The following is a 72089-nucleotide window of genomic DNA, read 5'->3' on the forward strand; positions in this document are numbered from 1 at the left end:
TAAATTCAGTCCCATTGTTTGTTCTGATAGCCTTCACTACTGCCCCAAACTGTGTATGAACTAAAGTAAAGAAGTTTTACAAAATGACACAAACATCACTTTTCAATTTTAGTAAGAATAGCCACAGCATTCTTGTACAGTCATCTACAATAGTAACAAAGCACATGCTCCCATCATATGTAGGAAACTTGAATGGACCCCAAACATCAATATGTAACAATTGAAATGGAAGTGATGACAAAGAGATAATGTGAGAAAATGGCAATCTATGTTATTTGGCTAAGGGACAGATGGTACAATTCGTAACCTCTACTGAACTATGCTTAGAAGAATTAGGTAAGATATGCGCTAGGACACTGGAAGAGGTGTGCCACAGTCTTTGATGCCACAATAATACTTGAGAGTGAGTGTCCTCATGTGCATTGGAGGAATGGATGTGATTATAAGAGACTTGATTGGTGTTGTGAGCAGTATGAGCAGGAAGAAAGTAGAGGCCATCAGATTCTATACCAATCACCTTCACATGCTCATTGTAAAGGTCCTGAAAAACAAAAAAAATCAGGAATGAAAGAAACTGAGCACTGCAGATCTCTAGTAAGTTTTGGAACTGACAGAAGGTTGTTTTTGAATGCAGGTATTACTAGTACATCATTAACATTATCATGTTTGGTGATGTTACAGGATCCTAAGTGGGTAACAATAATGGTTTCTCCAGTAGGTAGGTGTATTTGATTAGGATTGTTGGGAGAGATAGTTTTCAATTGTTCAAGAACATTTGAATTATAAGTCATATGGTTGGTGGCTCTGGAAACCACTATCCAATCATGCTTACTTATTGTGTAATGGCTGGTATTACCTGTTGTGTTGGTTGATGAGGGACCCTGAATAGAGTTCGCACTGCCAGTATTTGGACCATGTGAACTAGTACCCATATTTGAGCCTCCATGCAAATTAGATTTCCCAAGCATATGTTGAATTTGATTATATTGTTTATGTATGACTTTCATACCTTTGTTGTAGTCTATATTCCCTGAGAGGTTAGGTGCCTAGAATTCTTGGGCTTCTTTCGAGAAGATAAAAAAGATCAGATGTTAATGATAGTTACTACCTCTTTCAGTGCAATAGCTACACTACCTCTCTCAATCTGATATTTACCACCTCTCTCAGTATGATAGTTCCCCTTATCTAATTGTTGATTAGCATGATTCTCCCTTCTTCCCCTCTCAAAATCAAGAGGGTACCCAATCAATCGAAAACATATAGCCTTAGTGTTCCCCTTTCATTTACAATGATCACATACAACATTAGGATCGTAACTGTAGGGTGAGAAAGGTTTCTTTAATTGATTTTCAGGATTAGACCCAGTTCTAATGGAATCAAGTGCAGTTATCTCAGTTTGACTACCAGATTTATGAGATTGCGACATGGATCTTTGACTTTCCCGCTCAATTAAAATAGAATAGGCTTTGTTTAGAGATAGTAAAGGGATCATCATAAGAATCTGTCATCTTGCTTGTTCATATGACTCATTCAGTCCCATAAGAAATTGTAACAATTTCTGATTATCTATAAACAACACAAAATCTCTTGATTTAGCACAGTCACATCCAGGTACATGGGTGATACTATCAAATTCAACCCAGAGATCTCTCAAACAAGCAAAGTAAACAGAGATTGAATTGGTACTTTGACTAGCTGATGCAATTTCCTTGTATAGTTGAAAAATTCTAGATCCATCTACTTTGTCATATCTCTCCTTAAGATCGCTCCACACAGCTGCTGCGTTTGTAAAGTAAACAATTCCTCCAAGTAATTCCTTGGATAAACAGTTCATAATCCATGAGAGTACGATGGCATTGCATCGATCCCACATGCAGTTAAATTTGGGCCATAGGCTTCCTTCACGCAGGTCCCTTCAATGAATCCTAGCTTATTTCGACCAAGAATTGCAATTAGCATTGCACGACTCCATACCGAAAATTTATCTGCTCCTGTTAGTTGAATTGAGATGAGCGTAGCACCGAAATTATCGATTGAACTAAGAAATAACGGATGATTGTGGCCAAGCCTTTTTGGCAACTCATTATCAACAGTTGCCATGGCTATTTTATCCACAAGATTCAGAGATCAAGTTATTCTGATACCATGTTAAAATTCTCCATTGGTGTAGTTTATAACTAACTCAAGATAAGAGAAACAGAGAAGATGAAGATAACTTCCAAAGTTTTTATTCAACTGAATCAATGTACAATGAATTTCAAATGGCTGTTTATATACCGTCACTTCTAACTAACTTCTTAACTAACTTTATAACAAACACTGATAACTAATATTATTTACAACTTAGTCCACTAGCTTCTAAGTAATCCTTTCTCCAATAAGAGTATTAAAAGAAAAGAGTTAAATGAGGTGAGATTTTAAAACTAAAAGGCACAATTCTACTAATACTCCCTTCGTTTCTTTTTTACATGTTACATTTTAGATTTCACTTGAATAAAAAAATTAAGTAAGTTTACCACTCTGTATTCTTATTTAATGTATTTTTAAAGTCAATTTTTCAATAGATGATAAATAATTCATCTTTTATTTTTAATTTGTTTGTTGAGATTTCTTTTTCAAAATCAGATTTTGTAGAGTAATGCAATGGTGCGAGTAATTAATCAATGTATGAAGTAATTACAATGAACATTAATTACTTATTAGTTTTCCTAGGTTAGTCAAATATTTATTTTCAAGACTAATTAACTATCAATGGTATAATAGGAAAAATATTGTAATTCATACATTGATTTTATAAAATAATAATTACTCCCTCTATCCCTAATTACTTGTCCATTTTTGAATTGGCACACCTATATATTAAGAAAATAATTAATGACATAGTGAGTTTACCATTTTACCCATATTAATTATGAAGTGGATGAAAAGTTCTACAATTTTCAAAATAATTAGTTATTTAATTGAGGATATAATAGGTAAAAAGAATTTGTCATTTCGTGATATGTCAAAATGGACAAGTAATTAGGGACAACTCTAAAAGGAAAAGTGGACAAGTAATTAGGGACAAACGGAGTATTATGAACCAACTATTTATAGTAAGAATAGTATATAAAAAGAAAATGAGGAAGTACTCTCTCTCCCTTTGTCCCTAATTACTTGTCTACTTTTCCTTTTTTAGTTGTCCTTAATTACTTGTCCATTTTGACAAATCAAGAAAGGACAAACTTTTTTTTCTCTATTATACCCTCAATTAATTACTTTGAAAATGGGAAAACTTTTTGAAAACCTTGACTTTTTTATTCATACACTTCATAATTTATAGAGATAAAATGGTAAAATTACTATGTCAATAATTATTTTCTTAATAAATGTGTTAATTCGTAAGTGGACAAGTAATTAGGGACGAGAGTATTAGTTAGGGTGCTATAGTGAAATCATTTTACTTATTTCGAAGTCGAATTTTAAATATGATAAAAATTATATATTTGGGTAAGTGGAAACGTGGCTAAAGAGCAGTAGCGTGCAGCGTCGAACATGCTGAAGCTTCTGCTTTACCACTTGTGGCTCTTTAATAACTTTCTGTCCCTCTACACGTGATTCTTTTTTTGCCTTTTCGTTTCTTGAAAATTTACTCCATATTACTTTTTAAAAAATTTACTTTAAGATTATAAATGAGGTTACTCGAGAGAAGGTGAGAGTAGCTTCTTTGACGAATAAGATAAGAAGGAAGCGAAATTGAAATAGTTTGAACATATATAATTACGAGAGGTTAGTTGTAGGGGAACGTCGAGGGGTAGGAGTAGGATGAAAAAGCATTGGACAGAGTCGTAGAGGTGATTAGACAGAAAATGACGTAATTTCATATTACTGAGAACATGATTTTAAATAGAAAGGAGTGAAGGTCGTGTATTAGGATAGAATGTTAGTAGAGGTATATTGTTGTCTTGTATACCTTACGTAGGTCTAGTGTTTGTTGTATAGGACTAGTAGTACCTAGGGGTGTGCAAAAACCGATTTAACCAATAAACCGAACCGAAAAAAACACTATTGGTTTATTGATATTGGGTTATTGGGCTAACGGTTTTTAAACGGTTTTGCAAAATTTTTTATTGGGTTATTGGTTCGGTTTCCGGTTTTATAATTTTTGTTAATGGTTAAACCGATAACCCAATAAGACTATACTAAATTTACTAGTCTTATTCTTAATGGTTAAACGATTGTTGCTTTCACACTTTTTGTTAATAGTTAAACGATTGTTACTTTCACACTTTTTCCTTTGAATGTGTCTAGTGTCTAAACTTGCAAGAAAAATGATTGTTACTTTTATGATTATTACTTTCATGCCAAATGCTGGAAAAATCATATGGTTTATTTGAAAATTTTCTTATCGTGTATATAATATATATGAGTATTTTCTTATTGGTTAAACCGAAAACCGAACCGTTAAGTACCATAAACCGATTAACCAAAAATCGATAAGAAATATGTTATTGGTTTGGTTATCGGTTTGAAGTATTTACAAACCGAAAACCGATAAACCGAACCAATAACACCTAAAACCGAACCGAATCGACCGATGCGCACCCCTAGACTAGTACCATGTAGTTCTTGTCATATGTTGTTTAATGTATTTGGATTATCACACTATTTTGATGTAATTGTTTTTCTCTTATAGACTTTACATTGGTTTTCTTATTAACCATGCATTACCATGTTTTCTTCCATTATTTTCTTTCTCTTTTACCTAGGTTTGATACATTTTGTGGAATTTTACTGATATGTTATTGTTGTTGAGATTAATTTAAAATTTAAAACGTATATAACATTTTATATAGAGTCACCATTAAAGAATTTGGTGTGGTAGATTAATTTTTATTTATTAATTAGAGGTCTTGAATGTGAGCCTCGATATAGAAAAGTTTTTTGGGGAAACACTTTCCTCCCTCCCCTCCTCTCTGAATGAGATCTTACACATCGTAAATTTAAATAAGTCAAAATTCATACGAATATTGAACCCCAAATGTTTTTTTCTTAAATAAGGTGAAATATATTATTAAAAATAAGGGGGAAAGGGGGTTTAAAGATAGTGATTTCTTTTTTAGATAAAGTAAAAATTCAACTATATTAGTAAATAAAATTCGCCAAGTTTAGAAGAATCAAAATCTATTCCTTCTCAATTAAAACGAAAAAAAAAAATACATTCGATCCTTTGATTGTTCTTGGAAAGAAAAAATATCATTTGATTGATTTCTTAGTTAATATTATTATTCTTTATACATAATGGAGTATAAATATTCATTGGGACTCCAATTTTCATATTGAAGACAGTTGTATTCAATAATGTTTTAAATCACATTTCCATGATTTATGAAATTATGAAAGTAATTAATTGTTTGGAATTATTTTTGTCAAAGAAAAAGCTAATTGACGAATAAAAACGAATAGGTCATTCATTTGCTAGCTGATTAGAGTTATGCAGATATTAATTATGAGAAAATATATTTGTTATTATATCGGATTTAGTTCTTTTGTGTTAGTTATTTCATTTTCTGTTATGCATAAAAATATATGTAGATTCTCTCATAACTTATACATTTATTAATTTTGTGGCCTTTAAATTACAAATCAAATATTATACATTAAGTTTTATATATAAATAACTTACTTTCTAATCAATTATCTAACATTATATATTATGCGAAAATTTAATATTTGCGTGACTCACCTTCTAAATTGATTACCAAATTACCCCTTAGAATACTATTATTATTTGATAAATAAATGAACAAGTAAAAGTGAAACACGAGAATATTTGTGACAATTTTCCATTAAAACTTTGTGGCTCAAAATATTTTAGATAGAACGACGTCGTATATTCAATCTCCTAACTTTATTTCCAACTTCCAACAGTTAACTAATCCGTATGGACGGGATGGTATTCATAATCATGTGGCGACACGTGTCAAAGTTTCTCACCACTTCGATAAATGCCGGCCGTCCATTTAGGTAGCCAAACATCAATTAATTTTAATGTATTGTATTGTATTGTGTTATGTTATGTTATATCGTATTGTATTGCTTTAGTAAATATAATATTTGAATAGATTGTATTGTTTTTCATCGTTACATAATGTTACGTATCTATAATTTAAATGATAAATCTACAAGAAAAGTAGGGTACATGATAGAGCTACTATGAAAATGTAGGATAAAAGATGAAATATAATTATTAAAATAATAAATAAAGATAAAATGAGAAGAAATTAGTAAGGGAATGATGTGATCACCCCAAATCGATCGTTATATAAAATGAGTCTTTTCGACGTTACCTAACGATGAATTTAAACGATACGATACAATAGAATTTAAGTAACAATTAAAACAAACTTTGTATTTAAACTAACAATACAATACAACGGGTAACAACCATTCAAACAAGGTGTAAACCGGAGGAGAAGTATTGAAAACATGTCTAAATTCATCGCGAATTATTAGTTTTACCCTTAAATTATTGACAACTTCAAAAAGACTCTTTTACTTGACTAACTGAACTTAAATACACATTCGATCTTGCAACATGAGTGAAATACACTCTAAAATTTTGCCAACTCCAGTGATGTTTTCAACTCTTCTATCAGTTTTTTATTAAGAGTCTAATGCCCCTATAATAGTTTAAAGACCACTAACTATATCATGTAGCAGATCGAGAGTGTATGTAAGTTTAATTATAAGTAAAGTGATATTTTTAAGGCTATCAATAGTTTGGAAACCAGAATAACGATTTGTGGATATCTATGGTTAAACCGTGATTAAGGTAAGAAGCATGTGGGAGCTTATTGTGGCAATAAGGCCACAAAATGGATTATAGTTTTGAGTGATATAATCCTATGAGCTGATGATACATTAATTTTACCCAAAAATGACCATTAGAGGTGAGTGCACTATGTACTTTACAAGCAACATAAACAATTTTGTGTGATATTTATTTAGTTTTTATAAAAACCTTAATGATTCTATTTTTATCTTTCAAATAAATTTAGATTTAAATTTTTTATTTTACTTTTAAATATTTCTTCTATCCTAATTTATTTGAATCATCTCCCAAAAAAAAAATAATACATTTTCTTATACGAAAAATATTCAATAATACTATCAATATTTTTCATGTTGGATCTACTTATTTGACAAAATTCCTTAAGGTTTAACTTTTTAAAGGTAATTTCAAAAATTATAATTTTTTCCATATTTCGTAAATTCAATGTCCAGTCAAACTATATATAAATTGGAAAAATTGGAACGAAGAAAATATTATTTATGGACACAAAAATCTAAAAACACATTTAAAATCATAAACTAATTCTTTTTCTTAAAATTAAAAGGAAATAGTTCGAAGTGGGTGGGAATATCGAGGAGATATCTCGCTGCAGGCACCACCAGCATGATACATTAAAAAAAAGTAACGTATTATTTTACTCTTTTGTTTTTCATGATTATTATTTTTTTAAAAATAATTTTTTTGAGTTTAAGAATAAATTAAACTTTTAGGAATTACATTAATCTCTTTGCTTTTTTAAAAATAAAAATAAAATCATCATATGTTCTATTTTCTCGAAATCCTAACTAAGGTAACACAAAAATGTATTACTCTAGTATTTTTTTTAAAAAAAATTGAATTCTCAAAATAATTTACAGTCGCTATAACTTATATACTACATGTATCCTTCAAGTGAGTATTCAGGGGTTATAATTGTAAAATAAATTTCTACATATATTAGTAATCTATTTAATTGGGAATTTATTTAATTGAGAATTTTACATAAATCTCGTAGTGTTAAGAACTAATTACATTATATTTCTACTCTTTTTCAAATAACAAAAAACTCTTAAATTTGGTGAAATCTGAATACAATCTCAAAACGTTCCTATACATCACATCGTGATTTCAGATAGATCTCTCAATTTCCTGATACATCACTCAACGTCGTGATACATTGCGTACATCTCAATACATGTGTAAAGTGATGTATTCGATTGATACATATTCGAGAATAGGAGAGAGAGTAGAAATTTTATAACTTTTTCAAATGGTAAGAAATTCTAGAGAATATATTAAAATAAGTTTGTGTATTTAAATCATTTTTCCTATTTAATTTGATTTTTTTTTTCACTTTCCTTGTAACTATACAAGAGTAAAATTATAATATATAGTATTTGATTTGATATTTTTTTCTCTCTCTTCAATGTATAAAAGTCATAGAACCCATCTTTGTTATCCTTCTTTACTCCTGTCTTAAACAGACCGTTTCTTCTATTTTATATTTTCCCCCTTTATTTCTTCTCTCTTCTTTATTTGAATCCTGCTCTTCAAATTAACCATACTTTTTCCTACACTTCTCTCAGGTAAATTCCTCTTATGATTTTGCAAATTTATTCTATTTTTGTGTTGAACCTCAAATTAGTTTAGAAAAATTGATTTGTGTATAGTATGATTTTTGTTATGATGGAGGTATAGCAAGGTAGTATATACTGTTAGGACTGTGATATGCTTTGTTTTCCATCGTTTTTTTGAAGCTCGAATTTTTGCTGTATTAAATTATGTGTAGATCTGTGAAAAAATCGAAGAAATCATCTGATTTTCTCGACTCTACAGTAATTTTTGTTGAGCTGGAAATCTGATAAGCTAAATTTTATGAACTTTTGACATGATTTGAAGCTGTTTTTGTTTTTTCAGATCCACGTTTTTCTAATTTTTTTCGTTTTTTTTTTCCGGGTGATTTCTAAGTTTTTTCAACGGTGAGCCTTAGGATTTTTTTTTTTTTTTCTAGTTTTGAGTTATATTATGCTCCTTCAAGTTTATATGAATCTGGAAAAAGACGATCTCTTAATTTCTCATAATTTAAAGTATAATATTATGTTTAATTTTTTTTAGATCTACGATCTTTTAATTTTCCGGCAACGGAAAGATCAAATTATGCGCCGGCTAATCTCCGCTTTAATTTTTATTTTTTTTAAGCTTTGACCAGATCTATAAAATTCCACATAATAATTCAAGGAAATAATTTTTTTTATTCTCACGTCACTGTTGCATATCTTTAGATCTGTCAAGTCTATCTAGGATTATTTTTTTCTTTTACTAAATAATTCTAATTTTTAATAAAAAATTATATTTATTTACCTTTGGTGCAGGCGTTGGTTATACTATTAAAAGATCTTTTATTTGTAGAAACTTGAAAAATGAATCACTGTTCTATTCAACAAAGCAACTTTGCTGCTTGTGAAGAGATGAGGCGTTCTTATTCATCCATTTCCGATAAGAAAGACGCCGTTGTTTGCCCAAAACCTCGACGTATTAGCCCTACGAGACCTCTCAGATGGCATGTCAGGTAAATTTCTCCTTTTTATTGTTTAATCGTGATGTTCAGGTCAGCTTACGCATGATTAATCCCACAGCATAGCCGTCAAATTTCACTATATCAGATAATTTTGTTCACTATGTTTTAGGAAAAATGAAAAATCGTATTTTTATTATATTTTATTAACCACTAAGCCACACTTGTGCCGTCACCATACTGATCAAGTTTTTATCTCCTTTTTCAGCCATCAGCAAGACCTTTGTGATTCAAGAGCTGGAGCTGATTTATTGGATATCATCCTCACAAAGGTTAGTTTATCACTTTTGTTAAGTAACTTCTTTTTTTAAAAAAATTGACTTTATTTTTTTTTGGTTAGTAAGGGATGGGTATATGGAATTCATTTTATTTGTTATATAAGCAAAAATTAATTAAATAAAATTAAAAAGAGTGCATTTGTGGACCTATTGAAAAAGGCTTATGCCCAAGTGTGTGGGCACCATGTTCTTGTCGGTGCTAGCCGTAGAATGTGAATTTCATGTTTTGCTTTCATCGAGTGGCTTACAAGCAATTAACATATCATGATTGATTAATTTTCTTTTTGGGGTCCATCTTGTCTACTTATATATGTTTAAAGTATTGTTCTTGTGTTCCAATTTATGTGACGGTATTTAATTGAATACGGAGTTTAAAATAAAGATTTTTTAAATTGATGTACTATGGACAAGTAAAAAGGAAGAGAGGGAGCAAGCCATAGATGTGTGTTGCATAAAATTAGGAATGAAGTATCCTACTTTCTCGCTATTCATAGGGTTCAACAAGCAATCAGTATTTCATGATTAAGGGTGTAATACTCTTTGTAGTAGCGGTCGTTATATATCGCATTAACAATTGGAATATGGTCGAAAAAGGATACTCTTATTGATAGGACTTCTTCCTATACCTATGAATTCCATTGGACCCAGAAATGATTCATTGGAAGAATCCTCCGCGGGTCTTCTAATATCAATAGGTTGATTCGCTCCTGTATCTTCCCAAAGGAGAAAGATCTTTGAGAGTTTGTATCCTGAATCCGAAAAAGAGTACTTGGGTTCTCCCAATAACTAAAAAGAAAATATTTTTTGCCAATGTATGCATAGTCCCCTAAAAGGTTCTCTAGATTCATTTGCTAATTTATGGTTTTGAAAATATATACAGGGTGATGGTAGTAGTGTGGATCAATCAGCAGCAGCTCAAGTAGCCTCGTCGCCCCCATTTTTTTGTGGGTCACCGCCGAGCAGAGTATCTAACCCATTGATTCAAGATGCCCGATTCTGGGATGAGAAGGTCACCCCACTATCCCCACGGGCAATACCAATTCCCTCTGGATTGGCTTCGTCCCCCTCAACATCATCCGCCAGAAAAGGCGGATGTGTGAGCAGGGCGAATTTTGGCCATAATCCAGCAGTGAGAGTTGAAGGTTTCGATTGCCTTGACAGGGATCGTCGTAATTGCAGCATCCCTACTTTGGCTTAAGAGAAAACAGTACATAGAGAGAGGAAGATTTTCGTCGACTGAGAAACTAAGTAAAAAGATCCTTTTGCCTAGTGTAAATAAGTTCAAAAGGATCTCTATGTAAGTAAAAAATGTAATATAGTGTCTTTTTGTCTCTGTAAGTAAATGAGAGTCGTTATTAACAAAGTTATTAGAGTCTAATTAGGAGTAATTTAATGGTTTCTTGTTCAAAGAGATTTTGTAAAAAATGAGAAACGAAAAATTAGTTGTTGAGTGGAGTTATTGTAAAATGTGTATGATATGTATATAAAAATTCCGTTTACGGCTTTGATTGTTGTGTTGCAATTTAATGCTTGTGTGGTGTGAAGATGCTTTGCTGGTTTGTCATGCCAAACGCGTATAGCTCTTTGCTTTGTTTTGGCATTTTACAAGTCCAACCCAGCTGGATGACCGCTCTTTTTACCATATCACTGTCCTGGCATTAACGTTGGACTATTTTTTATTTGCGTCTTGTTTAAATTTGAAAAAAGAAAAAACTATGTTTGTTCCTCTGAACAAACCCGCGTCATTAAATAGGTCGTCATGGATGTCTGTAAAATATGGATATAACATGCGAAGAATGAAAATTCTCTTTTTTCCATTTTGGGCCTCGATTGAATATGAAAATACCAATGTTTGCTCCTCTGAACCAACGTGTACCATTCAAAAAGTCGTCACCGATGGCCACAAAATTTTTTGGTAAAAATAAATGTAGGGCACACAAATCACCCAAATTTCATGGACTATGAAACACGAAAAATGGAAAAGTCCCTATTTTCCGTTTTGGGCCTTGTTTCAATTTGTAAATACTGATATTTACCCCTTCGAACCAACACACGTCATGTAATATGTCGTCATGGACGCCCACAAAAATTCCGACAAAAAAATCATCGGACACAAATCACTCAAAATACATGGATTAACAGATGAAATATAGAAAAATCCCCTATTTCCCGTTTCGTGCCTCATTTGTACTTGAAAATACCAACGTTTGTCCCTTCGAACCAACGCACACCATTTAATAGGTCATCATGGACTCCCACAAAAAAAATTGGCCAAAAAATCGCACGGTGCACATATCACACAAAATTTATGGACTATAACACACAAAATATGAAAAATCTCTATTTCTCGATTCGGGTCTCGTTTGAACTTGAAAATACCAATGTTTGCCCCTCCGAACCAACGCACATCATTAAATAAGTCGTCACGGACTCACACAAAAAATTTCGGCCAAAAAACATTCGGGCGCACATATCACCCAAAATTCATGGACTATAACACAAAAAAAATTCCTATTTCTCGGTTCGTGCCTCGTTTGAACTTGAAAATATCAATGTTCCTCTCGAATCAACGCACACCATTTAATAGGAACGTCATGGACGCTCATAAAAGATTTCCCTAAAAAAACCGTTGAGCATACATATTACCCAAGATCTATGGACTATAACAATGAAAAACAATCTTTCTTATTCGGGTCTCGTATGAAATTGAATATATCTACGTTTTCCCTTCAAAACAAGTGCACGCCAATTAACAGGTCTTCAAAATTCATGGTATATAACACACGAAAAATGAAAAAATCAATTTATCCTGTTTCAGGCCTCGTTTGAACTTGAAAATACCGATGTTTGTCCCTTCGAACCAACACACACCTTTTAATAGGTCGTCCCACATAACCACAAAAACTAGTCGGGCACACAAATCACCCAAAATTCATGGACTATAACACATATAAAACAGAAAAATCACTATTTCCCGTTTCAGACCTCTTTTGAATTTGAAAATACAAACGTTTGCCCCTTTGAGCCAACACACGCCATTTAATAGGTCGTCACGGACGCCCATGAAATTTTTTGGCCAAAATCCGTTAGGCGCACATATCATCCAAAATCCATGAACTATAACACATGAAAAATGAAAAATAATCTCTATTTTTTGTTTCGGGTTTCGTTTGAAATTGAAATATCAATTTTTACCCCTCCGAACAAACACATGACGTTTAATAGGTCGTGACGGACGCCGACAAAAAGTTTCGGCCAAAAAATAATTGGGCGAAAATATCACCCAAAATTTATGGATTATAACACACAAAAATATATAAATCTCTATTTTTCTTTCAGGGTCTCATTTGACCTAGAAAATATCGACGTTTTCCCTTCCAAATCAATGCATGACATTTAATTGGTCATCCAGGACACTCATAAAAAATTTTGGTAAAAAAAACACTGGGTGCGCATATCACATAAAATTCATGGACTACGAAAAATGAAAAAATCATTATATCTCGTTTCAAACCTTGTTTGAACTTGAAAATAACGACGTTTGCCCCTCCGAGCCAACGCACGTCATTTAATAGGTCATGGACGCTCATAAAAAAAATTTGACAAAAAAAAGCATTGAGCGCACATATTACCCAAAATTCATGGATTATAACAAACGAAAAATGGGAAAATCAACATTTTTCGTTCCAAGCCTCGTTTGAACTTGAAAGTACATATGGTTACCCCTCCGAACCAATGTACGCCATTTATACTACTAATAATCCAAAAGATTATAAGACACGAAAATGAAAAAAAAATTACTTCTCGGTCCGTGCCTTATTTGAATTAAAAGTATCAACGTTTGCCCCTGCGAATCAACACATGCCATTTAATAGGTCGTCAAGGACACCGACAAAAAATCGTCAGGCTCACATATCAGCCAAAATATATGGACAATAACACAAGGAAAATGTAACAATATATGTTTCCTGATTTAAAGCTCGTTTGAACTTGAAAATACCGACGTTTGCCCTTCGAAACAATGCACGCCATTAAAAAGGTCGTCGTGACATCCACAAAAGTTCGCTCAAAAAATCGTGGGCGCACATATCGCATAAAATTCATGGACTATAACAATCGAAAAATGAAAAAATCTCTATGTCCCATTTCGAGCCTCGTTTGATCTTCAAAAATACCAACATGTTTCTCTCTGGACCAACACACTTTATTAAATAAGTTGTCAGTGACGGCCACAACAAAATTCTTCCAATAAATCATTGGGTGCACATATTATTCAAAATTCACGGACTTTAACACACGAAAAATTAAACAAATCCTTATTTTCTGTTTCAGGGCCTCATTTGAACTTGGAAATACTAGCATTTTTCCTTCGAACCAACGTATGCCATTTAGTACGATGCCCACAATTTTTTTTCGGGTGCTCTAAGACGCTAGATCCATGGTCTAATACATGAAAAACCAAGAAAATTGCGTAATTCCTAAAAATTGGCTCTAAGATGCGAAAATATGCCTTAAAAAATTGTGCGACTATACATAATAATTTCCCAACTCACTACGAAAGTCTTCATTAAGTTTTTTAGAAAATTTTGTTGGCTGCTCACAGATGCCAAATCTATGGGCTAAAACACATGAGGAACCAAGAAAATCGCGTAATTCCTAAAAGTTGGCTCGTAAATGTTAAAATATACCTTAAAACAATGGTGCAACTATACATATTGTTTCCCAACTCATTACGGAGGCCCTCATAAAACTTTTTCAGAAAAAAATTTGGTGCTCCAAGCGCCACATCCATTAGCTAATAATCACGAAAAAATAAGTCACGTAATTCCTAAGAAAATGGCTCGAAAATGTGAAAATATGCCTGAAAAAATGGTGGGAGTGTATGTAATGCTTCACAAACTCAAAACATAGTTTCTCATAAAGTTTTTTTGAAATTTTTTTGGATGCTCTGAGACGCCAGATCCAAGGGTTAATACACACAAAAAATCAAGAAAGGTGTAATTCCTAATAGTTAACTCGTAAATGTGAAAATATGCTTGAAAAATTTGATGGGTCTGTACGTAACGTTTCCCCAACCCATTATGGAGGTCGACATGACGTTTTATAGTAAAAATATAAGGATTCTCCAAAGCGCCAAATCCATAGGCTAATACACATGAAAAAAAATCAAGAAAGTCATGTAATTCCTCAAAGTTGGCTCGTAAATGCGAGAATATGTCTGAAAAAATGGTGGGAATGTACGTAGCGCTTCCCCAACTTATTGTGGAGGTCTTGATAAAAAAAAAATTCTGAATTTTTTTTAGATGCTTCGAGGCATCAGATTCATGGGCTAATACACACGAAAACCAAGAAAATCACGTAATTCCTAAAAATTGGCTCCTAAATGCACAAATATGTCTGAAAAAATAGTGAACTTGTATGCACTGCTTTTTCAACTCGTTATAGAGGTCATTATAAAAAAATTTCAGAATAAGTTTTAGGGTGCTCTGAGGCGCCAAATCAATGGGTTAAAACACACGATAAACCAAGAACATCGCGTACTTTCTAAAAATTGGCAAAACAATGCGAAAATTTGCCTGAAAATTATGGTGGTACTGTACATAACGCTTCCCCAACTCATTATAGAGGTCCTCATAAAAAAATTTCAGAAAAAAATGTGGGTGCTTTGAAGCATTAGATCCATGAACTAATACACACGAAAACTAAAAAAGTCACTTAATTCCTTAAAATTGGCTCATAAATGCGAAAATATGCCTAAAAAATGGTGGGATTGTATGTAACACTTCCCTAACACATTACTGAGGTCCTCATAAAGATATTTCATAAAAGAAATTGGGTGTCTCCAAGGCCTCAGATTCATAGGCTAATACATACGAAAAATCAAGAAAGTCGCATAATTCCTAACAGTTGTTTCGTAAATGTGAAACTTGCCTTAAAAAATGGTGCGACTATACATAATGCTTCCCCACCTCATTACAGAGGTCCTCATAAAGTTTTTTTGGAAATTTTCTTTGGGTGCTCCAACGCGCCAGAATCATGAGCTAAAACACACGAAAAACCATAAAAATAGTGTAATTTCTAAAATTTGGCTCGTAATTGTGGAAATATGCCTTAAAAATTGTGCGACTATATGTAATGCTTCTCCAACTCATTACGGATGACCTCGTAAAGTTTTCTCAGAAAAATTTTGGGTGATCCAAGGCGCCATATCTATGATTTAATACACACGAAAATCGAAGAAAATTGCGTAATTCCTAGAAGTTGGCTCGTAAATGCGAAATATACCTTAAAAAATGGTGCGGCTATACATAATGCTTTCCCCACTTATTATGGAGGTCCTCATATAGTTTTTTCAGAAATTTTTTTGGGTGCTCCAAGATGCTAGAAGCATGGGTTAATACACACGAAAAATTAAGAAAGTCGCGTAATTCTTAAAAGTTGGCTAGTAAATGTGAAAATATGCCTTAAAATGGTGTGACTATGCGTAATGCTTCCTCAACAAATTATAGAGGTCCTCATAAAGTTTTTTCTCAGGAAAAAACAATTGGGTGCTCTGAGACACCAAATCAATGGGCTAATATACCCGAAAAACCAAGAAAGTCGCATAAATCCTAAAAGTTGGCTCGTAATTATAAAAATATGCCTTAAAATAGTGTGACTATACGTAATGCTTCCCTAACTCATTAGAAAGTAAAATTAGTCATAAATACCCAAAAATTCCATAAAAATGGTGAGGCTTCACGTACTGCTCCTCCAACTCCCTATGAAGGCTTTTGTAAAGGTTTTACAAAAATATCGACAAGAACTGATATCATCCAAATATTCATAGGCTAACACACACGAAAAGTGAGAAAATCGCTAACTTCTTGTTAAAAGGCCCCTAAATGTTAACATATGTCATGGCTCGTGGTGAGGCTATACATACTGCTTCCCCAACTCATCACAGAGGGTCCCGCAAAGTTTTTTTCAAAAAATGGGCCGGTAGCCATATCATCAATATATTCATAGGTTAACACACACGAAAACTGAGAATCGCCCAATTCTTATTAAAATGTCCTAAATGACAAAATATTTTGTGGATCATGGTGAGGCTATACATACTTTTCTCCAACTCATCACGGAGGGCAGGGGAGGAGCTACAACAATGAAAGGGTGGTCAACAAAACATCCTTCGTCGAAAAATTATACCGTGTATATAGGTAAAATATTATCTAATATTTGGATATATAATTAATTGAACACTCTAAGACACAACAAAGGCTGGTGGTCTGGCGGTAAGCGTGTTCATTTATGTGTAAGAGGTCTGTGGTTTGATCCTTACTTACTACGTTTTTTTTAACACAATCTCTTTTTAAACCAAAAAAAAAAAAACACAGAAATAGTTGCCCCGTATCTTCTTTATTTTCTAGCCTTAAATTGATTAACCTAATAATTAAGATTTTATTGTTTTCTATATATATATTTTGTATATATATTAAGTAATCTCTTTTAAAACAAACAAAAAAAACATAGAAATAGCTGCCTTGTATCTTTTTTATTTTCTAGCCTTAAATTAATTGACCTAATAATTAAGATTTTATTGTTTTCTATATTTTCAATTTCTATTAAGTGAATTATTAGGTATAACACATTCTCAAGATATTATTTTTAAAGATAAAATTAAAGATTATTATCCACTATTATACTTTTGGTTATTTCTAAACTATTTTTTTAGAAAATATAAATAATTAAGAATCTTATTAAAAGAAAAGGTTAATATGTAAAAAGTTTCGATAATTCTCTCGAACTTTGAAACATTCAGTTATTTTGAATCACGAAAAAAGTCTTAACAATTCACTTAACATGAACTAGAGGGAGTATATTCAACTAGTAGCTAAAATTGTTTTTGTTGACTTTTGTCCATTAGTTTTGATTTATACCATCGATAGTTTTATAATTTTAAGTTACCGTATGATTTAGTTATTAAGTGATATGTAATTTAATTTTTAAATTTGCGTGCACACACTCATCAGTAAAAAAATATATTTTGTGTACCTACTCCCAAAAAAAAATTATCGATTCTTTTAAAGTTTGAACACCTTTAGCAAAATTTCTGGCTCCGCCACTGACGGAGGATCTGGTTAATTTTTTCAAAAAAATGGACATACAATCATATCACCAAAATATTTATCGGCTAACACACATGAAAATTGAGAAACCGCCCAATTCATATTTAATGGCCCCTAAAAACCAAAATACGTCATGGATCATGGTGAGACTACACGTATTGTTATAATAAAAAGATAATTAATTATTACAGGGTTATTAGCAGTTTTGATTCTTTAAATTAATTTTTACAAGGCTATTAGCATTTTTGTCTCTTTAAATTAATTATTACAGGGTTATTAGCATTTTTGGTTCTTTAATTATTGATGAATTTGATTTTAGTCATTGTGATGTTTAATTAAGCATGTTTAACCTTTAGTTAATTAATATGTGCATTTTTAATCTTCTCGCTTATGAATATTCACAATTTTACTATGATTATTAACTATTCCTCCACTTAATTATCTATCTGTAGGTTAAGTTTGTTGTTTTACTCTTTGGCGCTAATATAATTTTAATAACAAGCTAAATATAACATATTTTCTATCTATAAGGACCAAAAACATACCTTCTAACTAATTAAAGGTTAAATATGCTGAACTATATATCACAAGGACCAACATAAGAAATCAATAATTGAAGTAGCTAGCAAAAGTGCTATTATCCTTTTTACACAAGCATACACTTGATCAAAGATCCAAGAAAAAGTTATGGTGAAGTGGTTATTACTCCTTCATACTCAATCAGAGATTTAAGGTTCGATTCCTATTATGTACAAAGTTATCTTTGTCTGGGAGTGCTTTAGCTCTGAATGTGAAATTTTCTATTGCAAACTCAAATTTAGTTTTGAATTTCAATACAAATACCGGACACCAGATAAAAAACAAAGGAAAAAGTTGTCCATTTTTTTTTTTTTGGAGTTTCTCTTAATTTGATAAGCAACTTGTGAAAATAAGAAGGGAAATGTACATATACGAAAAAGAGAGGGGAGACACATACAAATGAGTCATTTTCAAGTCCATGACCTTGACTTATATACGTATTTTTAGATAAATCTTCAAATATCTTGAGGAGGATTTTCTTTTGCAAGTAGTTAGATTTACCAGTATGGGCAGCGGCGAAGCTAGAATTTTTAATAACGGGTTCAAAATTTGAAGAACTAAACACATGAACTAATCGATGGGGTTCAACATCTACTATATATACATAAAAAATAATTTTAACCATATATAAATAGTAATATTTTTCGCTAAAGGGGGTTCGGATGAACCCCCAAACAGAGGGTTGGCTCCGCCCCGGAGTATGGGGGCGACGCTTCCACACTATACTCATATTATGGGGTGCCGGATCTAGAGTACGACTTACGATTTACGAGAATTCAATAACTTTTAATTATATCATGTATATATAGTAAGAACTTTACTAAATATCTATTAATGTAAATATGAACCTAATTATTATTAATATTTGAAATCATTATAGAAATTTCTGAACTTCATACTATGGATCCGTCTCATTAAAGGGAGCGCGACTCTCCCTATATGGAATATCTCAATTTCCAAAGTTTGAACTCAAAATCTTTAATAAAGGATCAATAGAGGAAGGCATCCCCTCATTTCGCCAAAGACTCCTTTGTAATTTAATTGGATAACTTATAGAAATCTCACTAGTTTAAGAGTTAATTACTTAGATACATGCTAGTTTGCTATATGCGTCTAGATACAAGTATCTCGAGATAAATAAGGTCAAAATTAAGTGTAATTTGCAATAGATACATTGTCTCCAAATGGATTCTCATGTATCTGAAATACATAAACAAATCTCAATCGATCGCCTCCCTTCCATCTCGCTCACCATTCTCCTATGTACGTATCTGGTTTCCTAGATACACGCACACCAGATACATACAGATACATGTATCTGGAATACATAGACAAACCTCACTCACCTCCTTTCTGTTCTCGCTCGCCTTTCTCCCAATTTCAATGAATCTGATAGCAAAAAACATGTATCTAAGTATATATTAATTACAAAAATGTTGCCAAAAGTCACATCAAAATATAAGGCATATAATCTTGATTTTCTCTTTTCCCATTTGGAATCAAACAAGTGGAAAAATTGGCCAGGACCGCAACAAAAGAGTTTTATGAACTTTTAGACAGGCATATAAATTGAAAGGAAGCAATCTTACAAAAAAAATGTCCACTTCAAATTTAGTGAGCATAGACATTGACACTATTTTATTTTTTTAATAAAGATATGATCAATTTAAGACTAATTTTATCAGTGGGTCTCACTTGAAATCCATTTGATAAGAATTGTAGCCAATCAGAAAAAAGAAACCAGGATGGACTTTTAAAAACTAACCAATTGGAAAATAGATAAGGCCACTATATGCCCTGGTCCCAAATTCCATGAGAAATTGAAAAAAATAAATCACAGAGTTTATTAACTAATTATAAACTTTGATGTTGTAAATTTCTACTATATTATTGATTTACTTAAAATATTTATATAATTATAGAATTATTGAGTATGATATGTAAAAATTAATTAACATGAGAAGCAATTGATTAAATAACACTGATAATATAAAATTTAATAGCTGATATTAATGCATATAACGTTGTCGATTTAACTTATATACAATCATATTTAATTGTAATTATCTCATAAAATTGTGCAAATATTTTTTATACTAGAATAAATTTAAACTCTTATATGTAGACAATGCATTAATTTTGTGGGTCATTCTCCTCCTAAATTTCATTCAAATAATTGCACTTTTCCCTATCCCTTTTAGATTTCTCTTCAATTGCCTTTCTATACATAATAAAGAACAAACTCAAACATATTTCACTAAACTTTCCTCTTCCAACTATTGTTCATTTCCTATATTTTCAAACATCCAAATACAAAAAAAAAAAAAAAAAAAAATTTGAAAAATATATGCATCAATTATGAGTTCTGAGAAAAAATTAGCAAACGCGGTGGGCGCGAAAACGGCTAGGGCTTGTGACAATTGCATAAGGAAAAGGGCAAGATGGTATTGTGCAGCCGATGATGCTTTCTTGTGTCAATCTTGTGATTCATCCGTCCATTCGGCCAATCCTTTGGCTCGTAGACATGAAAGGGTTCGTCTTAAAACATCATCTTTCAAATCATTAGATGAATTTCCCAATTTGGAAAGTACAGTCTCAGGGTCAGGGTTAGAGTCAGTTCCATCATGGCACCGTGGATTTACTAGAAAAGCACGAACACCTAGGCATGGTAATAAACATGCAAAAAGAGTTAAATCCACGGAGGATGAGGAGGAGGATGAGGAGGAAATGAAAAACCCTATTCAACTCGTTGTCCCAGAGATATTAAGTGATGAGAATTCACACGATGAGAATGAAGAAGAGCAACTTTTATATCGCGTACCTATTTTTGACCCCTTTGTGGAGGATGACTCTAATTATGGTAACAAATATTCTTCTAATAAAGTTGATTTTAATCAAGACATGAATACGTTTCAAGGTCTGCTAGCTCCATCAGAGATGGAGCTAGAAGACTTTGCCGCGGATGTGGAATGTTTATTAGGGAAAGGACTTGATGATGAAGAGTCATTTAATTATATGGAAGGTTTAGGTTTTTGGAAAAACATGATGAGAAATTAGTGAAGGTTGAAGATGAAGGAGAAATGGGATTTGTTAATATGGTTAGTACTAATAATCATGATATTAATCAAGTTGATTATTCGGATTTTGATATGGTTGGTGACACGTTTGAGCTCAAGTTTGATTATGATTCACAAGTTATTAGTAACTTAGATGAAGATAAAAAGGTTGAATTTGGGGAGATAAATTATGATAGTGGGAAAAATAATAATAATAAGATTATGTTAAATCTTGATTATGAAAGTGTTTTAAAATCTTGGGCTGACAAAAGGTCTCCGTGGACTATGGGCGAGCGGCCCGAAGTAGATTTCAATGACTGTTGGCCAGTGTGCATGGTAAGTTTACTTTAGCAAATATTATCAAAATTTTAGAATTTTTATAATGATATTCCAAAAGTATTTTATACATGTTTAGAGTATTTAGTAATTACATTTAATTAGTTCAATCAGTAACATGTAAAATTAGAGAATTTACCTTTTTGTATAAGGTATTTGAAATTGGAAGTATGAATATCTAGATATTAGAAAAGGGTTTCATTGTTAGGAGTATTTGGGCAAGCATGTAAAAAGAATAGTTTTTGGCACAATCTTCTATAACAATATTTCATTATAAAATTCGAAAAAAAATTAGAGCTGACTTTTCATGTGTTATGTTTTATTTTCTATAACAACATTTTAGTATAGCAACCAGTAAATATAGAAATAAACTAGGATGATATAAAAATGTTAGATAATAGATGAGCCAATGGTTAATGAATTGACCTAAATTTTGCAGGGTAATTGTGGAAAAATTCACTCATATGGAGACATAGGAATAATGAACAGACATGGAGGAGGAGGAGTGGATGAAGGAAGAGAAGCAAGAGTATTAAGGTACAAAGAAAAGCGACGAACAAGGTTGTTTTCCAAGAAAATAAGGTACGAGGTTAGGAAATTGAACGCTGAAAAAAGGCCTCGAATGAAAGGAAGATTCGTCAAGAGGACCAATTTTGCACCAACCCCTTTTCCTTCGCTTAATAAATAAGTGAAGTTTTAAGCAAAGGCAAGTTCAGAGTCGTTTTTTGTGAGTTCAATTGAACTCATTGCCTTTCAGCTAGAACGATGTATAGTATGTGTATGCAAAATTTTTCTACATAGAACACACTCGTTCTGGATTTACTGACTCTAAATACTATATTCACCAATGTTTGCAAGAATCAGGTTTTATGTGCTATTTTTTTTTTATAGTACAAGTAAACTTGAAATTGCTTTCCTAGATGTATCATGTATGTATATAGAGATTTCAATATAATGGCATTTTTATGAATTTTATTGTCATTTTGACCTAGGGCTTTTGCCATCTAGAATCTCAAATTGTTGGATATTAGGGAGGAGACATATTGAACGCAATATCTCACAAGGCTTCTTTTTGTGAAACTCGAAGGAAGATGATTATGACTGTAATCATGAGAAAACAACCCTTAACCAAAGGTTTCGGGTTCGAGCCCTGGGTATTGAGAAAATCCGCCACCCATGAATTGGCTCTGCAGTATGCGATCCGAATTTAGTCGAAGCTCCAATGTGGACTTCGAACACCGGGTGAGAAACAAAAAAAAAAGTGATTCCTAAGATTCAAGGAGGGTCTTGAAAAATGAACCTTGTGTTGGAAAAAGAAAAAGTCATTTTTGATACATTCATTTACCTAGTTCATGTATGTTTTCATTCATGAACTAGCTATGGAATAGGACATAATATAGAATGAAATTATGCTACATGTATTAGAATAGATCGGTACATGTTAGAAGAATTTCTATAAATATATAGGTATTAGAAGCCAATGTAAATTACGTTGATGGAAAAATAAATATATTCACATTTTGTCTTCAAGAAAATTTGTAAGTCAAGTTGAGTGGAACAAAGAATTGGTTTGTATCACATATTGTAAAATAGATATTTGTAGGGTACATATGTCTTTTTGAGGTTTATTTTCAATTACAAAAATATGCAATTGGTTAGCTAGATATTTTCTTTTCTACACACAACAATTACATTTGATGGAGTTGAATAAAATATTCCTTCTATTCTCTTTCATCGACATCTATCAAGTTTCCATAAGATATCAAAGTCAAATTCTATCTTTATTTTTTATTTTGTCTGATATTAGACTTTCATATTATGTTATTAACACTATATTTGACATATCAAATCATGCAAGGGTGTGAGTAATCCAACATCATTTGTGGAATGAGATATTATTTGAATTAAATTAGGCTTAATGTTCACTTTTTTTTTACAAGGAATGATTTTATATATAGATCTAATCTAATAATTATAGTAGTACATGATAAAATTGTAGTACACTCATGGGAACATCTATCAATTGTTATTCTTAATTCTTTATTTGGACGTAATTCAAATGCTAAAATTGGAGAAGAATCAAATGATTGAGAGTGGCCTTACTATTAAATTCACATCTTGGCACTTTCTCAATGGTTGACGTGCTTCAATGGTCCCTAGCTACTAGTTACAAGACTTTTTATTTTATTTTTTATATTGTTTTTTTTTTAATTCTATGATAACCCGTAACTGCTACAATCTTTGTCATAGCCTCTGCCCTTCGGGTGAGCACCCTGTGATGAGCACTTTGTACGCATTGGGTAAATCACCCACTGTGTAATAGCCTGCAAACCACACCGAGGATGTAAACCGCGCACTAGGAAATCCCTATGCGACAGACTCGATTGAAAAAGCATTGAGGGGGGGATCGATCACACACGGATGACCATCCTCCAAACCAACTGAGTCATCCCTAAAGACTGTTTTGCTTACTAACATAAAATGGGAATGGGGGGGGGGGGGGATTATATTAAAAAGTCTTCTATCAAGATAATAGTCAAATAAAAATATATATTAAATGTATTATGATTATTAATAACTAAATTCCTTAAAGAGATACAAAAGTTAAATAATCTTTCTTAAATAGGATCTTCAATGAATTTTTCCCCATCATTCTGACTTCGGATAGTCCTCGATTCGAGGGTCTATCAAATAGGGATAAATTTTACGTACATTTTATCCTTCTTAGACTCTATTTTATAAGATTACATTTAGGGCTGACAATGGAATGGAGCGAATGCGGGTTGAGGTGAGTTTAAGGCTCTGTGGGGTGGGCTTAAGGTTGTGTAAGGCGGGAGGGATGCGGGACGGATTGAAGTAGATTTGTTTAAAAATTAATGCAGGGCGGGTTGCGGGTATATATGATTTTTTGCGAGTGCAAACTTAAGTTTAACTTTTGACATGTTATAAGAGTGATAAAATATTATTTATTAAGATAATTTCTTTAAAGCTACTAAAATATTCAAGATAGTAAATGAAATTAGTTCAATAAGAAATACTACAATTTCTTACATATGTTTCCCAATTGACCTCTAAAAACTAAACTTTTAAGTCATTATCTATTAAATTAATACAACTTAATGAAAAAATGAATTTATTTTTTATGAATTTTATTTTTAGTATCAAACTTACCTAGTATAAGAAAAAAATTATGCGGGGCAGAGTGAGACGAGTTGAAAATGAAAAAAGTTATTATGCCGGACGAATTAAATTTTTTGTGGATTAAGCTAAACCCGCCTGGCTTCCACCCCTCCTCCTCCCCTGCCCCCACCGCCCCATTGTCATTCCTAATTAAATTGAGTATATTGTTGTTGTTGATTTTGTCTTTGCTGTAGAAATGACATCAGGTGACCACTTTTAATATTTCTATTGAAAATAGTCATAGAGGAAAATATATTTAAAATTTAGCACTTTTACTGATTCCTCCTACTAATGTGGCTGCTGTGTTTCTTCTGCTAAATTCCTTTATCACCTATATGAATTTGTTAGAATTAAACCTTTTAGTTTTTAGTTGCCATGATATATAGGCGGATTGAATCGGATTTGAACGAATTAGAAATGAATTAAATTACAATTTATTTATATAAATTTAAATATAAAAAAAATTAATGGGATAAAATAATTCTAACCCACTTTGATTGCTAGTTGGTATGAGAGATAAGGGAAAATAATTTGAGAGAAAATATAGAATTATTTTATTCTGATGTTTGTCTAAGGGTATTAGCTAGTCCCAAGATTATTTATTCCACCGTTGAGGAGTATTATGGTATTGATTATGGTATTAGCTAGTTATGGCTTTATGTGATATTAGTTATGTAGTTATTAGTTATTCCATTTTCTACTCTACATAAGATACTATACCAGTTTCCTTTATAATTTATACATATATCAGTTATGTAGATTTCAAAATTACAAACTAAATATCGTATTAATTTTATTAATGAATAACTTGTTTCTAACAAGCTACCAAATGGTGTATAGCTCATACATATAATAATACATGAACAAATGTTTTTTTACCACCAAATGACTCTACTTATAATGATAAAGATAAATTACCTCATATATATATAATATATATGGAATAACTAATTTTTTGGGATAATTTTATCTATCTCATCCCATTTGTGTTGTTAATGCTATATGTTGGACTTTAATTTTAAACACGTAATTCAAACATGTTTGAGAAATTGTCTAAAATTATTATTTTAATTTTTCTAAAAAATCATAATATCACCCGACTAGTCCTATTTTTTTCAAAATATACTTCATGACACAGTAAAATCATTTTTCTCTTTTGGATGACATGTCACCTTTTTTTTTAACAATAATTATTTTTAACTCTATTAATTCATCCATATTTTTTACATAGTAAAAAAATATTACTTTTCCATATTGTTTTTATAAAAGGAATTTTCATTGTTGTCAAAAATGTCCATGACACATTTTTAACTCTATTTACTTTTATGTATTTATTATATTAAAAATAAAGTTGCGTTTTTATTTATCTATTTTTAAAAAAGATTTTTATTTTACTTTTTAGTATTAATTATTAATTCTAAATTATTTTCCATTTTTAGTTGTTCACTTTAGCATATCAAGAGAAACATAAATTATTTTTCTATTAGTACGTTTAACATTAATTATTATTCTAAATCACATTTTTTACTTGTAACAGGCAATTCATTATAATTTAAAATTATTGTTTTTCTTTTTATATTTTAAGAATGTTTAATTGAAATATTCTTTGATGACATTCTGATAGTGTTAAAAAAATTCTTTAGACTAAAAGTATATTTGTAGATATTTTGTCAAATTGCTTTAATTGTATCGATCGAATTTTTTAAAATTTAATTTCTCAATTTGCTATTTCATCTGAGAAAAAAGAAAAAACAACAATGAACCTTCACATTTGAATGCTTTTACTTCCATATTATTTAAAAGATTGACAAGTCATGTATAGAATAACATTAAACTTGCTATATATTCTTTATATATATATATATATATATATATATATATATATTTATTTCTTATCTTATTCATACACACATGATTAATTTACCTTTTAAAACATATTTTCCATATATAATATATTTGATTAATCATTTGGGAGTAATTAATTTACTTTTTTTCCACAAATATTTAATGTCAATAATGAAATAATGATCAGTGACTTACCATAAATACATGATTTGACTGATCAATGACTATATAGGAAGATGACTATATATAAAACAGGAATAAGTATTTACCTAAAATGACTATATAAAATAGGAAGATGTATAATACTTTGGTAAGTTCATTTGTTTTAAGTTCTAATTTCTTGTATATATAGTCATTTTCAAACTCATTTATTTTCACAATTAACTCTATCTAATGGAAAGGATTATCTTTTATATTCATTTTCTTCTCTTATTAATATTATGTTTTATTCACAAATCAAATGGGATGAATTCAACATTGGGAAATTGTAATTTGTTTGAAGGAAGTTGGGTTTATGATGAATCTTACCCAATTTATGATTCATTAAATTGTCCTTTTTTAGTTGATGGTTTCAATTGTCTTAAGAATGGAAGGGTTGATGAGTTTTATCTCAAATATAGATGGCAGCCTACTACTTGCAATCTCCCAAGGTATGATTAATTTGCTACTAAAACTCTTATTCTTATTCATATGTATCTAGAGGTGTCAAATGAGCATGTTGATCTAATAGTAATTTGGGCTTAATCAAATTAGGTTAAAATGGATTTATGACCCACTCAAAAGGTATTTGGGCTAAAATGAGTTACGCTAAAGTGGTTTAAGAAGCGAGTGGTAATCCAACTTGTACACTAAACAGAAAAAATTTAATTTGGCCTATATATCAACCAAAATTTTTAGATGATTGGATAGAACCAAACTTCCTAACAAGCCTTTTTTTTATTTGGAAGACAGGCATTGTGTTCGATTCGAAAGGCATAAATTAGCGAATTGCATAAGTCATATTTTCATGAATTAACTTTGTCACTCTGATATTATTCTCTCTATTCAATATTTTGTCAAACCTATATGCATAAATTTATTATCACTCAATTTCATAGGTAGATTGACTGTGTCATATTTTTATAAACTAATTTTATGACTCCTCATATTATTCTCTCCCTCCAATATTTGGTTAAACCTATATGTACAAATAAAATTGTTTTCTTGAATTTGTTGTCTATAGGTTTGATGGAAAAACTTTGCTAGAAAAAATGAAAGGTAAAAATATTGTGTTTGTGGGAGACTCATTAGGCTACAATCAATGGGAATCTCTTGCATGTTTGCTTCATGCTGCTTTTCCTTCTTCCAAATATGTCTATCAATCAAGGGATTCTCTCATCACTCTCAAATTTCCAGTAAGTAACAATACTTTTTTCACAATTAATCATATTTATGTAAAACTTGTAATTATCTTATCTGTAAGTGTAAAATATTAATGAGGATACACTTTTATTTAATTAATTTTATATTTCTACGTGTCGGCTGCCTCATGTATAGAGTTATAGTTTTTCATGAATCAAGCACGTGAATTATTTTATTTGAAAAAAATGACTAATATCATGTTATTTTGTTGATAATATTGAAAGGAATATGAAGTGTCAGTGCAGTACTTGAGAAATAGATTTCTTGTAGACATTTCCCTTGAGAAAGTTGGCAGAATTTTGAAGCTTGATTCCATTACTAAAACTTCAATTTGGGAAGGAGCTGATGTTTTAATCTTCAATAGTTATCATTGGTGGACTCATACTGGGATATTACAAGGGTAATCACTCGTTATTACTTCATCTGTTTTAATTTATGTTAAAATATATATATTATTTTTAAATTTTGTGATCTTAAAATCAAATCACTTTATAATATACTATATCTTTTAAATATCGTGTCCCTTACGCACTAGTAAGAAAATAAAATTTTATTATTGAAATTTTGCACTCAAAAAATGTTTAGTGGTTTTTTATTGAGTAAGAAAAAAGATAGTAGTATTTCTACAGGAAATTAAAAAATTAGAAAAGTTTGTGTGTTAATGAAAATCTGTTTCCCGTCATGTGTTTTTCTAGTGAACTGAATCGGTGAAAAATGAGTGTGAAAGTCATATTTTTAACACAAATTTCTCATGATTTGCGATGTAAAAACCCGTATATTTCTAATAGTGACGAGTTTACTAGCTGAAACTCTATAATTTTTACTCAAATCATGTATTCATATCATGATCAACATTAAATATGTGAGAATATTTCAGGAATCCACTAGAAAAGATGCTATAAATCCAAATAAATTCATAAATTTTAAATTTTGAATATGTTTTTGTTATAAATTATAAACCAATGAATCATATATGGAGCTCTTAATAATTTATTTATTTTTCCAATTAATTAGGTGGGATTACTTAGAAGTTGATGGCAAGCTATTTAAAGATATGGATCGTATGAAAGCATATAATATTGGATTGAGTACTTGGGCTAAATGGATTGACACTAACATTGATCCTAACAAGACTAGTGTCTTCTTTCAAGGAATTCCTGCTGTCCATTTTTCGTAAGTACCTTTAAATTTGATGAATTATTATTTTTCATTCCACATATTAGTTATTTTAACAAATTATATTATTTAAAAGTAGTTGATAGTTAACTTATCTAGTACTAGATGCTTGAGAACACGCATGAAAATCTTTTCAAAATTTTAGTCAAAAGTGTCCAATAGGTGCTAAATTGAAGCATGTCTTAATTCTAATGTTTAAAATAAAATTTACTGGCAAATTTAAAGGATTGTCAATGCACGTATTCTGCCATTTAATGTATATATTTAAAAGTAAATTGTAAAAAAAATGTTTAACTGACCACGCTTCGTCTATCTGGATTGTATTTCTTAATAATATGACAAATTTTAAAGGCATAATACATAAATATGTCATTTGACTTGGATTTATTTCACATTTATGCCCTCCAATTTTGGGTATGCACAAGTGAACACTTAAACTTGTATGATGTTGAACAAATAGACAACATGCAGATTCTATAGATGCGGCGTCCTACATGACATTTTTGTGTGCTATGTGACATCCTACATGTATCATGCCACACATGATGTGTATGTCTACCTGTTCAATTTTAAACAAGTGTCTACTTGTGCACATTCAAAGTTGAAGGGCGTAGACACTATATATCTGTGATCTTTTTTCTTGGTTGGCTTTGACTAGTGGTGCAAATTGGGGTGAGCCAAAGGAGGTAAGCTGCAAGGGGCAAACCAAACCCCTAAAAGGATCAACTTATCCAGGAGAGAGATATCCAGGAGAACTTGTCATAAAGAAAGTGTTGAACACAATGAAGAAACAAGTACACTTGCTTGATATTACATTGTTGACTCAATTGAGAAAAGATGGACATCCATCTATTTATGGCCCAAGTGGTCAACTAGATTGCAGCCATTGGTGTGTTGCTGGAGTACCAGACACTTGGAATTTACTATTATATACAACTCTTATTTCATAGACCATAGTATAGTCTCTCATTTGAACAATACAATATTATTGTCTTGGAAATAAAATGAAATAAGAACATTTATTAGAGGCTTTTAAGGTGGGAAAGCTTGTGTTCATCAAGTTTTTTTTTTTTGTCATATCAAATTGTTTAAGGCATTCATTGCATTCAAAGGTTCTTTAATTGTTTATTTTGTTATGATACTTATTCAGTTTAAAGATCGTGTTAAAATTGTTATTGATTACTCATTCTATGAACATTGAACTAATATGATAATGTTTACGACGTATGTACATGTCAATGAACTAGAAAAGATAACATGGTGCAAACAATACAAATTTGATATAACACATAAATAATTAAATAGTGAGCAATTAATAATCATAGTAACTTTATAAATACTCACAAGTAAAGGGATTAAAAGTGTACATTTCAATTAATCGAAGATCAAATTTACTTAAATATTACAAGGACTAAATTCAGAAACAATAACATATATATATCCAATGTAATTCCAGAGGTGGAGTATGGAGAGAATGTTCTGAACGTACCTAACCTTACCCCTACCTTGTAAAGGTAGAGATCACAAGGACTAAATTCAGAATTTATTAAAATCCAAGGGACCAAAAGTGATATTAACCAAAGAAAATATATACATTAGTATATAAATTAACCAAATTTTCACCTGATCAGAAGAACTCCTCTGCATTTTGTTCACAAACACATTAGTTAGATCCCTTCTGGTGAATGAACTGATCAAATTTTGATCTGAACTCTGACGGAATTCGGACAGGACGGTAACTTTTATTAAGCCACACTGATGTTCTTCTTGCCTCCAAGATAGGCTATGTAAATTCAAGAAAACACATTAAGATTTGACAAGTATAAAGTGTCCTTTGTAATTGAATGATAATAGAGTTAACTAACCTCTTGATCTGGAAGCTTGAAGATGAAATGTTCGAAATACAAACGAGCTGCTGTAGAGCCGGATACTCTCACCTTCACGACGAATCTATCTCCACTCTAAACCAATGATGAAAGAAATGATAGCTTTTAAGCAGTTGTGTTCACATTTGTAGTCATAAAAGACTAAACATGAGTTCTGTTTTCCCATATGACTTAAGTCACAGATAGTCAGATACCAAAGCAATGTTGTATCAAACTACCTGTGTTTTTGAAGTTGGATCTCCAAATTCGACTTGAAGTACTAAGTATTATATATATAACAGATGCATATTGATTGGTCGTTAATGATGTTTAGATGAGGGTTATACATACCCTTAGAGGTGCTAGATACTTAAGTGAAAGCTCTGTTGTTGCTAATGCATCACCATTGCGAGCCACTTCATCAACACTTACGCCAATTCTTTCAAAGAATTCATGACAGCCTGTTTCATTTATTGAAAAATATTGTCATTTGAAAAAGTCTATGATAAATGGACTATAAGTTAAGTGCAGATCGAAATCTTAAACCTTACAATGTTGACAATAACTTGCATAAGTAGCATTGTTTACAACACCAAACTGATCCAATTCATAGTCCCTGACTTTGAGTTCAACTTCATGGAAATAGAGCTGATCACCCATTCTGCAAAGTTCATAAATAAATAATCGACTATGTTAACGCGCAAATAGGAAACTCTTTCTATATTCAGTAACAATTTGACTTCAAACTTGTTATATTACGAGATCACATTATAAATTGGATTGGAACAGAGGAAGTCTAATAGATACAAATACATACCTTTGTGTACCATTGAGATCAAATGCATTAGTTTCAAAACTCCTCGATTTATTGGCTGATAACTGTAAATTTGGAAGGGGGAGTTGCCTGACCGGAAATGTAGACGGTGACCGATGATTCGGCAACAGTGAGTTAAGGCAATTGCTGCCAATCAAAGGGGAAAATAGGGATTGTGACATTTGGGGAAGAATTTGCAGATGGAAATTCAAAATATTGGGAAATTTATTTTTAAGTATATGTAGGCTTTAAGGTTTATGCTGTTGTTATTGCGTTCGAAGCACGTAATAGCAAATTGTCAAAAAAAAAAGGTTAGCTCAAAAGTCTATAATAAATATTACTTAAATTTTTAAAAGTTAATTATAAACGAAAACGAAACAAAAAAAATTGATTACGTATTCATTTTTATTAGGCGAAATGGTCTGGTGGATTCTTCTACTTGTATGAGTTTGTATTGTAAACCCTTCTACTTAACAATTTATTAAAATAATAAAGATAATTATGACATTTTATTAATTAATTTATGTGATTATATTTGACATGTCATCTATTCAAGGCGATTGAACTACACACATGATAAGAGGGGTTTAAAAATATTCGTTTGATTGAGTTTAAGGGTTTAGTTGCTAAATGGTTAAGTAAAAAGGTTCACAGTACAAACGCATACAAGTACAAGGGTCCACCAGACTATTTCGCCTTTTTATTATGTATAAGTTTCTTCTTATATAATGTGTATGTAGACATTGAAATTTTGCGGACTCTACAAGATGTGTTCAATTCGATTTGACACTCTAGAAAGTGTGTTCAGTTTCAATTAGAATTTTTGGAGGCTACTCAACCCTAAACCTTAGTTTATGCTTATATAAAGGGTACTAAATTCCCATAAAAGGCATCTCAAAATATCCCATAAACTATCTTGGGTATTTTTAAACATCAAGATCTCGAATATTCCACAAAAGTCATGGAATATTCATATAGAGGTTAAATCTAAATCATCCTAGTTCGAGAAATACGCCACTAACGGCCCTCGAATCATGGATAAATCTTAGGAGAGTAGAATCAAGGGAGGAATAGAATTGTACCTGCATATTTATCAATAAAGTTATGCTTCTTCAGATTTTATTTGTGTGGTTTATTTGTTTTCCATATGTTTAAAATTTGTTGCAAACAAATTGGCACGCCCAGTGGGACCAAATTTGGCCTTCATCTCTTCTATCTTAAATTAAATCGGAAAATCTGAAGCTGCAATTGTGAAAGAATGAGTACTTCAAGCCCCGTCTTTGAGTTTCATCGAGTCTACACTCCGATAAGCCTTGAAGCAAATGGCATTTGTAGACATTGAAATTTTGCGGACTCTACAAGACGTGTTCAATTCGATTTGGGACTCTAGAAGGTGTGTTCAGTTTCAGTTAGAATTCTTGGAGGCTATTCAACCATAAACCCTAGTTTATGCCTATATAAAGGGTACTAAATTCCCTTAAAAGGCATCTCAAAATATCCCATAAACTATCTTGGGTATTTTTAAAGACCAAGATCTCGAATATTCCACAAAAGTCATGGAATATTCCACAAAAGAGGTTAAATCTAAATCATCCTAGTTCGAGAAATATGCCACTAACGGCCCTCCAATCATGGATAATTCTTAGGAGAGTAGAATCAAGGGAGGAATAGAATTGTACCCGGATATTTATCAATAAAGTTATGTTTCTTCAGATTTTATTTGTGTGGTTTATTTATTTTCCATATGTTTAAAATTTGTTGCAAACAAATTGGATAGAAACAAGTTGACAACTGTTGTTATCCTTTTTTTCTTTTTATGTTATATTATATATTAAATTAAAATCTGTAAGATTTAGTCCAACTAAGGAAAAAATAATAATATTAAAAGAGGTTCAAATTTATTCGGTCTAATAGTAGAATTTCATGGAGATAAAAGAATTTCGTAGAAATAGCGTTATTCCCACCAATCACTTTTCGGTCATATCTTTGAAAAATAATTATTGTTTCTAAATTTTAAATTTAACATGTAAAGTCTTATGATATTATTTTATTTATAAAATTATAAGACAGTAAATTTTAAATTTAACATGTAAAGTTGTCCTTTTTGCTCCAGAGTCGTTTATTATGCAAGTCAACATATAGTGATTTTATTCTTAATTATATTCTTTCTTCAAGATCATGTCAAAGCCCATGAATACGTACGTGTTGAATCGTTCAAAAATACATTTTTTTTCACAACAAGTATTTTAGATAATTTGATATTATTTAGTACAACATATAAGGGAACATGATAGAAAATATAAAAGACAACACTTCTAGAGATTTCAAATAGAAAATATAAAGGACAACATTTCTACGATTTTCAGTTGCTTGTAGTTCATAATTAACTAAGTTAAATCTTCAATGAAATGACTTAGCTACATTTCTACAATTTTCATTTCATTGAAGATTTAGCTTAGTTAATTATGAACTACAAGCGACTGAAAATCGTAGAAATGTTGTCCTTTATTTTTTCTATTTGAAATCTCTAGAAGTGTTGTCTTTATATTTTCTATCATGTTCCCTTATATGTTGTACTAAATAATATCAAATTATCTAAAATAATTGTTGTGAAAAAAATGTATTTTTGAACGATTCAACACGTATTCATGGGCATTGACATGGTCTTGAAGAAAGAATATAATTAAGAATAAGAATCACTATATGTTGACTTGCATAATAAACGACTCTGGAGCAAAAAGGACAACTTTACATGTTAAATTTAAAATTTACCGTCTTATAACTTTTTAAATTTACCTCTTATAACTTTTTAAATTTACCGTCTTATAATTTTATAAATAAAGTAATATCATAAGACTTTACATGTTAAATTTAAAATTTAGAAACAATAATTATTTTTCAAAGATATGACCGAAAAGTGATTGGTGGGAATAACGCTATTTCTACGAAATTCTTTTATCTCCATGAAATTCTACTATTAGACCGAATAAATTTGAACCTCTTTTATTATTATTATTTTTTCCTTAGTTGGACTAAATCTTACATATTTTAATTTAATATATAATATAACATAAAAAGAAAAAAAAACAACAGTTGTCTACTTGTCTCTATCTTCATCGAAAGAAACCACACTACAAATTCACATGTATATGTCCGTCTAGATAGAAACGTGTGTGTATCTTTATGCATCATATCAACAACTATGTATTATTATTATTATTAGACTTTTAACAAACAAGAAAATAAAATGAGAATATATTTTATTTTTAAAAAAAATAATAGCCTGCAAGGTTCAAATTCCAATGAGCCTTGTAAGGTTCATTGGAATTTGAGCCTCGTTTTAGACAACCTAATTTAAACGGTGTTAAAAATTGTTGCCCTTTTGATTTCATAATTAATTGAGTTGTCCTTTTGGAATTTTCGAAAAAATTTATTGCCCTTTTGATTTCGGACTCCAAACTTTTCCCTGGAGCAGGACAGTAAATTGTCAAAATAAGGAAACACAGAAAAGTTTCTATTATAAGCATTACGTAAATTTCTATAAATTAGTTATAAAAGGGAAAGGAAACAAAAAATGTGTTACGTATTCATTTTAATTACGTAATTTATCTCTCTTTATCTCTGCTATCATAAATGATTTTTTATATTTTTAGGACACTAATATTCTTATCCACTCCAAGTTTTGAGGTGTTTTATATACATTTTCTTTCTACTAATGGCGGGATACATGTCCCAACAATGCATTCTCAAACAATACCTCGAATGAAAGAGAGGTTTTCGATAAAATATCTTCCAAAACCTCCCTTGCTTCTTAAAGCTTTCCCCATTTAATTTCATTCAACAACCTCATCGTCAAAGAATTTCTATTTGGATATAGTGTATTCAATATTTTAAAAATGCATTTGGGAATGAATAGTAATTACTAATAAGGGTAAAATAGGTATAAATTAATTAACTTTCTTTTGATTTTTCAAACTGAACAACTAAATGTTGACATCTATTCTTATAATAATACTGGACAAATGGAGTATCAATTTACTCCCATTTTTGTTATCTTTTATTTAGTTTTACTAGTCTCAGGAAACGTACGATTGATAAACAAAAGGATGGAGACCCTTTACCAGAAGAAGAAGGATGAAAAACAATCACAAGGGGGAAAGGAAAACATAGAAGTAGCACAGGCAACCAGATAGAATTATGAAAGTGGAAGCCAACAAAGGGAAATGGATCAAAACATTAACAAGACAAATGACTAAGGAAATGTTAAGGCATACAATAGATTTTCTTGGCCTTTCTTATGTGTGATCACTACATCAAAATAGTTTTTAGCAACAATAAATATACACATTAACAAAGAAAATTATTTATTTCGTTATGATATTTTATTCAATTTAAAGATCATGTAATGTTAACGAATACTCATTTTATCAGCATTGAACTAATATGATAATGTTTACGGTGAATTCATATGTCTATGAACTAGAAAAGATAACATGGTGAAAAAGTTTTAAAATATTTTAAGAATTTTATTTAAAATACTATGAAATGTCATATTATCATATCATATCATATAATACTAAAATCGAGAAGCCTTTAAACTTACAAGTTGAAATATTAAAACACTCATTAAAGTTGAATGACACTCTTATCCTCCATTAAAACTCTACTCCTACAGTATTTTTAGTACACATGCGTCAATTTACCTTCTATTAAATATCATCATTAGATATAAATATTTTTATCAAATAGTCAACTGTATAATTATTTCTTCGTAGAATATTTTTCTTGATAACTCTAAAATTAATCAAGGAGTTGTAATTAATACCACAACATGGTCTATATTCATCGACCCAAAAAATATATTGCAATTTGAATGATAATTCTTTATAAATAATTTAATAAAGAACAAATTTACATACACCAAAGATATGAAAGCATTGAAATTAGCAAAATAAGGCAATAAAATGAGTTTCGCTTAATAAGGGCTCATTCTCTTCTTCTATACTTGTTGATTCAGACATTATAGATTGCCCCTTTACTTTTATATCTCTCTCTTCCCTCCTCTCTCGCTTTGTGTATGTGTGTATGTTTCGCGTATATGAAGCAACAAGTACAGCAGAATCAAACCCTTTCCGACAATGAGTTTTGGATGACCTAATTTATCCGATCCATCCTCTTGATGAGCTTCGATGGTTATGACATCGTTTGGTCAGTCTTTCTCATCTAAATAGTCTTCGACTACACCCAGGTTCTATTGTTCTTGTTTTGATATTTTATTTAGGTATATTTTTATTACTTTTGCCTAGTGATTTTAGCATTCTTGCTCTATTATTTAATTTTTCTACTAGGTATTTTGAATTAAATTGTTCAATTTGTGTTCCGTCATTCTAGTTGTGTTATTTTATTTAGATAATTTTGTTATTATTGCTTTGTTATTTTATCATTTTTTATCTGATACTTTATGTTGTTATTAGGTATAGTAAATTAATTTGAATCGATTGTTTATTCTATGCTCAATCATTCTTACTTGTATTTTATTTATGTATTTTGTCTTTCTTGTTTCATTATTTTACCATTCTTTCTTTCCCATTTTGTTATTGGCTTGTTAGTCTGACTACTTTGATTCATGTTTTGCTTGTTAGTTGCTTTCTTGATTATTATTTTTACACTTGACTATTTTTATAACTTGCATTAGTGGCTTTTGGGTATGTTCGTAATTTAAGATTGTGTCCTCAATTAGGGTTTGGGGTAGGGGTGGCCGGTAAGGGCATAAATGGAGTTCCTATATTGTTAGTTGGATCTTGGAATATAGGGATATTGAAGAGTAGGCCGATCGAGTTGGAATAACACTAGGGTGTTCGACTATAGAAGTTATTCATCTTGTAAGGAGATTGTTGGAGTAATATAGGTACAATAAGAAGAAGACTCACAAATGGTGTTCATTGGCCAAGAAAAGATGTATAATAAAGTCTCTAGGGAGGTCCCTTAGAAGTGTTTGGAGTCTAAAGGTGTACTTGTGGCTTACATTAGGTCTATTACGGATATGTATGATAGATCCAAAATCATTTACAACAATTAATCATAATGAAAGGTACAAAATTTACACGAAGAGATGAGTTACTCAAGTATAAGGAGGATGATCAGGGATATCATGAAGACAAGATAGGAAATGGGTAAGGTGTTGTTAAAGAATGAAATTCTTGATCCATTATAACCAAAAAAAATAGAATTTAGCGATGGACAAATTTCATAGTTAAGTGGCAAAATTTTTGTTGATCCTATTCGGTGATGAATTAGTGATAGATTTTCATTAGCTACGAACAAAATAGCAACAAATGAGTGATGACCTTTATAGTTAATTTCAATTTTGTACTGGTGATCGTCAAGTTCGACCCATTTCCAAGCACTCAAAATAAAATAAAGTAATCGGTACAAAGTTTTTAGGTACTATATACAACATAGTAATCGGTAACAAAGTTTTTGTATTACATTGTGATTACACGACAACTTTTTGAACAGGTTTTGATAATGCCAAAGTAATTCAGACAAAGTGAATCAGGTTCACAATTCAGTAGCAGAACTAACGCGAGAACTGAGAAATCGAACAAAGTGAACCAGGTTCACAATCCACTAGCAGAACCAATGCGAGAACAAAGAAACCTTATCAAAAGACAAAGACTCCTAAATAAGGAAAAAAAGTGCAGAAGAAATTTTAAAAGACAAAGACAATCCTACATAAAGAAAAGAAGTGCAGAAGACTTCTTATAAGACAAAGACTCTTAAATAAGGGAAACAAGTGCACAAGACTCCTTATAAGGAACGGAAAACTTTTTGAGGAAAAAGAATTACTTACCTTGTAGGATTAACTAGGGTCTAATCCACCCTTATAAAAGGATCATTAAAGAGGAGGCACACAGTTTTTTGCACAATCATAAATCGAGAATATTTTGCAGCAAGAGCTTGTGCGGCTGAAAAGAGCAAGATGGCAGAAGAAAAAAGAACTAGAGTTAGGTTTTCTTTCTAAAGCTTAGTTTGCATGTCTCATCTTAGAATTGTTGTTTAGGGATAATTGTTATAAGTGTGAAAGAATTTGTGAGAATTGTAACACGAAGTGGGTTTGACCTCTTGGAAAGTAGAGAAAACGGTTATAGATAATCGTTAGAAAGAATTGTAACAAGAAGTAGGTTTGACTTCTCAGAGAGAAGAGTGCACAACTATAGTTAGTTAGTGTGAGTAACAAGAAGTGGTAATCTAAAGTTGCTCTTTGAAGTTCGTAAAGTTTGGTGAAATCCTAATAGGTGTAGGTCGCGGTTTCTCTTCCCTTGAGCAAGAAAGTTTTCCACGATAAATAATCTATGTTCCGTTTTGTTACTATTTCTTTCTAGTCAGTGTTAAAACTTCCCTTGAAAAAGAACACAAAGATTAGAATAATTTGTTAGACAAAAAAAAGTATAATTCTTGACTTTTAACAGTAAAATCTGGAAGAATTAAATTGGAAATTGAGGGGAACTTCACAATAAAAATTGGCTCTGTTCACAATCAAATAGAGTAACAATACAAATTTAATATAACACACAAATAATTAAATAGTGAGCAATTTGCTATTACTCTCACAAGTAAAGAGATTAAAAGTGTACATTTCAATTTATTGAAGATCAAATGTAGTTAGATATTACAAGCACCAATTCCACAAAGTAAGATCTAGAGACGGTGTTGTGTACCGCAACTCTTCTGGTGAAGGAACTGAACAAATTTTGAACTGAACTCTGACGGAATTCGGATAGGACGGTAACTTCTATTAAGCCACACTGCTATTCCTCTTGCCTCCAATATAGGCTGTGAAAATTTTAAGAAAATACAGTAAGATTTGACAAAGTATAATGTGACTCTTTGTAATTGAATGATAATAGAGGTAACTGACCTCTTGATCTGGAAGCTTGAAGATGAAATGCTCGAAAAATAATCGAGCTGCTGTAGAGCGGGATAATCTCACCTTCACCACGAATCTATCTCCACTCTAAACAAAACAATGTTATATCAGGTTGCCCGTGTTTTTATAGTTGGATCTCCAAATTCGACTTGAAGTAGTATGGTAAAAACTATATACAATTGAAAAAACTAACAAATACATGAACCATAAACAGGATGAAATTCGACATACCTTTAGAGGTGCTAGATACTTAAGTGAAAGCTCTGTTGTTGCTAATGCATCACCATTGCGACATATTTTATCAACACTTACACCAATCTTTTCTAGAAACTCATGATGGCCTGTTTCATTTATTAAAAAATAAGTCTTACTTAAGTTCAAATATTGTCATATGTGTACGATCGATTATCGAAACAGTAAACCTTACAATGTTGACAATAACTTGCATAAGTAGCATTGTTTACAACACCAAACTGATCCAATTCATAGTCCCTGACTTTGAGTTCAACTTCATGTAGATAAAGCTGATCACTCATTCTGCAAAGTTCACAGATAAATGTAAACTCATACCAATAGGAAAAAAAAAAAGAAATTATAAGAGATTTTTGTTCTTTTTTTAATATTGTGTTACATTGTTTTATTTATTGTTACTTGTTTTAAAAGGTAACGAAAAATTCCATGTACTGCCACTGAACAGAGGAAGTAATAGATATATATACACATACCCTTGGGTACCTTTGAGATCGAATGCATTGTGAGCTTCAAAACTCCTCGATTTACGGGCCGATAACTGTAAATTTGGAAGCGGGAGTTGCCGGTGAAGGATGACCGGAAATGTAGACGGTGGTGGCCGATGATTCAGCAACAGTGGGTTGGGTGCAATGCAGACGGAATGAGACATTTGACGAAAAATTTCGGAGGTAGAAGAGAAGGAAATTGCAAATATTGGGAAATCTGTTGTCCAAGTATATGTAGATTCTAGGTGTTAGTGTTTATGCTTCTTTTATTGCTCAAAAGTCTTATACCAGCGATTTTGGTGGAAAAAAAATTTCAACTCACATGCTGGCCTAAAAATAGCAAAAGTTCACATGTTTCATTTTAAAAAAAATTTATAAATTGGTTGACTTTTCCACCAAAATTGCTGCCACAAAATTCATAATTACGCCGCAACAGCAGCGATTAAAAAAAAAAAACATTAACGAAAATTGCTGCCAAGGTAGCAATTTTAATTTATTTTTTTTAAATCGCAAAATCGCTGCACCGGCAGTGATTTTCTGGTAAAAAAAAAATCCCACCAAAATCGCTGCCAATGCCTAGCCCTTCTTTTTTTTTTTTCTTTTCAAACTTAAAATTCTATAACATCAAGAAAATGAGAAGATTTTCAAATCAAATATGGCAAACAATGGTGTTGTTTCAATAACACTAGCAAAAAATCTAGTGTGATTAGCATGTATCTAGGATACTAGCTACGCGAGATACATGTATCTGGTGTAATGCATCCCAGATACGCGAGCGAGATAAGAGAGTGGCGAGTGAAATGAAAGGGAGGCAAGGGCGCGAGATTTGCCCATGTATCCTAGATACATGTGAATTCACTTGAATAAAGTGTATCTAGAACAAATTAACCTAATTTTTAGTCCATGTATCCTGAAATACATATATCTGGACGTACCAAAATTTGGTAAGATTCGTAATATTACAACATAGCATACATTTAAGTAATTATCTCATATACTAGTAAGATTGTTGTAAGTTACCCTTAAATAAATAGTTTTGGCTCATGGGTTGACCCCAGTCTGGCCCTAATCAAGCTAAGTGTAACATCTCGCAACTAGAAAGAACTTTAAAATCTGAAAATAGTCATTTTTGGAAAGTATAAGGAAATCTGGAAAATTTTAAGTAAGTTAAAGTGAGTTTTGGTCAACTTCAAACGACCATAACTCCTTGCTCAGGATGATTTAGGTGTAGTTCCAGATATGGTTTGAAAGCTCTTGGAATGATCTTTCCAACGCCGCCAATTTTGTGCGATTCCGAGTTTGGATGAGTGAGTTATTTCCTTTGGAAGTTGGGCTGTTGGATTAAGGAAATGTCCAATCCGGATTTTAAGGGGTATTTTAGTCTTTTCATTGCCCTATTATTTTAATCCGTTTTTAGGAGTTTAATATGGGTCAAATCAGATTTTAGTCAGTTTTAGAATTTGGGATTTCACGCTAGGGCTAAGGACAAAGGAAAAGAAGAAACAAGAACGTTCAAGATCGTCGAAGTTTGGCTTGTGGAATTCGTCGGGGGTTATCCCTACAAGGTATGTGAGACTACATAGTGTTGGGTTAGTTCACCCACATGCCAAACATGATTCAATTCAGCGAATTTAAGTCTTTGAATGATTAGAAATTGAGTTCTTGATGAACATTGTTGAAAGTTTCGTTGAATTCTTGGAGGTTGTGTTGTTAAGGTTTCTTGATGATTTGATTCATGTTTCCGGGTGTAATTTTGGTTTGAATCTATCATATATTGAGGGTATAAAGGATTCAAAGTGTTTGGGGAAAGAACCATTAGAATTTAGAGGGTTTAGAGATGAAAAACGGAGAAGAAAATTCGTCAAACACCTGGGTATGGGGGTGGGGCGTCGCACAAGCCAGCGCGCCCTAAAAGGGTACCTGAATGTTCACCCTTGGGGAGCCGCGCCAGCCAGCGCACCCCAAACCAGTCCCTGAATGTTGAGGGTTGGCTCCCCGCGCCTCTCATAGCGCCAGGGACGCCAGCTCTCCCCATTCGTTCCCCACCTTTTCGTACTTGTTCCTTAGCAATGTACCTATGTTTTCTAGTTAATTCCAACACTCTAAGGTACATCTAAACATCATGAAATCATCCATACACATGAGATCATGAACCTTGAATCCAAAATCCAATTCAAGGAAAGTTAGGATCAAAGTTAAGAGAAGTTCATAAAGTTTTCCATAAGTCTTTAACAAACGTTGTAACTTTGTTTTAAGACTTAAGTCCAAGTTAAGCAAATAGTAAAGAGTTGAGTTCATTTCTCAAAAATCTATTAGGGAACTAAGTATTCCCAAAGAGGTTATAAATGTTTTCACATTTGAGCAAGAAAATGGAACATTGATTTCAAGAGAGCTTTTTAAGCTAAGTTTGAGCAATTATCTCAAACCAAAGAAGAAGTTTTTAAAAACATATAAACTAAGTATATTTTGGGAGTTGTATTGAGCATCGATATGGGGACGCGAGTTCATATTAACGCAAGCCCCCATAAAACCATGTAGCCATCATGGGCTAAAAAAGGATCATACTTTTTAGATGATTCCTTAGTGCTTTTTAGCATAGACTAGTGGATCCACTTAGTAGTTCAGGTTCTATACCGATGGCAAGTATTGGACGGTCATTGAAAACGTGAGGTAAAACGTTGTACCATCACTTAGGCTCATAGTGATGTTTGTCGGTTAGAGAAACACCCACAAAAGTTATTGTATTTTTATATACATCAGTTTATTGTATTTTTACATACATTTCATAGTTACGTTGTATCCTTGTATATACACAGAGTTGACATCATGTTTTTAAACAGCTTTTCTTTATATTGCACTTGTTTTAAACTACTTTATATGGAATTGAGTTCAGTTAAGTATTCATGAGTTGAGAAGAACCAAGGTAAGTATTTCTTTCAGATTCCATTTCTTGCCTATGTTTGTTATTATTCCAACTCGCATACTCGTACATTCAATGTACTGATGCCAGTTGACCTGCATCTTATTATGATGCAGACGCATGTAACTAGGATCAGCATCCAGCGCCTCGTTGATCCAGCTTGAGCAATCAGAGTCTGTTGGTGAGCCTCTTTGCATTCCGGAGGACTCCTTTATTTGCTTTCTAGTCTTTCAGATGTTAGGATGATCAAGGGTCCTGTCCCAACATCTCTCTTTGTTTTAGAGGCTTCATAGACAGTTAGTAGTCGGAGGTCTTTACATTGTCATTTCATATGTTAAGACATGGGCTGCCATTTTGGCCAAGTTGAATGTTGACTCTTAAACATTCTAAGCTATTTGACTAAGTTATTTGAGTAAATTCATTTGATCATTGTATTTATGTTTAAGTCTTCCACTGAGTAAGTAAGCCAGGCCAAGGGTTCGCTCGAGGCCAGCAATGGTCTTCGAGTGCCAGTCCCACCCATGGTGTAGGCTCGGGGAGTGACACTAAGACTCAAGGGCCAATGGCTTATATGGGTTGGGCTCATAATGTAACGACCCAAAAAAAAACGAACTAGTGAAACTAGAGCCTCACATGTGAGTTTGGAGTTGAGAACTTGATGAAATGATGAGAAATGACAGTGACGTCCGGAAACTAGTCGTTTGAACTAGTAAGTTGTAAGGGTCTTGTCGTTGAAGTTTGGAGTGTTGTTTAAGGGCTTAAGGGGTTGATTAGCTAGTTGATTAATCACCTTTATAAGCTAGCAAGACCTTAAGCTAGGTCATGAAATCATTTAGAACCGAGACCCTCAAAACAGTCCCCTAAAAACAGTTTTTAGTTTTAAGTTAGGAGTGAGGGTCAACTTTAAATGGTCATATCTTTTAGCTCAAAATGAATTAGGTGGAACATTACCTATCCAATTAAAGGTATCTGAGTCCTCTTTCCAACGCCACCGAGTTTGCCCTTTTCCGATCTCGGAGTAAAAAGTTATGCCCAAAATAGTGAAGCACTGTCAGCAAAGACGAGCTTAGACGGGTTTAGTGGAAACTTTTAAGTGGGTCCTTATTTATTTTCCTAAGTTGAGCCCCTTTTATTATATGCCTTTCCTAGCAATTATAAAACCCTTCTAGACCAAATTCTTTCATTTTAAGTCACTCCAATTAGAATTAAAAAGAACTCACCTCCTCCCAAATACTTTTCTCTCTACAATCCTCCATTTTAAGAAGGTAAAGAACTTGGAGCTAGGGCTTGGATTGAAGGTGGTTTCTTCATCAATTTTTTTGGGGAATCTTAACAAAGGTATGGTGACCCTTGATCCTTGATTATCTTTCCTTCAAGGAGTCCATTCAAAAGGGTTTCAAAAGTCTTCAAAGAACAAAACTTCTATTTTCTATTCTAGGTATGGGTTCATGGGTAAAATGTTTTCAAAGTCATTATATTGGTGAATTGAAGTTCTATTTATGATTTTAAGATGATTTTTATATGAAACTTCTTCAAGAACCCATGTTTTCATTTAAAAGCCTAGAATTTGCTAATGAAGTGGGTTTAATGCCTATGATTTAATGTTGATGAAATTGTGTTTAGATTGGATTGTATTGTTGATTTATATGGTTTTCTATACCTATTTATGATGAATTGTTGGTTTATGGATAATTGAGGATTGTGGCCTTATGGGCAAGTTATGGAAGAATTCTCTTGTGGTAAGAAAAATGGTTGGGACTTGAGTGTTGTTGATTATGGCTTTGGAGGATGGTAAGTTGGCTTAATCTCATATTATGGATAAAAAAATTGTTCTTGCTTGGTTTGATCCACTTATGGTGGAGGTGTTTAATTATGGAATGTATTGTGACCATGACCTTGAAGGCATAGTATGAGAAATATAAGTGTTACATGACATTTTTATGAATGGGCATTTAATGGAGCTAATGTGATCATGTTATGAACGTAAATGTGTTATTATTGAAAGGATTTTTCTCAATTTGACACCCATGAATGTTGATGATAGAATATGAAGGATTCTCCAATTTATTGCATATCTCGAATTGGTAGAGCTTGTGCATCATTTTCTTGTTTAAATGATTATATTATTGGTTGTTGAATCCTCGGATCGGTAGGCTAGTAGCACCCTTCCACTCATGATAATAATGAACCTTGGAATCGGTAGGCTTATCGCACCCTTCCATTAATGATAGTAATGAACCTTGGAGTCGGTAGGCCTATGGCACCTTTCCATGAAGGTTAATGATGAGACTTGAACCGGTAGGCCCATGACACCCTTTCAAAAGGAGTTAATGAGCTTTCCTAAATGAATCTTGAACCGGTAGGCTTAAAGCACTCTTTCACGTGTTAATGAATGTAATTTGGAGTTGGTAGGCCAATGGCACCTCTCATATGTGATAATGTCAAGGTAACGAACTATTCGATGGGAATGTAGTCTAAGCACCGAGTGGATTTGGTTAGATGGAAACTCCCCCAATGGTTAGGCATGAGTTTCAATGATCGTCTACCTTATCCCATAAACTATGTGCCCGCATAGGTAGCTAGTGGATCCATTAAACTATATATACCGGTCTTCCTTAGGCAAGTAGACCACCTCTTTACGGTGTGGGGACTTATGACACCGGATTCCATGACAAGCTTTCATGGTCTATGTCGGTTAAATGCTTACTTCCCATCATGTGAGATTTCATTATGGTTTCTTGATAGGCTCTACAAAGTGTAGGTAGTAGTATGGGATGCTACCTATACATTGCACGAGTAGGCTTGGAGAGGGTCATAGTGAGTTTCTCTAAATCCTAATGTATGTGACACAATTGTGGCCTAAATGAGGTTATTAAAGAATGTTGGCTCTCAAATGCTTAATATGAGATTCATGCTATACTTGGGTTATATTATGAGTTATTTTCCCTTGTCATGTCTTAATTAATGATATACCTCTTATGTATGAATATTGTGCAAAGGTGAAAGAAAGGAATGATAAGTTACTTTAAGTGACCTTAATGTGGTGCCTTAGTATGGATGGTGGTATGGGACGCCATCCATACATTGCACGAGGTATAGCATAAGGGTTTCTTGAGGTGAAGGTCCAAGGTAAATGTTTTCATGTTGATATTGTTCAAAGGTGATATTATGACTTACTTGATGTTTATGCTTGTCTTGTATGTCTTTTATGCAACTGTTCATGATACTTCAAAAGTGGCATAATGCATGATTTCTAGCCAAAATGTCCCTTTTTTAAAGCATGTTTTACATGGTCATCATACTTAGTACTTAATTGTGCTAATTCCATATTTCTCTATTTTCTACTAGTGTAGGTTCCGGAAAGTGAGCGGGTTCTATAGTAAGCTTGGAACTTGAAGTTCTTCCAAGATCTTGTGGTATGTCCTCATATGTCGAGGACAAGACTTTTCTATTATAATTTTATGATAAGGTTCTTGTAATAGACTTAATAGACTTCTTTTGATTGTAAAGGGCCGTGTACCTACTTATGTTTTGTGATTGTGTCTAAGATGGCCATGTGAGACTTAGACTTCCGCTGTGTGTTTTTAAAGTTGTTTTAATGAAGCTTGAATGTTTGGATGTAATTAAGTTTTTAATTCCGCACTATTATCATTATTGAATGCAATGAATGACTATGTGGCTTGTATAAGACCCCTTCGGGGTCGAGTACGCCTTGTTACGACTTGGGGGTGCTCCCGGGTCGTGACACATAAACCCCAATTTTAAATGGGCTTGAAAAATCTTATCACAGCCCTACCCCAATAACAGGTTGGATTGAGCTATGTCTCTTTCTTGGCTAACCTCAATACCTCATCTAACCTCTTAATCACCTTCACCCCCTCACCGCATCTATCTATCTATCAACAATGCATTCTCAAACAATACCTTGAATGAAAGAGAGGTTTTCGATAAAATCTCTTCTAAAACTTCTCTTGCATCTTAAAGCTTTCCCCATTTCATTCAACAACCTCGTCGTCAAGAATTTCCATTCGGATATAGTGAATTCAATGTTTTAAAAATGCATTGGGAATGAATAGTAATTACAAAATAAGGGTAAAATTAGGTATAAAATAAAAAAAAATTGATTTTTCAAACTGGACAACTAAAAGTGGAAATCTATTCTTATAATATTGGACAAATAAAATGGACAAATGAAGTATCAATTTACTCCCATTTTTGTTATCTTTTATTTAGTCTTACTAGTCTCAGGAAACGTACGATTAATAAACAAAAGGATGGAGACCCGGTAGACATTGAAATTTTGTGGGACTCTACAAGACGTGTTCAATTCGAATTGGGACTCTAGAAGGTGTGTTCAGTTTCAATTAGAATTCTTGGAGGCTACTCAACCCTAAACCCTAGTTCATGCCTTCATAAAGGGTACTAAATTTCCTTAAAAGGCATCTCGAATATTTCACAAAAGTCATGATTCATATAGAGGTCAAATCTAAATCATCCTAGTTCGAGAAATACGCCACTAACGGCCCTTGAATCATAGATAAATCTTAGGAGAGTAGAAGTAAGGGAGGAACAGAATTGTACCGCACTATATAAAATATTCATGTTTCTTCAGATTTTATTTGTGTGATTTATTTATTTTCCATATGTTTAAATTTTGTTGCAAACAGACCCTGAAGAGGGATGAAAACAATCACAAGGGGGAAAGGAAAACATAGAAGTAACCCTCCTTTTGAAAGACAAACAAGAAGTAGGACATGCGACCAGATAGAAGAAGGGAAAATTACAATGGAAGCTAACAAGGGAAATGGATCAAGACATTAACAAGACAAACGATAAAGGAAATGTTAAGGCATATGATAGATTTTCTTGGCCTTTCCTATGTGAGATCACTACACGAAAAATAGTTTTTAGCAGTAATAAATATACACATTAATAAAGAAAAATATTTATTTCGTTATGATATTTATTTAGTTTAAAGATCATGTTAAAAATGTTATCGAATACTCATTTTATGAGCATTGAACTAGTATGATAATGTTTGCGATGAATTCATAAGTCAGTGAACTAGAAAAGATCATAACATGGCGAAAAAGGTTTAAAATATTTTAAGAATTTATTTAAAATATTATGAAATGTCATATCATATCATATTGTACTAAAAACGAGAAGCCTTTAAACTTAAAAGTTGAAATATTAAAACACTCATTAAAGTTGAGTGACAGTCTTATCCTCCATTAAAACTCTACTCCTATAGTATTTTTTGTACACATGCGTCAATTTACCTTCCATTAAATATCATCATTAGATATAAATATTTTTTATCAAATCAATCAACTGTATAATTATTTCTTCGTAGAATACTTTTCTTGATACCTAAAATTAATTAAGGAGTTGTAATTAATACTACAACATGGTCTATATTCATCGACCCAAAAAATATATATTGTAATTTGAATGATAATTCTTTATAAATAACTTAATAATGAATAAATTCACATACACCAAAGATATGAAAGCATTGAAATTAGCAAAATAAGGCAATAAAATGAATTTCGCTTAGTAAGGGCTCATTCTCTTCTTCTATACTTGTTGGTTCAGACATTATAGATCCCCCCTTTACTTTTATATCTCTCTTCCCTCCTCTCTCGCTTTGTGTATGTGTGTATATTTTGCGTCTATGAAGCAACAAGTACAGCAGAATCAAACCCTTTCCGACAATGAGTTTTGGATGACCTAATTCATCTGATCCATCCTCTTGATGAGCTTCGATGGTTCTGACATCGTTTGGTCAGTCCTACTCATCTAAATAGTCTTCGACTACACTCATGTTCTATTGTTCTTGTTTTGATATTTTATTTAGGTATTTTATTACTTTTGCCTAGTTATTTTTGTTGGGTTAAGAAGGGCGATTGGGCGTCATGCGGAAGCTTATAATTTGCAAATCATATGGTTGACAAATCAGACGACAAATAAAAACATACTAAAGATATATTATTAATATGGTTTGGTCAAACGACCTACATATTATAAAACTAATATAATATTGAAAAAAAAACATAAATATGTTTAAAGAGAAAATCTCCCCATAAACAAGACTCTTAACTGACTACATTGTGGATTCTCTCGTGTTTTTGATATGAGAAGAGGGGTCTTCAATTTATAGAGTTCCAAACTTTTCTTCCAAGGAAAGAATAACTCAATTATGGAAGAATATTATATTTTCCTTTTAAGAAAAGTAAAAACATTTATGGTAATGTTTTGTCTTTTCTTTTAGGAAAAAATAAACTTCAAATAAGGTAAGAAAATCAGGACAAAACCCTAACAATTTTAGCATTCTTGCTCTATTATTTAATTTTTCTATTAGGTATTTTGAATTGAATTGCATTGAATTGATTGTTCAATTTGTGTTTCGTCATTCTAGCTGTGTCATTTTATTTAGATAATTTTGTTACTATTGCTTTGTTATTTTATCATTTTTGATCTGATACTTTATGTTGCTATTAGGTATAGTAAATTAATTTGTATCGATTGTTTATTCTATGCTCAATCATTCTTACTTGTATTTTATTTATGTATTTTGTCTTTCTTGTTTCATTATTTGACCATTCTTTCTTTCCCATTTTGTTATTGGCTTGTTAGTCTGACTACCTTGATTCATGGTTTGCTTGTTAGTTGCTTTCTTGATTATTATTTTTACACTTGACTATTTTTATAACTTGCATTAGTGGCTTTTGGGTATGTTAGTAATTTAAGATTGTGTCCTCAATTAGGGTTTGGGGTAGGGGTGGCCGGTAAGGGCATAAATGGAGTTCCTATATTGTTAGTTGGATCTTGGAATATAGGGATATTGAAGAATAGGCCGATCGAGTTGGAATAACACTAGGGTGTTCGACTATAGAAGTTATTCATCTTGTAAGGAGATTGTTGGAGTAATATAGGTACAATAAGAAGAAGACTCACAAATGGTGTTCATTGACCAAGAAAAGATGTATAATAAAGTCTCTAAGGAGGTCCCTTAGAAGTGTTTGGAGTCTAAAGGTGTACTTGTGGCTTACATTAGGTCTATTACGGATATGTATGATAGATCCAAAATCATTTACAACAATTAATCATAATGAAAGGTACAAAATTTACACGAAGAGATGAGTTACTCAAGTATAAGGAGGATGATCAGGGATATTGTGGGGTTCCAGCCCCCATTTTTGTTAAAGTCTTAAGTTGGTACAACTACATACCAACTAATTCTTATCAAGATAACTACATAGTTGCAAAGTTTGAAACTTTGGTATTTTCATTATGTCATTGGTGACATAATTAGGAGTAGATTTCTCCTATAAATAGAGAGCCCTTTGCTCATTTGTAAAACACACCAAGTTAGAGAGAAAAAACCATTTTGAGAGCAAAGTGAGGTATTCCATAGACTATACAAGAAAAATAGTCTGTGACAAAAAATAGAGTGTGAGCGATATTTTAGTAAGGTGAAAATCAAAAGAGTGTTATTCCTTTTGAGTGTGTAGTAGTCACTTTGAGTATTGTATTCGTGACTACAGTGTAAAATTCCTTACAATAGTAATATCAGTTGCTCATCTTGGTCAGTGGTTTTTCCCTTATTTAGAAGAGTTTCCACGTAAAATTCTTGGTGCCATTATTTTCCCTTCTTATTTCCATTACTTTTACATATATATTTTTGTGCTTGTCCGCGTTTTCCCAACAGATATCATGATGACAAGATAGGAAATGGGTAAAGTGTTGTTAAAGAATGAAATTCTTGATCCATTATAACAAAAAAAAATAGAATTTAGCGATGGACAAATTTCATAGTTAAGTGGCAAAAATTTTGTTGATCCTATTCGGTGATGAATTAGCGATAGATTTTCGTTAGCTACGAACAAAATAGCAACAAATGAGTGATGATCAGGGATATCATAAAGACAAGATAGGAAATGGGTAAGGTGTTGTGAAAGAATGAAATTCTTGATCCATTATAACCAAAAAAAATAGAATTTAGCGATGGACAAATTTCATAGTTAAGTGGCAAAATTTTTGTTGATCCTAATCGGTGATGAATTAGCGATAGATTTTCGTTAGCTACGAACAAAATAACAACAAATGAGTGATGACCTTTATAGTTAATTTCAATTTTTTACTGGTGATCGTCAAGTTCGACCCATTTCCAAGCACTCAAAATGAAACAAAGTAATCGGTACAAAGTTTTTAGGTACTATATACAACATAGTAATCGGTAACAAAGTTTTTGTATTACATTGTAATTACACGACAACTTTTTGAACAGGTTTTGATAATGCCAAAGTAATTCAGACAAAGTAAATCAGGTTCACAATTCAGTAGCAGAACTAACGCGAGAACTGAGAAATCGAACAAAGTGAACCAGGTTCACAATCCACTAGCAGAACCAATGCGAGAACAAAGAAACCTTATCAAAAGACAAAGACTCCTAAATAAGGAAAAAAAGTGCAGAAGAAATTTTAAAAGACAAAGACAATCCTACATAAAGAAAAGAAGTGCAGAAGACTCCTTATAAGACAAAGACTCTTAAATAAGGGAAACAAGTGCACAAGACTCCTTATAAGGAACGGAAAACTTTTTGAGGAAAAAGAATTACTTACCTTGTAGGATTAACTAGGGTCTAATCCACCCTTATAAAAGGATCATTAAAGAGGAGACACAGTTTTTTGCACAATCATAAATTGAGAATATTTTGCAACAAGAGCTTGTGCGGCTAAAAAGAGGAAGATGACAGAAGAAAAAAGAACTAGAGTTAGGTTTTCTTTCTAAAGCTTAGTTTGCATAGTCTCATCTTAGAATTGTTGTTTAGGGATAATTGTTCTAAGTGTGAAAGAGAATTTGTGAGAATTGTAACACAAAGTGGATTTGACCTCTTGGAAAGTAGAGAAAACGGTTATAGTTAATCATTAGAAAGAATTGTAACAAGAAGTATGTTTGACTTCTCGGAGAGAAGAGTGCACAACTATAGTTAGTTAGTGTGAGTAACAAGAAGTGGGTTTGGCTTCTTGGAGGGTAGATTATACAATTATAATTAATCATGGAACAGTTTGAGTAAACTGTTGAGGTGAGTCACTAGAATTAGTCCCTTTGATTATAGAGTAGTAATCTAAAGTTGCTCTTTGAAGTTCGTGAAGTTTGGTGAAATCCTATGAGGTGTAGGTCGTGGTTTTTCTTCCCTTGAGCAAGGAGGTTTTCCACAATAAAAATATGTTCCATTTTGTTACTATTTCTTTCTAGTCAGTGTTATCAAAGACGCGCTTAAGCCCTGAAGCGAGGCTCAAAACGTGTTGAGCGTTTTGCCTCACTTTAGGTGGGCTCTAATGTCGTCATCAAGGTTCTCAGACAAATGTTTCCTTGCCAAGTAGCCTCTTATGAAGAAGTGACACTAAATAATTGATATTTCACTTTATCATTAAAAAAATCAATTTCTTTGGTGATATCTTTGTCATTTATGTTTATAATTATTAGTGTTGAACTAAATATATATATTTGTATTCTTCTCTCTTTTCATCATTTTTCATTAAAATCCACGCTTTATTTACCCCACAGACCTTAGAGCTTTTTTGCACTTTTTGGCTTTGATAACACTGGTTTTAGTAATCCAACAAGAACCTGGTTATTGTTTAGGTGGTTTAGGTTTCTACACATTGTTCATCTTCAAGTCATTCTTTAGCCTGAAGTAGAATCAGTGAACTCTTTACATGCTTAGCATGTTTAATGCTGTGAATATTTATAAAATACTTTCTTTTATTGATCGAAAAATCAATTTTGCATTTCCATGTCATCATGGAGTTAGAATGGAAGATGAAGACTTTGATTGTATTAGACTGGTTCGGTCTGGCTCTTCCACTTTGCTGCAGCTCTCTGTCCTGAAGTCTGGACCATCGCCTTTAATTCTTCGTCTTGCTATTGTGTACATCTCTTTAAAGAGAGTCGATTTATAATCTTTTCACTTTGTTTGGGATTGACATGTAGTTGATTGATTGATCTATTTACTTGTCTAGTGTGATACTGATACTCGATGGGAAATGGAACTTAGATCACGATGTGAACTTACTTATGAGTGGAATTTCGTTGATAAAGTTTGTGGGCAGTTATACTAGCTTGCCACATGTTCATTGAGCTAATGAGACCAATCATGTTGCGACTGTTACTTTCCACCTGGCGATAACTGAACTGCTGGAGGACATTGCCCAGCTGGAAGATAAAAACACTATTGTGGTGACTCTAGCTCCAAAGAAAGGTGGAAACATGTATGTCCATTGGAGGTGTGCAGTGCTCTTTAACTTTGTCTCAATTGACATTTATGTCTCTTATCTTTAGATGTGCACAACTAGACACTTAAAACTTGTATAAAATTGAACAACTATACACATTCGTCCTATGTGGCGTCCTACTGGGCAATTTTGTGTCCTATGTGGTGTCCTACGTGTATTATGACACGTAGGACACGTGTATCTACTCGTTCAGTTTTATACAAGATTAAATGTCTACTTGTGCACACCCAAAGTTAAAGACCATAGTTACCGGCTGAAATCATGTTAAGGATCATGTTTATGTATGATGCGTTTTATAAACTTTAAACTTCCCTTGAAAAAGAACAAAGACTTAGAATGATTTGTTTGACAAAAAAAAGTATAATTCTTGACTTTTAACATTAAAATCTGGAAGAGTTAAATTGGAAATTGAGTGGAACTTAAACAACAAAAATTGGGCCAAATTATGACAGTCCTCTGTTTACAATCAAATAGAGTAACAATACAAATTTAATAGTATAACACAAATAATTAAATAGTGAGCAATTGATAATCAAAGTAAATTTATTATTACTCTCACAAGTAAAGAAATTAAAAGTGCACATTTCAATTTATTGAAGATAAAATGTAGTTAGATATTTCAAGCACTAATTCCACAAGTAGGGTCTAGAGACGGTGTTGTGTACCGCAACTCTTCTGGTGAAGGAACTGAACAAATTTTGAACTGAACTCTGACGGAATTCGGATAGGACGGTAACTTCTATTAAGCCACACTGCTATTCCTCTTGCCTCCAATATAGGCTGTGAAAATTTTAAGAAAATACAGTAAGATTTGACAAGTATAAAGTGACTCTTTGTAATCTATATATATATATATATATATATATATAAAGCTGGATATGAGAGCGTTGATGTGGCACCCCTCTTAGGCCAGCATTTGTATTTATATTTTGTCATTTTTTTTTACCTTTTTCTCTATTATCATCTTAATATATTGATTAAATTAAATAAATACCCTCTATTGATCATTTCCCTTTAAATTCTTCCATTAATTCCTTTATTATTTTATGTATATGTACGTTACAGTATACCGCAAATGAAGAGGCAACAATATGTGAAGCTCATTTTATGGTTGCAAATATTTAATTCTTCCCCTAAATTTCATCCATTAATTTAGTTATTATTACAATTTACATGTCATATTTAGTCCTATCGAAAAGGCAAAAGACCCAAGAAGCTGTTGTTATTCCTGAAAATAAGTAGTAGTACATTTTCTTATCTTATTCCTTCTCTAATGAAATTGTTTTCTTAATTTTTTTTTATCTATTGTCACATATTTATTTATACAATCTATCTATATATATAATAAAGCTAGATATAAACAAGGTGATGTGGCACCTCTCAATGGCCTAGAAACCTATTTATCTTTTTTCTCCTTTTTTGAGTTTTTTCATTCATTTTTTTCCATTAATCAATTTATTAAATAAGTAAAAAATTCAATCATATTCATTACATATAATTATATAATTATATCATATGAAAGTTACAAAAAAACCTCCACCTATTTGAATTTTCTAATTAAATAACATTGTCTCCTCAACCTCCTTCTACTTAACTTTTATGATTTAAATAATCTATAAATAACAATCCTCTATGGTGTTGTTGCATGTTCATTTCTATTTTCTCCAACTTCATATTGTTAGTATTTTTTTTCCAGCTTTTATGAAGATTATAGATATATTTTTTAGAATTTCTTCTTGTGTTACAATAGCCAAACAAAAATTTATCAAGATGAAGAAGAAAGTTTGAAGGCGGTGTAAGATTCGTCAAAGGAGATGATCAAAAAATAATTTGCTACAAGTCATCAAAATGAAGAAGAAAGTTCAATGGTGGTGGCAGATTGATCAAGAGTTGGCCAGATTAAAATTTTAAAAAGTAGAAGTTTCAATAACATACAAATATATAGATGTACTTATTGTTGCTTACATAATTTTTCAATTAATTATTTATCCATCAAGATGTGTACCCTTCAAGAACAAGATTATATTGCAAAGCACATTTTTTGTATCAAGGTCAACATGATCTTCAACTGATTATTTTGTTGCTTAAATTTAAAAAAAAATATTTTCATTATATAATTTTTTGTCTTTTGCATATACAATCCATATTCTCTATTGATATATATTATGTATATAACATGTTAATATGACATAATTTTTCGATCAAGATTCCATCATCTTTTGTTTAGCTTTATCCGCTTCTTTTCAATCTAATTTGGATGATATAACGCATTTCTTTCTTTTGTGAAATTCGAATTGACTAAAAAGGAGATGAGATCCCCTCCATTAAATTTTTGTTTTGCATTTGTTATCACTTGTGTAAAATTAGCCTTTATATATGATTGTTGGATTCAATTTTCACAAAACATTTAATTCTTCTAATTTAATGAATTTTTTTAGAATGAACCAAGTTTGTTCTGCAAATATCCAATTACAATGAACATATTTTCTTAAGTTAAGAAATACTAAAAGTATAAAAATAATTATACATAGAGAAAATTGATATTTGTTTAAGTTATTATGAAACTAAAAAAATCGTTCACTCTCTTCATTAATTAATTTGTTTGATAATTAAAAAAATTTATAAAATTTATTACATATAATTACAACTCATAAATTACAAAAACCTCCATTTATTCACATTTACTACTTAAATGACATATCTCCTCAACTCCTTTCTATGATTCTCTTCATTACCTCTACATTTAGTTTTTCCAAAATATGATGGCTTTAAATTTTAATCTATCATTTGCACATTAGCTATTCAAGGTTTACATGTAGAACATTTTCACGGATGCATATGTTTTTTCTTTATTTGTGGTTGTAAGCTTGGTAACAAGACATACTCTAACTTTGATCCATCTCATGACTTACAAAAATCTTTATCTATTTATATTTTTTACTAAAATAACATGTCTCCTCAATTACTTTTTACCTAATTTTTTCTCTCTTTTTAAGACTTCTCAGTTTTCTTTCATTTACATCATATATTAAAATTGCTCAAAATTAAGTCATTTATCTATTACATAAATGAGCGTTCTAAATAACTTTAAAAATAAATGATTTATCTTCCCGATGACGCTATGCACATATTTTTGTATTCAAAAAGTCATTTCTTTTATAATTATTTAACGTGTAAATGAGGGGGAAAATGGAAGAATTGTTCAACATATCTCTTAAACTTTGAACAATTCACTTATTTTGAACTATAAAAAGGGCTCAACAATTCACTTATTTTGAAATAGAGGGAGTATATATTATTTATTAAAACTCAAGATTTTTAAAGTTTGTACTAAAATAATGAAATATATTTTTCTATTTTCTAACTTTTTAGTAATTAAATAAAACGTACCACAACGAAACATACAAAATCCACACTAAAATGAAATGAAGTACTATTTTAGTGAAATATATTGAGATATAAATATAAACTTTTTTTATTTGTGTGAAGACGAAAAAAAATTATAAATAATTTTAATATGATATAAAAATAGACACTAGCAAAAACTCTTATATACTAAGAGTCCTATTTATTCTTTTTCTCTTTCTTTTTTTTTGTCATAATTTAAAATTTGATTTTCTCTAAATAATTACATATTTAGTGAGTTTTGTAACTCCTCAAGAGTTAAAATATTCATTATTTATTATTTGTATAATTATTCTTTGATAATTAAAACAAATAAAAATAACGATATAATTTTGTTTCGAGTTGTTTGTTGAAACATTACTATTAATTGCTTTTCAATTTTATCATTACGATTTTATATATTTATCTTTCATTTTATTAGAAAATAGTTAGTTGTTCTTTCCTTTGTATTACTATTGACATGTTTTTTTTGTTAATTTTCATATTTTAACTTGCACAATTATTTTAAAAAAATAAGACTTTTTAAAAAAGATTACATACAAGTATGATTTTTTTAACAAAAAATCATATTGAGGAATGATATTATAAAAGGTCTAAGTTCAGTAGTTCCTCATTAAATAAGCATCCATTCTTTTAAAATATGAGGAGGACAAATTATTTATGTTTTATTTGATGATCAACGGCAAATAGAAAATTAAGCAGAAAATTAAGTTAGTATTTTTTTTTCAAAATAAAAAACATGTTCTTTTCACCCCAACAAAATAATAAGAAAACTATATCTTAAAAATTGAAATAATTATGATAAACATTTTAAAATTTTGATCTAAGTATTGATCATATTTCTTCTTTTTTAGTATGTGCTAATTTATAAGAAATTTTTTATCTTAAAAATAGTTGTTATGATCGTGCGAAGCGCGAACATGTTAACTAGTTGAGTGATAATAGAGGTAACTAACCTCTTGATCTGGAAGCTTGAAGATGAAATGCTCGAAAAACAATCGAGCTGCTGTAGAGCGGGATATTCGCACCTTCACCACGAATCTGTCTCCACTCTAAACAAAACAATGTTATATCAGGTTGCCTGTGTTTTTATAGTTGGATCTCCAAATTTTTTGAATACTCCAAATTTGACTTGAAGTAGTATGGTAAAAACTATATACAATTGACAAAACTAACAAATACATGAACCAATTAACAGGATGAAATTCGACATACCCTTAGAGGTGCTAGATACTTAAGTGAAAGCTCTGTTGTTGCTAATGCATCACCATTGCGACATACTTCATCAACACTTACACCAATCTTTTCAAGAAACTCATGACGACCTGTTTCATTTATTGAAAAATAAGTGTTCAAATATTGTCATATGTGTACGATCGATTATCGAAACAGTAAACCTTACAATGTTGACAATAACTTGCATAAGTAGCATTGTTTACAACACCAAACTGATCCAATTCATAGTCCCTGACTTTGAGTTCAACTTCATGTTGATAGAGCTGATCACCCATTCTGCAAAGTTCACAGATAAATGTAAACTCATACCAATAGGAAAAAAAAAAATGAAATTATAAGAGGTTTTTGTTCTTTTTTTAATATTGTGTTACGTTGTTTTATTTGTTGGTACTTATTTTAAAAGGTAACGAAAAATTCTGTGTACTGCCACTGAACATACATACCCTTGGGTACCTTTGAGATCGAATGCATTATGAGCTTCAAAACTCCTCGATTTATGGGACGATAACTGTAAATTTGGGAGCGGGAGTTGCCGGTGAGGGATGAACGGAAATGTAGACGGTGGTGGCCGATGATTCAGCAACAGTGGGTTGGGTGCAATGCAGACGGAATGAGACATTTGACGAAAAATTTCAGAAGTATAGAAGAGAAGGAAATTGCAAATATTGGGAAATCTGTTGACTATGTATACGTAGATTTTAGGCGTTAATGTTTATTGCTCAACCGTCTTATTTGGGTAATAAATGCTACCTACTTGCTAGGACGGGTGCCAAATAAACGATCGTAAATGAATGACACTAAGATTTTCATTAATGGCAAGGCGTAAGACAGACGAATAAATAAATGAGACAATATTTTATTTTGCTTAAAGTTTATTTGAATTAAAATGGATTAAATAATGGATCGTAACTCAATCTATTTAACTTGACTCAAATTTTCTAACCCAATTAAAATTTAACTGCATATTTCAAGAAACAACAACACGCACAATCAATCTACGAACATCAAAGTGAAGGGATGTCCTTTTTTGCTTGTCTTGATTCATCATAGCAGAGAATGAAATACAAATAACATGTTTGTGGATTGTTGTCACGATCCAAAAATGGACGTGACGGCACTCGTCTTATCCCACCAAGACAAGTCAGCCTAAAACTCAACCACTACAATAAAATGCGAAAATTTAATAATCAACAAAAAAAAAAAAAAACCCCAAAATCTGGTTGTCACGTGTACAAGCCTCTAAAGTATTACAATTGATTCAAAAGAAAAACACAAGTCTCAAATGACCTTGTTTCTAGAATAGAACAAGATCATAAATAGGAGTCAGAAGGTCTGCTGAGTTGACAAACAGCTACCTCACAAATCTCCAAGAAGCCTCGGAAAAGAAGAGAATATATCACAAAGGTCCGGGCCAGTAACCTACAAAAAAATGTAGTAGCAAGGGGTGAGTACCAAACCAGACGGTACTCAGCAAGTAAACCTCTAAACACAAGCTAAGTGGATAGAATACGAGTACTCCTTACACCCCAACCGAACCTCCACAACTACAACCTGCATAAAATCAGCCCAACCTAACAGTTCATAATTCACATAGCACATATCTCAACATCAACATTCTAACAATCACATATTCTCAACAACAAACTCAATATTCATCAATTACAATCTCCACGACTACAACCTGCTTAAAACCAGCCCAACCTAACAATTCACAATTCACATAGCACACAGCTCAACAACAACACTCTAACAATTACATATCCTCAACAACAAGCTCAATATTCACCAATCAAAGTTCCACAGAAAGGAACTCACAAGATTAGCAAAACACAATATCAAGTTCACTAATGATAAATATGTGCAATGCAATGGAATGCAATGTCAAGTATAGTGATACATGTCTGACCTAGTGATACACACTCGTTGTCTCTCAGTCCGGGACCCATGGGGGACATATCTGTTCATGCATTCGTCGAGGCGCGCGACACGTCCCTCGATAATAGTATCCATCCTGGCGAGCGATACGTCCCTCAAAATGGTACATTCTCTTATCACATAACACTTATCACAACCATGTCTTAGAACCAATGCAAATGACATGTTCACACAAATAATGAGGAGATGATCATCTTCATAACATTGCACAATTCACAATAACACAATCATGATACGACATCAACAATGATTCAACAAGCCTTTCAAACTATTCTCAACACATCACACACAACCAATTAATCATATTGCATTTTATTACCCCTTTTTCATCATTAGAATTAATCAATGTGGACAAGTCAACCCATCACCAAGTCTCATTACTCCCAAACACATATTACAAGGAAATACACAAATTCCATACACTTAGCAAGGGTTTGGAAATTCACTTGCCTCAAATAGTCGAACAGTCACTCCCAGACTTGAGTCTTTCCTTTTGCTGAACTTCCAAATCAATATAATCTATTCCAAATAAATAATCACAATAAGATTTCAAAATAACAACACTCATATTACTATTGTGTCTAGTCTAGACCCAAAAACTCGCCCAAGTTTATAATCAATTTCCTAAACTTCCAGCCTAGGATTCAATCTTAATTTCCTCCAATATCATAATTTAATGGTGTTCATAGGTATATAATACACCTAATATTGATAATCATATTAAGAAAAATCCCCAATATGAATCAATACCCTATCTGTAACTTTCACATGGAAAGAACAGAGAAACCAAGAAGTGACACAACAACAAAATTCCACCCTATAGTGCTTCGGTTTCCAATTATCATCAATTTTCTTACTTGTTTTGGCCAATGGTTAATCCTAATTATACTCCAATGATTTGCTGCATGCAATTATCTAATGACTATCCTAATTGGGCAACGATCACCCACTGGCAAGCTTGATCAACATCTGCCAAACACAAGAACAATAATTTCTCTAAAGATTTAAAGTTGCTATTGCCTTAAAATTGGAATCATTGCTTAATCATTGGTTATTAAGAAAATTCATAACAATTATTTAAAAAAAAAGGTCACGCTGAATCAGCAAAAATTGCTCAACCCAATTTCTTTCTGCTCTATCTAGCACTAATGATATCAATGAATTCCCCCTAATCTTCTAACATTTATAATTTATTATATTTGATAGGAAAGCTTCGTACCTATTGGCGGTCGTTGGACGCTGCTCCAAATATTTCCGTCGACTTTTCCTTTCCTCTCATGTACGTCTGCTTAGGTTAGTTTCTGACTCCTTTTTTTTTTCTTAAATTAGGACCCATAAATTCTCAACCCTAATAATTTATTTTCATATATGGGTCAAGTGGTATATGGTATTAATTAAATTATAAACTTGACCCATTAAGCATTAACTAAATTTAGTTATTTAATAAATAACCTTCAATAAATTAACTATGGTTATACGAATATTCAAAATTTTCAAAAATGACCTTCTGGGTTATTACAATTGTTCTATGAAAGAGGTGTTTATTACAACAACTATTAATTTCAATTTTATTAGCAAACGAATCCAATTTTATTCCAATTGTATAATTGTTGATTGTGTATAAGTAAAGTATAGAGTATTCATTCGATAAATAGTTATGCACATTTAAATTTATGATAAGAGTTGGAATGTATACATATTCAAGTATGCATTAAAATATGACTAGCTATGTATATTAACTCGCTTAGAAATTGTATACATTGATTGATTGATTTTTGACACGAATGTACGGACAATCATGTATACATTGTCAATTGTGTATGCATAAAAGTATTAAATATTCACTCAATAAGGGGATGTTTGGTTATTGGTTAGAGTTATGCAGGGTTTAGTTATATAGGTATTAATTATGCAGGGTTTAGTTATATAGGTATTAGTTATGCAGGGTTTAGTTACGCAAATATTAGTTATGTAGGATTTAGTTATGCAGGATTTAGTTATGTATGTATTAGTTATGCAGGATTTGGTTATGTAGGTATTAGTTATGTGGGTATTATTTACTTATGCAGAAATTACACTGTATGAATTATTAGCTATTGAATATTGAATTTGTTGTAAATTAATATATTATTATTTACAAACAAATGAGCAAGCAAATAATATAAATTCTCCCTATTTTTGAATAAAAGTAAAGTAAAAAGAATTCTCCATTTATACTTAAGTGAGAATTATGTTTATTTTCTTGCTATTTTATTTTATTTATTTTTTAACTCAAACGAGCACTAAAAATTAATTTCTTGATTAATCGAAACCACAAATAAATTCTAACGAAAATAATCTAAAAGACAACAACTCTTACTCCTCCGGTTTCCGTTGAAGCACCATCGCCACCTTCTCTTGAAGAGCAATCACTGTAGTGGTCACCTATTTAATATTTTCTGCAATTTACTTTTTTAAAAATACAATATCCAATATTAATATTCTAATAATCAATATAGTTAGGTAATGTTCTCAATAAAAAGACATAAAAATAAATCAATAGGGGTAAAATATGTAATTTATTATTTTAATACATATATAACATGCAAATGAGTATGGGTTTTTGGAGGAGGGGCCGAGGGGGGAGGGGGGGGCAAATGAGTATGGGCTTTTGGATAAGACAATTGGGGTTGGAGGGTGGGGGAGCAGGTGTTTCTGCAAATGAGTATGGGCTTTTGGAGAAGACAATTGGGGGGAGGGGGGCACGTGTTTCTGTTGCGGGGAAATTTTCAAAATAATAGGTTTTTTTAGCCACACTTTTAATATTTATCTAAAATGTCAATATTTTAGTTTGTTATGTATTTGATTTATATATTTTTTATTTGTTTGATTTTCAAGATTACAATTATTTAGAAAGGAGAAAATCAAGGGAGATAATATTTTTTTTAAAAAGGAACATATCACTTAAAATTCTCATCAGTTACAATTTCAAAAAAAATCTCTTTTTCATTCGATTGGATCAACTTTCCTTTTTATTATGTTTTCATTATAATTGTATACCAATAATTTTTACATTTTATGTGCTTACTTTACCATTCAAATTAAAATTGATTTTTTTACTTTCATAGTGAAAACTACAAATTGTATTTTAGTGATCAAAATTGTATTACATGACTGCCAAATATATTTTTCTTTTATTTGTATTATAAAAATATTACTGATTGTATCTCAATATAATCTAATCATTACATATGAATATGATTTATGAAAGGATACAAGATTTTGGGGAAAAAATAGCATACATGGTGGAAATAATACAATCTGTTGAGGAAGGATATAATATTCTAAAAAAATAAATACAAATTGATTATGAAAGAAATAGGGATACAAGATTCTGGAAAACAAATAGCATACATAATGAAAATAATACAATCTGTTGATGAAGGATACAATATTCTAAAAAAAATACAAATTGACTGTTAAAAAAATAGGATACATATACGCTTAAGAAATACAAATCCATTTGACATACCTATATGAATGACTACAAACTAAAAATGAAATACAATGTTCTTTATAAAAATACAAATGATGAGTAAAAGAAAAATAATTGACAAACAAAAATTAAAATGAATATTATTCTAGTATGAATACAATTTTGCAACGTTCTCCTCTGACTCTCTCTTTCTTCCTCCTACTATGTTCCTTTTTCCCAATTTTTTTCACCAAACCCAAATCTGAATCTGTATTCACTTGTGCATTAGTAATCCTATAAGCAAAATTCGAAATTATTAAATATGAATATATAAAAAAAATCAAACAATATATTATGTATGAATGCTAATGTAGATTACTACAAATTACAATCTACTAAATCTAAAATATGAAAACAAAATCACAAAAAAATTCAACAATAGTGTTTAAAATATTAAAATTCCAAAATGCATAAATATTTGATGAGTATGTTAACAAACTCACATAAAAATCGAAAAATCCGTAATACATACAATCCAAAATTCAACATAATTTGTGATTTTGAAAACAAAATCTCATGAAATCTTGCAAAATAAATGATGATTTCGAAAATACCTTCATCAATTGAGAGATTTCTTGAATCAATTGATAGATATGAACAAATTGATATGAACTTGAATAATTAGTTCTTCTTCAACAATGAGGGAGAGAATAATGGTGAAAATTTGATGAAAGAGAAAAAAAATGAGAAAACGTGAGAAGGGGACAATGGTGAAAACTGAAATGTTGATGAAAGAGAAAAAAATTTGAAAACGTGAAAGATGGAAAATAAATTTAATGGTATTAAAGCCTAGGTAGAAGTGTAAATGGATAGTGGATGTATTTCATGTTGGACTGTTTTGAGAAATAAAAGGAAAGACAAATAATAATATTTGGATACAAATTATTTTCTAAAATATTACATTTTGACATTTTAAATAATTATTTTAAAGTGTAGATGTTTTTACTAATTAAGTTAGGGATTGTGACTAGTTTGCTAATTTTCCCTTCTACAAATGGGTATGGGCTTTTGGAGAAGACAATTGGGGTGGGGGGTCATGTGAGGATTTTATTGATTTAATTTGTTTTTAAAAAATTATTTGGGCAAAAATCCACGTGTCATTGAGTCATTGGTTACTTTATATTTTTACTCAAAATTCATTATCTACAAATTGTTTTTGACAAAAAATTGACAAATGTCGTCACTTTACACGTCATTTGCGAGTGTAACACACACCTCATATATTTTTGTTGATTGGCAAAAGAGTGTCAAAATGACATAGCGAGACCCTACATGAGGTGTCTAAAATGAACATCGCCCACTTGAGGTGCCTAAGTAAAACTTCGTGCCAACTTTAAGGGGCCACCGATTGGTTAGGCCTTGAATTTATGATATCAATTGCAATGCATATGAAATATGCATGCATTAAAATAAGTATACATATTCATGTATGCATTCATCTATACATTCATTTAGAATTGGTTTAAATCATCCACGACTTCTTAAAGTTGTCCGCATATTTCATTTAGACACTTTAACTAGGACTATTATCTATTGAACACTTAAATTGTTCAAAAAATTACCTATTAAACACAAAATGCTGATATGACAAAAGATGTATTTTCCACTTCTTGGGCACGTGAATTTTTTTGAAATAATGTTTTCTTTTTATTTTTTCCAAAATAACTTACACTTTTTCTTCTTTAATTGACATTTGGCATTTAACAAAATTAAAATAATTTTTTAATATTTTTAAAAATAATAATTCTTAATCCATAAAAGAAAGAGCACCCTCACCCCCGTTCAAGTCATCTTTTTCACCAACTTTAAATTTTCAAAGACAACCAAAGAATCTCCATTTTTTATTTTGTTTTTTTTCATTCTATTTCTTTTCAATAATTATTAAAAAAAAACTGAATCAACTAACTAAATTTGCAAGAAAAATAAAGAAAGCAGATTTTTGAACATTTGGATAAAAAAGTTAGTCGACGCTCCATCTCTATTTTCGGCCACCTTTGAATAAATATCTCCATTCAAATTAAATTGTAAACCCACTAAACTTAACAAAAACGATATCAAATAATTCGATAAAATTAATTTAGGTCCTCTTGATTTCTCCTTGCAATCGATTTCAAGATGATTAACCATTGGCAAACTCCTTTTCTTCATCACTCTTATGAAAAAAAAATTTCAATAAAATTAATTTGGGCCCTCTCGATTTTTCTTTGCAATCGATTTCGGGATGAGTAACCATGGACAAACTTCTTCATCACTATTGTATTAGTATCTTTGAATATCTTTCTCTCACACTCATTAGGAATAAAAAAAAATTAAAAAAATTGAATCTGCAAGTAATTTGCAATAAAATTGGTTTATGTGGTTTGAGAAAAAAAATGTTGGGAAGAAGATGAAGAAGAAAGGGGGTTGGGTAGGGTGGGGTTGAGTAAAATGTGTTGTCATTTCATTTATTTTTTAATTAAAAAATAGATATAAAATTTATTTGAAATAATTTTCTTTATTTTTAGAGAAATGGTCAAATGACCCCCCAACCAAATACCGGATTTCCAACAACACACGTATTCTCCACGAGAGCCCTATTACCCCCTTGAACTACTTTAAAATAGAATAAATAACCCCTTAAGTATTGAGTTGGCATAGAGAGTGTATTTCACTCTCTTTGAGAGAGTGAGTTGCCTACTTTATTAATTTCCATTTTTTTTCTAATTTTTTGTTTTCTCTTTCTTTCTTCTTATTTATCTATACAATTATACATTTTTCACCATTATCATTGTTGAAGCTTTTTCAATGGATGTTTGGAATAAAAATTATCAACAACAAATGCATTTAATGAATAAATAATTTTTCAATAAACTTATTTAGAATATATCTAACAAATTAAATTTATTGTTAAAAAAAAAACATACCCATTAATTAATTTTTTTTAAGTGATTGATTCAAGAGTAACAAAATCAAAGTGAAGTAATTGTATATTTAAAAAATATTTTCAAACTTAATAAAAGAAACTAAAACAAAACAATTTCTTCTACATTTTAAAAGAAGGATCCTACATGTTCTCCTAAAATCCATGAAGAATCAAAATCAAAAACTCAAATTATAAATTAATGGGATAAGGGTCTGAAAAATACCCCAACTTTGGTCGAATTTGTTGTTGCGATACTAAACTTTCATGAGGACCTATTACCTCCCTAGACTATTTAATAGTGCATTTTTTACCCCCTGAACTATTTAATAATGTATTTTAAAGGTATATATGTGCCCATGTGGACACATTGCTATTTATAATTTTGCATTATTTTTTATGTCCACGTGGGCAAATATATATGTTTAAACTACGGTATTAAATAGTCTAAGGAGGTAATAGGTCCTCATGAAAGTTTAGTATCGCAACAACAAATTCGACCAAAGTTGGGGTATTTTTCAGACCCTTATCCATAAATTAATCATGAAAATTTTAGAGGGAGAAATAATATAGAATGGGGAAGAGAGAGAGGTTTCTCAAATTGGTATTACAAATTGATCTTCTCATCCGGGATTATTTTGAGTTGTCGACGGAATCTTCAAGGGATGAATCTGATCTGGAATATTCATGACCCATTTAATGTATATCTAAAATTGTCTAAGGAGAAAAATCGAACGAAATGTAAAAAAATGTGAAAAAATTGTTGAATTAGTTGGATGAAAGATTTGATTAATTAGGATCACTATCTTCTAGACTCTAGAGATTTGGAGTAGATGAAAAGGTGAGTTGAATTTTCGTTTTTATAACATGTTAGAGATATAGAAATTTATTGAGGTATAAAATGGCGTTTAGTATAGTTAGGGTTGAAGAAATGATTGGGGAAGAAATAAAGAGGAAGGAGGAGAACTTTTTTTATAAAAAAAAAATCATTAAATGGTGAAATACACGTGTCAAGCGCTTGTATTTCTCCACAAGACAGATGTCTGGTAATGACATTTCAGGGAGGAAATAATTCCACTTTAAAATAGTTCAAGGGGTAATAGGACCCCATGAAGTACAAGTGTGTAGTTGGAAATCTGATTATAGATTGCGGGGTTATTTGGCCATTTTCTCTTATTTTTAACATAAAAATAAATTCTATAGTTGTTGGCAGTGACACATGTCATCTTTTAATTAGTCATTTTTTGCCGCATCATAGCAAGTGTATCACACACACTTTATTTTTTTTACTCATTATCGAAAAAAATCTAATAAGAACATGTTTTGAATAGATAAAAGCGTTCAATAGATAGTAGTCCTAGTTAAGGTGTCTAAGTGAACTATATGGACAACTTTAATGAGCCATAGATGACTTAAGCCTTTAGAATTTGTATTTTTTAAATTAATAGATTGTTGCACTAATGCATGAAAAATCATGTATATACTTATTAATTTTATTTGTACAAACCTTCAATTCCAAAAATCAAAGACGACCTTTAATTCTTTTTTATGATGACGACGTAAGATTTCAAGAAGTGAAAATTAGAAGAATATACAATTTAAGACTTTATTTAACATATTATGCACATACTTCTTTTTAATTACCAATATGGCAAATACTTGATTTTTCGTGTTTTATTAATAATATTAATTTAATATTAAACTTTCTCTTCTTCTTTTTTGGATTATGTGCATAATTAATGGGGATGGATAAATATGATATTACTTTTTTCTTATTTTTTAACTTCCCATGGTTACACGTTTTCTTCTTTTCCATTTTTTTTATCTCTCTTCCCTTTTGAGTTAATCCATGTATGTAGAGAAACATATTTATGTATTTGACCATATATTCTCTCCATAGCATTTATTTTTGTTACTTTTTATGTAATCTAGTTTTGGCAGAAGTGTTTTCTCCATTGTTGTCTTTAGTTATTCTCAATAGTTCATATTCAGTTCATCTTCTTTAGGTTTTATCTTCTAGTTTTGGTATTTTTGATCAGTTTGATGCATATTTTTTGTTCATCCATCTAACTATTACATATTGTTACAATGTTGGTTCCATTATGGTATCAAAATACAATTTTTATTTAGTTATCTTTACAGAATCACGTAGTAATGTTGGTATATATTACCAACAATCAAGACATATTATACCAACAATTGAAATGATTATATAAGTTTGATATTCAAAAAGGTAAATTTATGTTTATCTCAGAAAAAATTGTAGTTTATTTTCACCAAGAAAACAATAATGTATTAAACAAAGTTCCCTTAAACAAACACCCAAAAACCATTGTTATAACATTTATTACTCCGATATTACAAATTAGCCAATAACTTTTCATTTTACACCAATATTACGAAAATCATATTTTTGAATGGTTAAAATATATATTTAATACATACCCACATATATATCAAACTTTACAGAACCATTTTCTTATATAAATTTGGTATATAAAAAACTTAGTTTATATCATTAAATATCTCAAAAAAATAATATATGAATTGTATTCTAATCAAGAAAACAACAATGTGTTATTCAAACACACAAACACCAATGTTATAACATTCTATACACCAATATTATAAATTATTAATTCAAACATTCACCAATATTAGTACAAAGTGAAATCAACATCCTCCAAAATTAACTGAAATTCAATAAAACCATAAAATATCCAACAACATAAAATATTAAATAAAATCAAAAAACAATTATAACACAACAATGTTAATTCAGAGGTGAAAATTTGGGGCAAGTCTTCTTGTTATGCCCAGGTGTACCACATTTACAACAAACCTTTTGAATTCCCTTCATTGAATCCTTTTTTACGGATGGAATCTCTCATGTGCTTTCGCAAGACAATGGTTCGAGATTGCATAAGTATCTAAAAAATTCGTATTATTGTAATAGGCTGAACAATAATTCTCGCGATGTTGTTTCTGTATCCAATAGCAGCAACTGCGTGACTACTTTCACGTGTTACATTACAACTTATTGTTAATCAAAATTCAAAACAATTAGTGAGATAAGTAAATAACTAGTACATGAACAACATATTACAATTATAATTTGATAAGAAATTCAGCAATATATATATATATATATATATAACAAAATGGTATTTACAATTTAATTTGACATAACAGATTGATTTTTATATTAATATACAGTATGTTTCGTTTATATTAGAATGCTAGTTGGTATACAAAATGGTTTTACCAATTAACTTAGTATAACATTATGTTGGTATTTTGGTATGATATACACCAACACAAACTAATAAGTGTTTTAACCAATTTAATGTTTTTTCTTTATACTTTCGATGTATACCACAAACATTACCACATACACCAAGCAAAGTTGGTGTTTATAATTTATATAAAATATATCAAATTTACCATTACATTACCAAAAAATAAAGCTATGCAAACAGATTATACTAAAATGATAATCATGTTGCTATACAAAATGACTTTAACTAATAAGATAGTATACCAGTTTGGTTGTTATTTTGGTATGAAATAAATCAACGTAAAGTAATTAACAATTTAAAGAACATATTTATTTTAAACTTTCAATATATATACCTTAATCTAACCAAAAATCTCGCACAGTATAAACTACCAAGAAATTTAACAACAGCGACCTATAACACAAACAAGTGCGCATACACCAAGCTAATTGTGTTTTTTTAATATTATTATTATAAATTCTAAAATTAATGAAATACACTAACACATACCAAAAAAAAACTTAATTATCTATTAATTACACCATCATACACATCACTAATATGGTCAAATTTTGAATTAAAATCACCGAAAAAATACCCAAATTTTTTATTTCATTTTGTAAACAATTCACCAATTCCGTAGTAACACCAAACAAATTTGGTGTATATTTATACCATATCAAATACGCCAACGCCATAAAACAAAAGACTATTATTGTCAGATTAAAAAATAGAAATAAAAAAAAAATACCAAATAATTTAAATATGATATTTAAATACAATCACCGATTATGCCATGCTCTTTCCACACATACTTGTTGCATCCCATTGTCCATTGTGTTGAATTCAAATTGAAATCATGTTTATATCCATAATTGAAAAAACTTTAAGAATAGAAGAGGTAGAGCGCTTTGTTTTTGGTAAAATACGTAGTTTGATGATGGGAGAGAATTTGTAACAACTGCAGTTAAATGTGGAAGGGAAATATAAAATGGGAGAAATCTATCTTCTATCTATATATAAAAGGAGAAGAAAAAATGACACATGTCATTACCACAAACTAGTATGCGTTGCGCGGATATTATTAAAAATTATTTAATTGTTCAAATATATTACATCATTTTGATTTTATTAAAATATAATTATCATCATAATTTTCATGCAATATACTTAATATCATAAATTTTTATATAACTAAAGGAACAAATCATATAAATACATGCGCACGATCATCAAATAACATTTTTGATAAAACTAAATATTATAATTGTATATTTCTTATACAAACGTTTCAAAAATATATTATGATTAAAAATAAATAAGAATGAAAGAATTACGAGAATATGTTGGTACACTCTCTCAAATTAATATATGAAAAAAAATTATTTATTATTTTCTTTCAATGGAGAGATTTTGCGTAAACTAAATAATTTATTCATTTTCAAAAAAAATTCATAATGATTTTAAAATATTTATCTGAATAATAAATTCCTCATGTTAATGTTCAATTTAAAAGTTGTGTACAAAAATACATGACATCTCTTTATTCATTTCATATTGATCAAGTGTCTGCGCTTCTACTCCTCTAAGTGTTATCTAAGTAAGCTAACCATTTTTTATATAACTAAAGGAACAAATCATATAAATACATGCGCACGATCATCAAATAACATTTTTGATAAAACTAAATATTATAATTGTATATTTCTTATACAAACGTTTCAAAAATATATTATGATTAAAAATAAATAAGAATGAAAGAATTACGAGAATATGTTGGTACACTCTCTCAAATTAATATATGAAAAAAAATTATTTATTATTTTCTTTCAATGGAGAGATTTTGCGTAAACTAAATAATTTATTCATTTTCAAAAAAATTTCATAATGATTTTAAAATATTT

General features: G+C 31.0%; 6 protein-coding genes across 6 annotated transcripts; 3 read left to right on the plus strand and 3 right to left on the minus strand.

Annotated features, from left to right (window-relative positions):
* Window positions 1-9117: 9117 nt before the first annotated feature.
* On the plus strand, window positions 9118-11172 carry LOC125813398 (uncharacterized). Its single transcript, XM_049492902.1, has 3 exons — window positions 9118-9383; window positions 9598-9661; window positions 10548-11172. Exons 1-3 carry the CDS (start codon window positions 9235-9237, stop codon window positions 10863-10865), a joined length of 531 nt encoding a protein of 176 aa, XP_049348859.1. The 5' UTR covers window positions 9118-9234; the 3' UTR covers window positions 10866-11172.
* Window positions 11173-20689: 9517 nt separating this feature from the next.
* On the plus strand, window positions 20690-22452 carry LOC125813372 (zinc finger protein CONSTANS-LIKE 16-like). Its single transcript, XM_049492871.1, is given in 3 exon segments — window positions 20690-21385; window positions 21388-21746; window positions 22186-22452. Coding segments are annotated over 3 exon segments (1281 nt in total). The 5' UTR covers window positions 20690-20712; the 3' UTR covers window positions 22435-22452.
* Window positions 22453-27236: 4784 nt separating this feature from the next.
* Window positions 27237-30298, plus strand: LOC125813438 (protein trichome birefringence-like 40). Its single transcript, XM_049492942.1, has 5 exons — window positions 27237-27421; window positions 27994-28165; window positions 28397-28572; window positions 29187-29345; window positions 30007-30298. Exons 1-5 carry the CDS (start codon window positions 27237-27239, stop codon window positions 30296-30298), a joined length of 984 nt encoding a protein of 327 aa, XP_049348899.1.
* A 365-nt stretch (window positions 30299-30663) lies between these two features.
* LOC125813394 (acyl-acyl carrier protein thioesterase ATL3, chloroplastic-like) lies at window positions 30664-32218 on the minus strand. Its single transcript, XM_049492898.1, has 5 exons — window positions 32031-32218; window positions 31765-31874; window positions 31565-31674; window positions 31214-31309; window positions 30664-31131 (listed from the first exon to the last, which is right to left on the minus strand). Exons 1-5 carry the CDS (start codon window positions 32207-32209, stop codon window positions 31012-31014), a joined length of 615 nt encoding a protein of 204 aa, XP_049348855.1. The 5' UTR covers window positions 32210-32218; the 3' UTR covers window positions 30664-31011.
* Window positions 32219-39728: 7510 nt separating this feature from the next.
* On the minus strand, window positions 39729-40858 carry LOC125813396 (acyl-acyl carrier protein thioesterase ATL3, chloroplastic-like). Its single transcript, XM_049492900.1, has 5 exons — window positions 40683-40858; window positions 40385-40494; window positions 40189-40298; window positions 39949-40044; window positions 39729-39863 (listed from the first exon to the last, which is right to left on the minus strand). The coding sequence occupies exons 1-5, from the start codon at window positions 40856-40858 to the stop codon at window positions 39729-39731; spliced, it is 627 nt and encodes a 208-aa protein (XP_049348857.1).
* A 13615-nt stretch (window positions 40859-54473) lies between these two features.
* Window positions 54474-59232, minus strand: LOC125813392 (acyl-acyl carrier protein thioesterase ATL3, chloroplastic-like). The gene is made up of 5 exons (XM_049492895.1): window positions 59003-59232; window positions 58726-58835; window positions 58539-58648; window positions 58280-58375; window positions 54474-54698 (listed from the first exon to the last, which is right to left on the minus strand). The coding sequence occupies exons 1-5, from the start codon at window positions 59176-59178 to the stop codon at window positions 54564-54566; spliced, it is 627 nt and encodes a 208-aa protein (XP_049348852.1). The 5' UTR covers window positions 59179-59232; the 3' UTR covers window positions 54474-54563.
* Between the last annotated feature and the right edge of the window lie 12857 nt (window positions 59233-72089).

The sequence above is a fragment of the Solanum verrucosum genome, unplaced genomic scaffold, assembly GCF_900185275.1.
Source record: "Solanum verrucosum unplaced genomic scaffold, falcon-dt-bn FXZP01000203.1, whole genome shotgun sequence".
Taxonomy (NCBI): domain Eukaryota; kingdom Viridiplantae; phylum Streptophyta; class Magnoliopsida; order Solanales; family Solanaceae; genus Solanum; species Solanum verrucosum.

What these genes read in the sequence shown, in the direction of transcription:
- LOC125813398 (XM_049492902.1), top strand. Translation starts at nt 9,235, where the DNA reads ATGAATCACTGTTCTATTCAACAAAGCAACTTTGCTGCTTGTGAAGAG. An exon ending in CCTCTCAGATGGCATGTCAG is followed by an intron (nt 9,384 to 9,597) that starts GTAAATTTCTCC and finishes CTCCTTTTTCAG; the next exon opens with CCATCAGCAAGACCTTTGTG. An exon ending in TGGATATCATCCTCACAAAG is followed by an intron (nt 9,662 to 10,547) that starts GTTAGTTTATCA and finishes AAATATATACAG; the next exon opens with GGTGATGGTAGTAGTGTGGA.
- LOC125813438 (XM_049492942.1), top strand. Translation starts at nt 27,237, where the DNA reads ATGAATTCAACATTGGGAAATTGTAATTTGTTTGAAGGAAGTTGGGTT. An exon ending in ACTACTTGCAATCTCCCAAG is followed by an intron (nt 27,422 to 27,993) that starts GTATGATTAATT and finishes TGTTGTCTATAG; the next exon opens with GTTTGATGGAAAAACTTTGC. An exon ending in TCATCACTCTCAAATTTCCA is followed by an intron (nt 28,166 to 28,396) that starts GTAAGTAACAAT and finishes TAATATTGAAAG; the next exon opens with GAATATGAAGTGTCAGTGCA.
- LOC125813394 (XM_049492898.1), bottom strand. Translation starts at nt 32,209, where the DNA reads ATGTCACAATCCCTATTTTCCCCTTTGATTGGCAGCAATTGCCTTAAC. An exon ending in GATCTCAATGGTACACAAAG is followed by an intron (nt 31,875 to 32,030) that starts GTATGTATTTGT and finishes TGAACTTTGCAG; the next exon opens with AATGGGTGATCAGCTCTATT. An exon ending in TCAAGCTTCCAGATCAAGAG is followed by an intron (nt 31,132 to 31,213) that starts GTTAGTTAACTC and finishes GAATTTACATAG; the next exon opens with CCTATCTTGGAGGCAAGAAG.
- LOC125813396 (XM_049492900.1), bottom strand. Translation starts at nt 40,858, where the DNA reads ATGTCTCATTCCGTCTGCATTGCACCCAACCCACTGTTGCTGAATCAT. An exon ending in GATCTCAAAGGTACCCAAGG is followed by an intron (nt 40,495 to 40,682) that starts GTATGTGTATAT and finishes TGAACTTTGCAG; the next exon opens with AATGAGTGATCAGCTTTATC. An exon ending in TGCAAGTTATTGTCAACATT is followed by an intron (nt 40,299 to 40,384) that starts GTAAGGTTTACT and finishes TAAATGAAACAG; the next exon opens with GCCATCATGAGTTTCTAGAA.
- LOC125813392 (XM_049492895.1), bottom strand. Translation starts at nt 59,178, where the DNA reads ATGTCTCATTCCGTCTGCATTGCACCCAACCCACTGTTGCTGAATCAT. An exon ending in TGCAAGTTATTGTCAACATT is followed by an intron (nt 58,649 to 58,725) that starts GTAAGGTTTACT and finishes TAAATGAAACAG; the next exon opens with GTCGTCATGAGTTTCTTGAA. An exon ending in TCAAGCTTCCAGATCAAGAG is followed by an intron (nt 54,699 to 58,279) that starts GTTAGTTACCTC and finishes AAATTTTCACAG; the next exon opens with CCTATATTGGAGGCAAGAGG.